The sequence below is a fragment of the Canis aureus genome, chromosome 26, assembly GCF_053574225.1.
Source record: "Canis aureus isolate CA01 chromosome 26, VMU_Caureus_v.1.0, whole genome shotgun sequence".
In the NCBI taxonomy this organism is placed as follows: Eukaryota; Metazoa; Chordata; class Mammalia; order Carnivora; family Canidae; genus Canis; species Canis aureus.
The window spans coordinates 46,937,657-46,998,604 of NC_135636.1; the positions used below are offsets into that span (position 1 = coordinate 46,937,657).

General features: G+C 47.2%; 1 protein-coding gene across 1 annotated transcript; it reads left to right on the top strand.

The window, feature by feature from the left end:
- Positions 1-57,617: 57,617 nt before the first annotated feature.
- Positions 57,618-60,435, top strand: MC3R (melanocortin 3 receptor). The gene is made up of 2 exons (XM_077874092.1): positions 57,618-57,740; positions 58,047-60,435. Exon 2 carries the CDS (start codon positions 58,114-58,116, stop codon positions 59,083-59,085), a length of 972 nt encoding a protein of 323 aa, XP_077730218.1. The 5' UTR covers positions 57,618-57,740; positions 58,047-58,113; the 3' UTR covers positions 59,086-60,435.
- The last annotated feature ends 513 nt before the right edge of the window (positions 60,436-60,948 follow it).

Consider the following 60,948-nt stretch of genomic DNA (forward strand, 5'->3'; position numbering starts at 1 on the left):
CCATCCTAACAATTTTCTTTATCAATCATTTCTCTTCCAAGCCATGGTTCACTTAAAGTTTCCTGACCATGCTCTTAACTTCTTTGTGTGTTTGCTTTCATCGTTTCTAGGTTTGTGCAAGTTCTCAATTCAGTGTCCTCCCCTCGAGTTTCATTAGGCTCCATGCTCCCTCTTGCAAAGTCACAAAGGCATGTAACAGTGATAGAGGGTGTCCTTGGAAAGGCTGGGAGAGGACGCAGATGACACAACACGGGAGAAGTCCTGGCCAAGGGCTGCTCGCTTCTACACAGGAGAAGTGCAAATAAAACCCATTTGACAGTGGGGTCTCTCCCTGACCAGGTGGAGAACACCCCATGCTGGTGAGGCTGGAGGGGGATTCAAACTTGCACAACCTTCTTCTGCATGCATTTGGCCATTTCTATCAAAATTACAGATGCACTTACCCTTTGACTCAACAATTCTACTTCTTGGAATTTACTTACATGCATATTTATTTACTTACACACTCACATGTGTGGGAAGAACTGAATGCCTACGGTTCCTTATGGCCGTATTATTTCCAATACCAGTGAGCTATAAACAATCTATGTGTCCATCTTTAGGGCCCTGGTTAAAGGAATCAGGAAACAGCCACACAGTGAAGTATCATAAAGCTGGAAAAAAGGAATAAATGAGCTCCTTATCTTCAACTATAAAAGGAACTGTAAGATATTTATTGGGAAAGTAGAAGCAGGCACAGGATAGTGTGTATAGTTGAGTGACATTTTTTTATTAAAAAGGGAGGGGATAAAAAAATAAAAAGGAGGGGGGAATAAAATGTGTTTATGTAGATGAATAAAAACATCATATGAAGGAAAAACAAGAAATTCATAAACTGCAGGTACAGGTTTTGTTTTTGAAGGGTATGGGAATTAGGATGGGAGGAATATTTTCCACTACTGATCTTTTCATCATTTTTTTGTCTGGACCCACATGACTGGATAACCTTGTCAAAAATTAAAATTAAAAATTTAATGGGCCACCTCACACTCATCAGGAGGGCCACTCTAAGGAAAAAAGAAAGAAAACAACCAGTGTTAGCAAGGACATGGAGAAATTGGAACCCTTGAGCACCGTCGGTGGTAAAATGGTACAGCAGCTGCTGTGGAAAATTGTGGGCACTGCCTCAAAAAATTAAAAATAGAATCAGCAAGGTGCCTGGATGGCACAGTCAGTTAAGTGTCTGACTCTTGGTTTCAGCTCAGGTCATGATCTCAGGGTCATGGGATCAAGCCCCTTGTCAGGCTCTACGCTCAGCACAGAGTCTGCTTGAGACTCTCTCTCTCTCCATCCCCCTGCTTCTCTCTCTCAAAAAATAAATAAATAAATAAATATTTTTAAAAATATAATTACCATATGATACAGCAATTCTGCTTTTGGATGGGTACCCAAAAAAAGTTGAAAACAGGGGTCTCCAAGAGATATCTGTACACTCGTGTTCATAGCAGCTTAGTCACAATAGCTGACATGTAAGCAGCAACCCCTGAATCCACTGACAGGGGACGCCTGGGTGGCTCAGTGGTTGAGCCTTTGGCTCAGGTCATGATCCTGGGATCCTGGGATCAAGTCCTGCATCGGGCTCCCTGCAGGGAGACTGCTTCTCCCTCTGCCGGTGTCTCTGCCTCTCTCTGTGTCTTTCATGAATAAATAAAATCTTTTTTAAAAATCTCCTTTAACAGCAACTGTCCTGGTGGGGGTGGGGGGTGGGGGGGACGATAGAGCACTAGAGAGGGCAGCGAAGTTGCAGCAAGTGTGGGCTGTGTCTCTTCACACTCCTGACTCCTCCCAAGCCCCACTCACTTCAGTAGTTGACTCACAGCAAACAGTTCATGAGGACCCATGATGAGAAGCAACACACAACCCACAATTCCTTCTAAGGAAGTTAGCAAGACTTTTTTTTTAAGTTTTGACATCCAACAGAAACCAAATTCAAGATCCTGCTCTGCTATGTACAAGCTGTGTGTCTTTGGGACGGCCACCTCAGCCCTCTGTTCCTCACTTTCAATCTGTAAAATGAGGATGTCCCTTGTCCCTCTGGCACGAGATCGCCGTCAGGACTGGTGACATACCACAGGGGAGGGGAGCTTAGCACCGAGAAAGTGCTCAGCAAAAATTAGCAATCAATATCGTTTATTCATTCAGTAATATGGATTGACCTCTTATCAGCAAAGCCCAGGGAAAGACGAAGCAGAGAATATAAAGTTTATCAGATACGGACCCTGATTTCAAATAACTTACTGTTTATTAATAAGAGGGTTGGACAAGCATTCATATAACTGTTAATAAAATAAGAATAGGTCACACTTCCTGTGCCAGGCCCTGGAGATTCGATGAGCAGTAGGACAATGGTCTCTGTCTTCATGGAGGGCATGCGTTATTGGAGGAGACTGGCAGTAAATAATTCACTATCTGATTTAAAGTTCTGGTGAGGAGGATGAAGGAGGCATCCACGGCATTAAGAGAGCAGAAGCGGGGACTTCAAGTTGGGGTGTCTCGATGTGAAAGGGATGTATTAAGAAAGCAGCTCCCAGAGAGACTGGGGAGATGGTAAAAGGCAGAAGCCAGAGAAGAGAGGGGTGAAAGCCAAGGAAAGGAGCAACTTCCTACAAAGTCACTGGGCCCTACAGGGGACCGGGAGTGTAAGTGATGACTCAGGGTTGTCCCAGCCTGACGCCAACAAGCCAGACCTTCATAACCCCATGCCTGTCAGCCCTTGGCGAAGAGCCACCCGGAGATGCAAACCCGGACACTTCTGGTTCTCTTTGTGGGCAAGGGGCTCCAGTAGCCCAAAGGAAGTCTTGCAGTGGAGATGTGCAGATGCAGGCAGTGGGAGCAGAAGCCCACGAAGCCCATGAGGGGCCCTTGGAGCAGTGGAAGTATCCTAGGGGATGTGGGTGGAGCTGCACAGTGTCCACTGCACTGGAGACCTGGGCCTCCTGTTAGGATGAGGCATCAAGAAAGGCTTCGCTGAGAAAGTGACCTTATCACTGAGTAGGAGCAGCTAGGCCAGGAGCAGTGGGTAGTTCAGTTTGGGATTAAAGGGTTATTTAAATGCAGTATTTATGTAGAAGGAAGTGAATCTGGGGCTCTCCTAGGATGCCATTCCCATCTGGGCTCCATCTGCAGCCGTGACACTCTCTGCCGAAGCCATTAGTGGCCGGTGCCAGGTGGCCGGTTTGATGGCCGCTACTGGTGACATGCTCCCTAACTAGAGATCCAGGGCTCTCAGCAGGAAGCTCTTGACAACCTCAGAGCTAAATGACTCAACCTTTTAGGGGCCAATTTGTTGCTCATCCTGAATCCTCCCAACTACAGAGCACCTGGTACACTCTGGGCACCAGTAGCAAAGGCCTCCTTAATCCCGCAGCCCCTGCCGCTGACCACATCTGCCTGGTGCAAAAGTTCTGAAGCATCTCACCTTTCACTGTCAAGAATGTCCCTAACTCCTACTAGAAAAGTGAGGTCCAGGAAATATGCTTTAAGAGACACCAGATGTGGGTCTACCCAGACCAGGGCTTCTCACCTGGGGGTGGAGTGGGTCGTCCCCCAGGAGACACTGGCAATGTCCTCAAACATTTTTACTTGTCATAAGTTGAGGTGGCAGTTGGGGGTGGCATCAGCGGGTAGAGGTCAGGGATGCTGCTAAACACCCTACACCGTGTAAAATGACCACCACACAAAGAATTGCCTGGCCCAAAATGTCAACAGTGCCAAGGTTGAGAAACCATGAAATAAAACAATGGTTAAACGTGTGGCAAAGGTTGGATCTCCAATCTACAACCTCTCTTTTGCCAAGTTCAGTGATCTGATTTAAGACACAATTTTTTTTTGGTGTCAAGTAGCAGAAGTTATGTTCAACTATCTTAAGCATAAAGGATTTATTGTTCAAATAATTGATTAGGGGATCCCTGGGTGGCACAGCGGTTTGGCGCCTGCCTTTGGCCCAGGGCGCAATCTTGGAGACCCAGGATCAAATCCCATGTCGGGCTCCCGGTGCATGGAGCCTGCTTCTCCCTCTGCCTGTGTCTCTGCCTCTCTCTCCCCCTCTCTCTCTCTCTCTGTGTGTGTGTGACTATCATAAATAAATAAAAAAATTAAAAAAAAAAATAATTGATTAGTCCAGGCCTGGCTGATCCAGGGATCCAAATGAGGTCATCAGGAATCACTGGCTTTCTCCCTGCATTCTCTCTCTCCATCTCCCACCGCTTCCTCTGTTCTTTTTCCTCCCTTTCTGCTTTATCCTCAAGCAGACTCTCTCCATTTGAAGCTCTAAGGGGCACAGGCTTGCTTACATCTTGCAAAAGTGACCCCCAGGCGCAGGAGAGCTTCTTTTTTCCAATACTATAGTTACATCATGATCTAAGATTGGCTTGACTTTCTTTTTTTAAACATTTTTAGAGAGAGAGAGAAGGAGGGAGCATGAGCAGGGGGGACAGGCACAGAGAGAGGGGGAGAGAGAGAATCTTAGGCAGGCTCCATGCTCAGTGCAGAGCTCCATCTCACAACCCTGAGATCATGACCTGAGCCAAAATCAAGAGTCAGACACTTCACCCACTGGGCCACCCACATGCCCCAGAATTGGCTTGACTCTCTAACTGGGGTGACTTGACCATTACTGAACTAATCATGGTAACCAGGGGATGCAGAACTCTCATAGGTTGGGCCTGAATCCCATGTACACGTCCAGAGGCAGAAAAAGTAAACCCACCCAGAACCATACACTAAGACTGGACCCCCAGGAAAACAGGGTGCTTCATGTGTGATTATGCAGTCCTCACATCAATCCTGGAATGAAGTTTTTTTGGTTTTTTTTTTGTGTGTGTGTGGGGGTTTATTTTTGTGTGTGTGTATTTTTTTTTTTTTTTTGGAGTTTGATTTGCGAACATACAGCATAACACCCAGTGTTCATCCCATCAGGTGCCCCCCTCATTGCCCATCACCCAGTCACCCCAACCCCCTGTCCACCTCCCTTTCCACCACCCTTTGTTCGTTTCCCAGAGTTAGGAGTCTCTCATGTTCTGTCTCCCTCACTGATATTTCCCACTCAATTTCTCTCCTTTCCCCTTTTCTATTTTTTATATTCCCCAAATGAATGACACCCCATAATGTTTGTCCTTTTCCTATTGACTTACTTCACTCGGCATAATACCCTCCAGTTCCATCCATGTTGAAGCAAATGGTATTTGTCATTTCTAATGGCTGAGGAATATTCCATTGTATACATAGACCACATCTTCTTTATCCATCACCTGTCAATGGACACCGAGGCTCCTTCCACAGTTTGGCTATTGTGGACATTGCTGCTATAAACATTGGGGTGCAGGTGTCCAGCCGTGAAGATGGTCTTTTATAACATTGTTCACTCATGGAATCCCACTGAGAAGGCAACATGGCAGAGTATGGGAAATGCAGTGGTGGGAGCCAGACAGAGTGAGTTCAGCTCCCAGCTCAACAACTGATGCTGGGTAATTCTTATCTCTTGTGTTTTGGTTTCCTTGTCTGCAAAGGGAAATGGTTCATCGTGGGAAGTAATGAGTTCATACATAGGAAGGGTTGTAAATCATGCCTGGGACAGACAAGCTAAGTACTTGACAAATGTCATCTACGGCTTCTGGGAACTAATCCAAGCTACTCATTTTACAGAATTGAGGTCTTGGGGGGAAAAAATCTGACTCCTTCCAGATCCCACAAGAGGGTCTGTGGCAAAGGCAGGACCAAAGGGCCCACCTGTTCTGACCCAGGACTCTTCACAACACCACCAACCCTTCTGAAGATTTCACCCCCTGAAAATTTCATCAGCCCCCACAGGTGGAAATGTACCCAGAACCCTGAACTCATTAATTTTATAAACTCCATCCACTACAGCCTGCCAGCCTTTACCCAATGGAAAGCCTTCCCAGCCATGATGCGGAAGGGGAGACTGTCCCTCCCCCACGAGGTGCTCATCCCACTCTCCAGGCTGCAGAATGGGGTGGCGGGGTCCCAGTTTTGAGGCTCACTTGCACTGCTCCAGTTCTCAGGGTGGCCTCCCTCTCGCTCTCTCAGGCTCCCTGGAAATCCATCAGCATCCTGATATTTATTAGTTGCTCCTTCCATTTATGAGTCAGCTAAGGAAAAGGAGACGCCGCATGCTCCTTCCAGACAGCACGAGAGGCAACGAGAAGAAAAGGTTATGGCTGTGTTTACTTTACTTAGTGCTCTATTCCTGCTGCCTCCCGATCAACGGGCCCCAGCAGTCCAACAGCATATTATTAACCAGAGAGCTTTTTCCGATAAACACCAAACAGCCGCTATAATGACCCGGGGCCTAGATAGAGAGGCAGACATAAATGCTAATTTTAAAATTAAATTGCCATCTCCCTGCACGTCCGAGAGGACAGGGCAAGGATAATGTGAGTGAGTGATGGGGAAGGTGGCCCTGGGGAGAGGTACCAGTCCCACCACCGTCGGTGACCCTGGTGAGCACCGGTGCGCACTGAACCGGTGCACCTGACCCCACGTGTCACTCCATCCACGCTCTGGACGACCCACTGCACACAGATGTGTCTTCTGGATTTTGTGTCACTGATGAAGAAACTGAGTTTGAGAGAGATCAAGTTAATGGGGACAGAGTCGTGTCAGGCATAACTGGAGAGGCCTGGTCTGAATCCAGGCAGTCGGGCCCCGAATCCCATAAATTTAGGCATTCTGCTAAATTACCTCTAGAACCTGTGCATTAGGGACATGATGTTTCTCAGATTTGAAGGTACCTTTCAAGTTCATTGGTTTCTCAGCTAACGGATCTTTACCAGCTGCCAGTCATTTGTCCCTGTGCAGTGGGCACAAGACCACCTAGAACCTTCTGTTGCTTCCTTGCAAGAACAGGCTTCTGCATGTCCTGGCAGAGGGAAAGCAGGCCTCTTCTGAAGGAAAGATGGCTAAGGGACTTCCTTGGGGAGGAGTCCAGCATTTCCTTCCTGGTTACTGAGCCCAAATCCAGCTGGGAGCTCCAGCGGCGGCTTTGCACTTCAGCTATCCAGGCACCTCAGTATAAACCCGGGCTCATCTCTCCTGTACGAGGTGCCACCTGTGGAAGGTGGCATGGTCTCTCTCCACATTTTTCCTCTTAATGCAAAATGGAGAAAAGAATCCTATGTACCGCTTGGGGTTCTTGTAAGGATTAAACAGAGATCTTTATCAATTCAGCTGAAGTTCCAAGTTTGCCTGCAGGAATTAGGCTGCAGACTGCTCCCCTGCTGCTCTTAACTGTCAGACACACTTTTCTTCCATCACCCTCGTGCTCCTGGCCTCAAGAATCCCTGGGGCCACCCACTGAAATCTTCTCATTGCATCCTGTGCCCTCTGGTGGAACAGGAAACCATCTGCACCCACCGCCCAAAAAGGTGGGGGGGAGGGGGGGGAAGCAGCCTGAAGCTCTGAGCACGGCGAGCATCCGAGCATCCGGTGGTATTATTTCCTTCACGAAATCCAAACTGATTTCCTTATTAGGAGTTTGAATATGCGAGTGGGTAACAGAGGCATAGTGATAGATCCTTCTGCGTAACAAACACTCCTCACCCTGATGGGCTGGGATCACCTGTGCTCAAGTCACTCTTTCTGTCCCCATTCTCTGTTAAATACGGTAGTTAGGGCAAAGCCCGCCCAGGACCCTAACCGTCATCAGGTTTAGCACCTCACCAATGCTGACATCCAGTTAAGCGTAGGGAGTCCGTGACCTCTCAGCATCTCATCACGAAGTACAAAGGGTACCTGTTCCCACTTTACATGCAGGGGCACTGCAGCTCAGAAAAGGCCACCAATGTTACCCAAAGCCGACACTTTTTTATATAATTGCTGTATCAGGCAGTCTCTGAGTGGGAAAGGGTGGAGCCCAACCCAATCTGGGTTCAGAGAAAAAAAATCCCATAAATATGGTGGTACATAGGATTGGAAAATTCAAGGGTAGAGGCTAATTCAGGCAGGGAGGGATCCAGGCTCTCAAATGGCCCCTGTGACACCTCTTCCTTGACTGTGTCTAGGTGTCAGCTTCATCCTCAGGTACGCTCCTCCTTCCCAATGACAAGACGGCCACCAAGAGGCGTAGGCATACACACCAGCAAAGGTACAGAGAAACCAAGCATCTGGCACTCTATAGAGCTCCAACAGAGATCTCAGCAGGTACATCCCCGTCCATCTGGGGAGTCATGTGATAACTCCCACATAATGACTTTGGTGAGGAGGAAGTGCAGTCATGTGATCGGACACATCTGAGTCATGTGAGCATCCCCCTGAGCCTGAGGTTGGGAAAGCTGCACCCAGAGGGCCTAACCACACAGTGGGAAGCGCAGTCCTCCCAGTGAATATCAAGGAAAAAACCATTAGCACCAGAAGGAGCAGCATGAGATGCCAGACAAGGAAGAGCCACAGGTGCCCATTCTTTGGTTCTCTTCTCTCTGCTCTCCTGATCAAAAGGCACACCGTGTCTGATGCTCCTTCCTCTGGCCCATTTTTCCCCGACCTTGTTCGGTGACCGAACATACAGCATACAATAGAGAGCAGGAAGTTGTATAACTCAGGATAGTCTGAGACCAGGGAGGAGGAAGCGAGAGAAAGAGAAAGAAATGACTCAATTCTTTCCCCAAAGTTTTGCGGCAGCCTAGAGGTCTCTGGTTTATGGATACACATTAAAGAATCTTTTCATGAGAGCTGTTTTATGTGAGAAAGCCGTTTAAGCAAGGAGGCACTTGGCTGCTCCTTCTAAATGAAAATTTTCAATTAGTCTGAAGAAGTTAATTACACCATCCTTTAATAACTGCCCTGTGATTCTGCAAATCCTCTATTAATTGATTCAGCCGTCTGCCCCCAAACCAAGAATCAGCAAACAGGTAGAAAGAGACCAAGAAAGCAAGTAATGGAGGGGAGGGGGGAAGCAAAGATAAAGACGTGCTATGGTGTCTGCTGGGTAGGTGAGGTGCAGAAGACAAGGCTGGGAGAGTTATGGAAAACTGCAATGGGTGAGAGATTCGGGAAATTCATTCTATAGATCAAAGGAGCTCACACAAGCCGTGTGCAACACACATAAGGCCGGCAGGATGCATCCTGCTGCTGCACATCTCCAAGAGGCAGCCGTGCCATGGAGCTTGATCCAAACCATGAAAAAAGAGCTACAGGAGCCACATTCTTTGGCCTGTGGTGGTTTAGGAAACCTCTACAAACAGCAGCTTTCTGTGGGATAGAGAAGATCATTAAAGCAGAAGTCAGAAACCAGGAAATCCAATGCTAGCTTTGCAAAAACTGACTTCTACCCTGCTGAGGTACACAGCATAGGGCCCTGTAATACAGGCATCAGACCAGCCTGGGTTCAGATCCTGGCTCTGCTACTGGCTGGCTGCATGGCCCTGGGTAAAGCCTCCTGGGCTCTCAGTTTCCCTATCTGCTAAGTGGAGGAGATACACATACCTAAATCTCAGGCCTCTTATGATAGTCAAATGAGTTAGTGCACATAAACTGCTCAGGTCCTGGAACATGGTAAGAATTCAGTGCATCCTTACTGTTGTGTTAGCCAGCCATTACCCTAACAATGTTACATGAGAAATCACTCCCCACACTCGGGGGCATCTGACAATCAGCATTTATTTCTTGCACACATATCTGCAGGTTAGCTGGAATTCAGCTGGGCGTGGTTTCAGTATGCACATTGGGCTCAGGCCTGCTCCCCGAGTGTCTCATCCTCCTTGGGGGTGGGGGGTAGCTACGGAGGCATGTTCTGCTCAAGGAGAAGAAACACACCAGCTTAAGAGGGCAACTCAGAAGCACATTTCAAGATTCTGCTCACATCTGCTAACTTTTCATCCACAAAAGCAAGTCACATAGCCAAAACCAAAGTCAAGGGCAGGGAAATGTACTCCACCCATGCAGGTGGGAGGGATGGAATTATATTTGCCAAATAATGGTCTGACTTAACACAACCATCTTAGTTATATGCAACAAGTACACAAATTATTGCAAAGCAAGCTATGAAAAGTATCACGTGAGTATTTATTATAGATTGAATTGTGTTCCCCAAAATTCATATTTTGAAGTCTCAATTCCCAATGTGACTATATTTGGAGACAGGCCTTTAAAGAGATAACGGAAGTCATAAGGATAGGGCCCTAATCCAATAGAACTGGTGGACCTCTAAGAAGAGGAAGAGACCTTAGGGACGTGAGCACACAGTAACAAGGCAGCAATGGTCTACAAGCCAGGGAGACAGGCCTCAGGAGAAACCAAGCCTGCTGAAACCTTGATCTTGGGACTTTCAGCTGCTAGAACTGTGAAAAATAAATTTCAATTATATTACCCAAAGAAAACAACACACTAATCCAAAAAGATGTATGCGGCATTATCTACAATAGCAGAGATATGGAAGCAACCTAGGTGCCCATTGATGTATGTATGGATGGATGGATGGATAAAGAGGATGTGGGGGGTGTGCATGTGCACATGCACACGTGCATGCGTATGTTCATACAATGAACTATTTTTCAGCAATAAGAGAGAATGAGATCTTACCACTTGTGACAACACAGATGGACCTAGAGAGTATTCTGCTAAGTGAAGTAAGTCAGAGAAAGACAAATATCATATGATTTTACTTATATATGAACAAAGGAAAAACAAAAACAGACCCATAAATCTAGAGAACAAACTGGCAGCTGCCAGAGTGAGGGGAATGTGGGAGAGAGGGTGAAGGAGAGCAGAGGTAAGGGCTCCCAGGTATAGAATGAAAAAGTCACGGGGACAAAAGGTACAGCAGAGGGAGCACAGCCAATGGCATTGTAATAGCGTCATATGGTGTTGGATGGGAGCTACCCTTGTGATGAGCACAGTGTAATATATGGAGTCGTCAAATCACTATGTTGTGCACTCAAAGCTAATGCAACATTGTGTGTCAACTATATGTCACTTAAATAAATAAGCAGATTTCGGGAAGCCTGGGTGGCTCAGTGGTTGAGCACCTCCCTTCAGCCCAGGGCATGATCTTGGAGTCCCGGGATCGAGTCTCACATGGGGCTCCCTCGGTAGAGCCTGCTTCTCCCTCTGCCTGTGTCTCTGCATCTCTGTGTGTGTCTCTCATGAATAAATAAAGTCTTTTAAATAAATAAATAAATAATTTCAATCATTTCATGCACACAGCCTCTGGTATTTTGTTGCAAGAGCTGCATCAGACTAGTAGGGCGGGAGAGAATAAGTCCTAAAGGAGAGAGAGATTGCTTAGAGAGAGGAGGGAGCATTTCAACAGAAAATGGTGAAAAGTCAGGCAGGTGGCGGTCCAGTGGGCGCCAGCGGAGGTGTGTCTGGAGGACGGTGTCCTGCACGCAGCAGATGGCCTTAGCATGTTAGGTACAAGAAGACAAGAGCTAATGCTACTGAACGCTTGGCCGCAGATCTGCATTAGGCTCTACACTCCAAGGAGGAAGAAACAGGTTTGGTAAAATAAAGAGTAACATCCAAGGAGATCATGCAACAGAACTGAAATATGTCACCAATTTCTACTCACTGGTCACCATCAGCTGAGGTCTAGAAGACAAACCCCCCTGCCTAAGGATGAGAAAACAAAGCCCTCCTAAGAAATATCAGACAGTGAAAGAGGAAAGCAGACCTCTGCGCCACCAGGCATGGAGAACTCTGAAGAGAAAGGGAAAAAAAAAAAGGAGCTGGGCGGGCTGTCTTTCCTCTGTCCCTGCCACACAACAGTGGCAGCCAGGAGTGATCAGGAACATGGCTCTGTGGTCGGCACTGTGCACCCTCCTCTGGGCAGCCCCCATGCAACCCTTAGGGAGGGAAGGAAGCTGTTGTGACTGAGCAGGTGGTAAGAGACTCCCCAAACCAGGGGATTCATGGGTCCAGCTCTGTATGGCCATTCGCGGTCCAAGGGTGTGTGCACCAAACTGGACCTATATCTGGGGATTTCACAGCCTTAAGGGTTGCCTCCTCGGAGAAGCCATCCTGAACCAGCTCAGCCCTTAGAACCAAGCCTCCTCTGGTGTTCTCAACTCTGAAGTGGCACCCCTACACCTATGTCGATTTTTATGTATGTCCTGTATCCCTGGTGACACCACAAGCTCCTGGGGAAGGGGATCTGCTTGGCATCAGTCAGGGCCCCTTCCTGAAACCGCTTCTCCCCACCCTAATCATCGACACATCTTGCTGGCAATGCTCGCTCCCCCCTCCCCAGTTCTCTCCCTTCTGAGCCAGCAATCCCAGTTCAGGTGGGTGCTGGACAAACCAGCTCCTTCTAGGCTCAGAGACGCCTCTGGAATAAGGAATCGTGATGTGCTGTGGCTGAGTTGGGGTTGTGGCTTCCGAGGGCGCTCCCTGATTATGTTAAAAGCTCTCCATAATGCGATGAGTGGGATCCCAAAATCTAACTGCATCACCTGTGGGCCGGAGTTGTTGCAAAGTGAATGTGGGCGACCCCAGAGGGCATCCCCTCCAGCCCGCCCGCTGCCTGGGGCGCCACCTGGTGGCACAAGCCTGCCCTGAAGTCACTCCCGGGATCATTCTGGGCCTTGGAGCCCACTTGTCCTGCCAGGAATTAGGAATCTCGCTGTTAGCTGGCATGTGCTTCACGAGCCTGGTCCAGGAAAACAGAGCCAGGAAAATTCTGGTATCACCGGGCCTCTCCTTCTGCCGCCCTGCTTCCTGGCATGGAGTAGCTCGAGACGGGGTCACACTGCCTTTTCCAGACTTGCCCACCCCATCCAAACTTCCCTCCTCCTCTAAAAAGATTAACTCCTTGAGCTCCACCCCACTTGGCAAGTAGAAGAGAGTCAATCAGCACCTGGGTTGCATCAGCATTCATATTCCAGGATACATCTTCTCAAGGTCCTGTTGTACTACACGATTCGAAATTTTGTAATAGTCACGGGTCTTTTTTGTAATCAGGATAAAACAGCAAATGTCATTTTGGAAACTAAAAAGGAAAGAAAGTACACTGTGTTTCTCTTCTATTTTCACACTAATGTGTACGTGGTGTGTGGGGCCGGGGGGGATCTTTAAAATACACGTCTTCCATCAGAGTAAAATTCACTCAGTTTTTCCTGAATGGGAGTCCATGAGCTAATAAATGCTCTAAGCCCAAATATTTCCTGTTTCCAACACTGTTTTCTTCTAGGATTACTGTGTTTCCTTGATTTCTCAGGTGAAGAGAATTTAACCTCCAACAGCCCCAAGTTAAATAACAAACCTTAATAAGCAGACCTCACGGTTTACCCCCACTGGAATGGCCAAGATGAGAAAGATGGAAAATACCAAGCACTGGTGAGGATCTGAAGCCCCGGGAACTCCCAGACACGGATGGTGTGGCGGTGGATACAAACTACCTTGGAAAGCCTGTCTCTGGCACTATCTAGCACAGCTGAGCAAATGGGACCTTAGATCCCAGAAATGCCACATACGTTCCCAAAAGACATGCACTGCAGCGTTCACTGCTGTTCGTGATACTATTGTATTGCAATATACAATGTTGTATTGTCATGTACAGTGTTACTCATGATTCGGTACTGTTCATAAAAGCCAAAAGCTAAAAACTTCCCAAATGCTCTTCAGTGATAGAATAAATCATCACATATTCACACGATGGAATATTACACTGCAGTGGAAAGACAAAACAACTGTACTCAACGATATGGATCAATCTCACAAACATAAGATTGAGAGAAAGAAGCCAGATTCAAAACAGTGCATGGTGTCTGAGTCGACTAATAAAATGCACAAAGAAAGGCTAAACTAATTTTGGAGAAGTCAGGATCGTGGACCAGGGGAGGGGTGACCAGACAGAGGCATGCAGGGAGTCAGGGGTGCAGGGGAGCTGGTCCTGTTCCGTTTCCTGATATTGGTGCTCCTTATCTGGGTGTGTTCAGCATGTGAAAATCTAAGCTGTACACATGTGATCTGGGCATTTTTATATGTATTATGTAGTCAAAAAAGTTTTTAAAAATAGCTACCAATTCCTATGAAAGATTAGGTCTTGGTCAATATAATTCACTTAGTGACCTTTTCTCCAATTAATATCAAAAGAGCGAAAAGCAAAGAGCCCCTGCAGGTTGAAAATGACCAGCTTACAGATGAAAGGAAAAAACTCAGATGGCACGCCATGCCCACAATCTTACTAAAAACCAAATGTATATTTTATCATCAGGCTCCTTATCAAGAGGAAACAGTTCATCCTCCAAAAGGCAAGTCCTAATCTCTGTGCAGATCTATTTCAAGGTCTTTAAGCATGGCTGGTTTTCATCCCTCCGTCTGCCCTCAGTTTAAATGAAAGACACGTTTTCTGCGGACTTAAAAGGGCCAAGAGGTGCATAATGACATTTGACCTGATTTTGATCTAAGTTTAATCCAAAAATAATAATATTTATGCACAGGAGACTGAGCTGCCGATGGAATGCTCTTGAGCATCTAATGCCCAAGCAAGTAGAAGGAAAGCCAGGTGGCCATTGATAGGTTTTAACCACAGACTTCCTTCCCAAGTCACCTACGTTGGATTCTCTAGTTCCTAAACAGACAAACAGTGACACCCAGTGGGAGCAACGGAGAATAAGCTATCTTTGGTAATTGCTACTAATAAAAATTCTGTATGTGGGTTTGCTTTAAATGACCTAGGGGAAGCTTTTAAAAAAAACATTCAATGAGTGATGAGTTCACATCCAAAGGATACACGAGCCAACCAGAAGGGGGTGCCCAATGGTCAAAGTTGAGATGATCAGAACAGCAGAAATAGTAATGGCTGTAATTGATTGAAGCAGAGAAAATACACAAAAATCCATAAATCCATGTTGACACACAGGAAGGTGCCAACAGAACAAAACTTAAACTTATCTACCATCACGGGAAGAGAACTATTATACCATCTTCCCTATTCTAAACATTGATCATTAATGATAAAGGATCAAGCATTGATCCTACATTTCTAGCAGGGACTATAATTTAGGGTCACCGTATAATTCCAGTAAATGAAAGAAAATTCTTCTTTACAGAAAAATGTCAGCTAATCAATGTAAAAGATACAGTAGAATTTGCAAATCTACATCCTATAAACCCAAATGAAACAGCTGATTGAGACAAGGCCCAGCACGGAGGGCAAATGATGGGAAACTGGATAGTTGCATGGTGCCAGCATACCCTTCCACAGATTCATTTCCATTTGCAAGGGGAAATATGTAACTTTACAATGCAGAGACATGACCACCCCAATCTTAAGCCAATCATTGACAGCAGCATCTCCAACGGTGGGGCAGCCAGATGTTATGCTTTCCGTTGTGGTTGCAATGTGGAACATACGAGGAACATAGGTTGGCAACGTCTACCATACATTCTTGCCAAAAAAATTTATCCTGAATCCATTCAAGCCCTTAGGTAGAACTTCCAGCTTACAGAAAATTTACGTGATAGAGGAACAAGGTAGGCACCATCCAAGAAGCAATCCCCAAACCCAAAAGATAAGACATTCTATATGACGTCAGTCTTAGGTCTTCAAGACAGTATCACTGAAGAAAAAAAAAAAGTGTGTGTGTGGGGGGAGATATTACTACCCTAGATTAAAAGGGACCCTAAGGACAAAATGTAACAGTCAAATGTAATGTGCAATGAGGAGTCCTTGATTGGGTTTTGATTTGAAAAACATTTGGGAGACTGTTAGGAAAAATTCAATATGAAAAGATTATTAGTACATATTCAGGAGTTACTGTTAAGAAGGTCATTAGGAATGCCGGCCATGTACCTAGATATCTTCAGTTTTTAGGAATGCATACTGAGACATCCAGGGGCAAAATGCTATGATGTTAATCCGCTTCAAATTTGGCAAAGACGAGATTAAACCAACATGTCAAAATATTAACAACCATTAAACACAGGAGATGTGAATAGAGATATTCGTTATACTATTCTCTCTCCTTCTCTGGGCTTGAAATTTATTAAAATACAAAAACCAATAAAGGAAAAAACAGGATGTGCAAGAATATTCAATGTAACACTACTTTATCAGGGCAAACATCTCCCATCAGTCTAAATGTCTTTCGGCACCAGAATGGATAAATAACTGACCTTAATAAATAGACTTTCACACTATACTCCCAGCAGAATAACTAAGATGAAAAAGAATATTTGGTAGTATGAGGTCCTAGCAAGCAGTAAAATGACAAATATTCCTCTATTCTTATGTGTACTTATTTCTGAAGTTTGTTCACATTTTATTTTACTCCCCATCATATTCTTAGATTTTGGCATCTTCTAGATGCACATATTTAATCTGCCTATAGCAGATAAACTATCCAGGATAGTGGTTCAAAACTTGTATTGCATGAACTGGTAACATTTCAAAATTTCACACACACACACCCAAAAAAATAACACAAGCACAGTTGGAAATGGCATAAATTTCTTATTTTACTCCATAAAAAAAAGAACATTATTTACTAGCATCATCTTTTCACACAAGAAAGGACATTTTATCACCAAAAGGCACAGATGGATGGCCATAATCCCAGATGAAGAGCAGTCCCTTACATGGAGTAAATTTAGATTTATGAAGATTCTCTCGATCATCTGAATGACCCGTAAAAACTCGGCATTTGAGGAAACAGACTCAACTCTGGTGGTTGGGGCTTTTATGAAGTCACCTTGCTTCGGACATGGGGTAGCGGAATGTGGGACAGAATTCAGACTTTTGGTTTCTCTTAACCATGTGGGTAGGAAATAAACACCATTGCCCCCAAAAAAATGTTAACAGAAAATGATTATATTTGACAACCAAAAGTCCGCGTGAACTAGAATGCACTGGACACACCGCATCCAAAATCCTATAACCCAGGCTCTCTTCAGAGCCCCCAGGCTTCTCAGTGGGGGGAGTCCTGGGGGGTGAACAGGACCCCAGGCTCCAAACCCGATCACAGTGGATCGGAACTGAGCTCGACCAGCCACTGACCTGCAGCATCACGATGTACTATAAGTAAAGCAAGAGCATCTGGTCAGAGCCGTGGGGACCAAATGGAGTGGAGCAGGGCATCGACTCAGCACAGTACCTCACTCTTGGGGTGGGAAGTAAAGAATAACTGTTGTCACTACACGTTTATTCCTGAAACCAAACTTCCAAAGCTTATGGTTCTGCAACTGGGCAGGTGGAGACCTTACCAAGATGGAGTGGGCCGGGTGGAGCAGAGGCTGGCTTCACCAAGCAGTCAGGAGTTCCTCCCCAGCCAGGAATGCTGGACAGGTGAGGCCAGGTCAGGTCAGGTCGTAGAGCAGCTTGTGGAGAAGTGTGGGCTGGAGGTGGGGGTGGGGAGAACAGCGCCCAGTCTGCCAAGGCCAGGCTAGAAAGGCCTGGACAGGCAGACTTGGGCCTTACCTAAGCTCGCCCTTCCTGTGTGGGCAGACCTGCTCCTGGTGAGACCCACCTGGCCACTGGTACCTGGGGTCTGGCTAAGACTGTCCCTCAAGTAGCCCCGCCCACCAGTGAGTGACAAGACTAGAACCAATCAGACTCTGTTTCTCCTGCTCTTGAGTCATATGAGCCAAGGACAGAAGACAGAGCCAATGGATCCTGACACACCGGTGTCCTGAAGATTGGTACCCACTACCTGGATGCGCAGGGGGGCCTGGGGCCCCATCCTGTCCAGAGAAAAGGTCCTGTGGACTTTTTCCGTTTATTCTAGGAATACCCCAAAACCTCTAATGTGCCCCTCATGCGCATAAATTACCCCAGATTGATTCCCATTTCTGGCAACCAAGAATCCCAAATGGTGTTAAGTCTCTTTTCCCCCCGCTGACTGTTTGCTGCAGGCCCGGCCACCATCAGCAGCACGTTTTCTGCTTCTACTCCCAGGCAGATGTCACATTCAATGATTTTTTAATGAACACCTACTAGGTGCGAAGCCCTGTACCAGGCTGCGGGAGCAGCAGTGGACATGGCCATGATCAGCAAGAGTAGCTGCAGGCTCTGATGGGAGAAGCACTGGGCCCTGGGGCCTGCTTCACAACTGGCACCTGCGAGGGAGGGTGTCCCGTCCCCTGGGCTCCCCCATGGCGGAGTTACAAGTTAGGATACGGACTGTGTGTGGAAAGGCTGTTGGAATGCTTTTTTCCATCAAGGTGTCCCATTTCCTTTTCTCAGGTTTTTCCATCAGAAGCCCCTTAAATTACCTTTTTATAGGTCTTTTCACTGCAGAGGTTACAAACTCAAACACCTCCCGGAGCCAGCTATTTTATTCATTTGGCACAGATAAATTCTGTACATTAAACACATAGGAGTACTCTCCCCTTCAATAAAAAATATGCTACCATTTGTTTTGATTGAAAACCTGAGCCCCCTTCTTCTGTTTTCGAGTATTTTACAGAGACACGGATATGAGCGCGATCACTTTCCTCTTAATTCTCGGAGAAAAATATAAGGTAAGTGTAGTGCTAATCAGCAGCTGACATTGGCCCTCAGTGTCAAGGACAACTGTGTGGTGGGATTATGGCTAGATGGAGAGCTCCATCCCGATCTAAAGGGAATCTTTAACACCAGCTACAGCCATTTATTGTGATGCGGGAAATCGGGCTCCCCAAAGTCTCTCGCCGAGAGAAACTCAGATTTTTATGTTAGTGTACCTGATGCTTCAAGGCTGGCTCATACTTCAAAGCTTCATTTCCTTAATGCCATGCAGACTCGTACCTTGCAGTCTAGGCAGACAAGCAAACACGGACCATCACATCCTGCCCTTGGAATGGAGTTTTACAGCCCCCGCGGTTATATTTCTCAACCGAGTGGCACCTGGCCTACCCTGCACCTTACTGCAAATTAGATACCAGTGCCCCTTCTGCAGTTATTTTACTGCCTCTTGCCAGAAAAATTGTCCTAACAAATAAACGAATCTGAGATGTTCATGATGTGCATGGCACCTCCTAGAGTTGAGCAGTACACAACCTGCACACGTGTACACAGCAACCCTGGTTTCATCCTCTTTGAGCTTTTCAGAATAAGCCCTTAAAGCACCGTTCACCGTTTAAAGTGCTTTTCTTATTCTCCAATTACGTTTCTACTTACATTTGCCATTGTATTTCTACCCAAGAGATGAACTGAAGAACTGATTGCATTATCCAGTGAGGGTGAGTCAAGTTACCCAGATGAAAGGAGATTCGAAGGAGTTTTTTTCTCGAATCTTACTCCCTCTCTTCACCTTGCAGTGCTGTAACTCCTTGAGGCACATCTGCCTGCGACAAGATAATCTATGCCAGGTCTTCTGAATCCTCTCAGTCTGGAAATAGATGGATGTTATTGTTTACAGCCAGAACTTCCATTGTACAAAATCACCTTCTCCCAACTATCAATTATTGTCATTATCTGTCGCTAGGCAAGTTCTTTACAATGTTTTCCGAAACTATCTCAGATCAGTAATTAACTCCCCAGCCACGGCTCTTGGCTTTCACACGGTAATGAGCAGCGTGACCATGAAGCCATTAGAATGTGAAAAATTAGAGTTATCTCCTGGCATCCTTCATGGATACTGCAGATTCATTTCCTCTCTTCGACTGATAAAGGATCAAGAACAACTTTTCCCTTCTTTTTTTTTTTTTTTTTTTTTTTAGGAAGCCTTTAGAGGACGACCTACTTAGTCTAGAAGACTACAGGCCACCCCTTGAAGCAGGAAGAGCATCACGGGATTCAGGTGGTGTTTCCCCTCTGGCAAAATCCCTTCTTAATTAAGAAGCAGGCCTGCATAGTTTAAGCACATTTGAGCCAGGGTCTGGCAGCATGGGCGGACTGTCTCCACTAATTGCCCAAATTCACCAGCACTTCATTAGCAAAGAAAAAGCTGTCCCCTCCCTGGGTTCCTCGCAAGCAACTCCCAGAGATGCAAAGAAGTGACTGTGCCACAAGTGGCACCAAATTTTACCGCATCTTGTTGCCAGGCACGGGAGAAGGCGAGGGTCCCCAAGCAAAGGAGATTTCTTAGACTGGAAGAAAAATCAGAAGGCAAAGGCGTTGTCATCTTTGGCTGGACATTAAACTACTCTCCAAGCAAATGTATCTTTCCTTCATACAGAAGAGACTCCATTGTGAATATTTCTACAGTGAAGTGCAATCCCGAAGGTCAAAGGAAACCCCAGCCCCAGATTTGGAGCTGATCTTGGTAAAACAAACTGATGCCTCCCCAACGAGCTCTCTGGAAGCTGGAGGTGAGCCTTCCCACTGGACCCAAACAGCACAAAAGAGGTCAGAATATGGTGATTGGCAGAGGATGGACCACCGGTGAGTCGGGCCACCAAACAGCCCTTTTAGATGCCAAATTCCAGTGCTGTGGGTCAATATGGTGCTGGCTATGGAGGAATCGCTGGCCAAGGCATCGGAGGACGGGGCTGCAGGGCTGCAGGCACTGGCACTCGTGGGTTGCGTCACAGCCTCCAGTCACTAGCTCCACAGGAGCGTGCAGTGGAGCAGGGGCCACACCTGGCACGGGAAGGATGCAAGCCGTGGCGACAGTGCCAACGAGGACAGCCTCCAGGGTTCAGATCCGGCCTCGGACATGCCTGTGACCACAGATGGGTAACTTGTTTGCCTCGGTCACAGATTCTGCCTCGGTCACCGATTCTGCAGCCTCCTGGGATCATTATAAAGACTCCAAGAGATCATGCACAGAGCAGGCCGTCAGCAGATGTCGTCCATCATCTTTATGGAGGAGCTAAAGGGAGGCTGGCTGGCAATGGGCCTGTTGGAGGCAGAGGCTGGTGCTCTCACTCACCTCCAGCCTGAAAAAGAGGCTTGAAGGAATTATCCAGACAGCTCACCCCAAGTCCTCGGGGGTGTATGAGGTACTGAGCTGTGGGCATGTGACAACAAGAAGAGAAGGCAGCAGAAGAAGCCACATCCCTACCGGCTGGCATGACGAGGATGTATCTTTCCCGAGAGACAGCAGGGGTCCCCACGGAGAACCTGGAACCGTCTGGAAGGATCTCTGTCAACAGCGTGGATGCAAGGCAAGGAAGCAGAGCAATAAGAGGCTGCAGGACGTACCTCCCTCTGCCCCAGAGCCAGAACTGAGGAAAGGGGCTTGCCAGCAGCAACTGTGAGCACATGTGAGGGGACTGTGCAGGGACCCAGGGCACCCAAGGAACCCTCCAATGAACCTCTGAAGAAGCAAACAGTTCTGGATATAGGCAAATCCCAGAGCAGGTGAATTTTATTAGTATTTGTTTCCTACTGCTGCTGTAACAAATTACCACAAGCTCGGAAGCTTAAAACAACAAAATTCATTACCTTCTATAGTTCTGCAGGTCAAAAGTCCAAAACAGGTCCCCATGGGCTTGGATCAAGATGTGGCAAGGCCGCGCTCCTCTCCTGAGGCTCCCGCAGGGGATCTCTTTGCTTGCCTTGTCCAGTTTCCAGACACTCCACCTCCAGAGTCAACAATATAGCCTTGCTCTGCCCTGCCAGGGTCCTGTTGTGATGTCTCTTTCTCTGACCTTCCCTTTTGCCTCCTCCTCCGCTTTCAAGGACCTTTGTGATTGTACTGGGCCCAACTGGATAATCCAAGATTTTCTCCCTGTTTTTTTTTTTAATGTTTTATTTATTTAAGAGAGAGAGAACACGAAGGGGGAGGGGCAAAGGGAGAAGCAGACTCCATATTGAGCAGGGAGCCTGACACAGGACTCGATCCCAGGACCCGGGATCATGACCTTAAGACAGACGCTTAACCACCTGAGCCACCCGGGCACCCCTCCTCTCCCTGTTTTAATTCTATCTGCTATCTTGGTTCCCCTTTGCCATGTAACCTAAATTAGTCACAGAACCCAAGGATTAGGACAAAGACACCTTTTGAGGCCATTAGTCTGCCTATGGCACCCCTCAGATACTTTTGCTCTCCACAGACCATACCCAGTCTCCCCACTTATGCAAGATTCTTCCTGGAACTAAAATGTGGCTCCTTCTTATGAAGCCTGAAATAACACCTGCTCAGGTGTGGCTGCCCAGTATCATGTGGATGCCCCCCTGCTCCTCCAGTAGGGAGATGGTCCAGTGGAAGTCAGTCATACAAATGTCGCTAATAAGCTGCCCCACCTGCCCACAGCAGATATCCACATTCCCCTTCGTAACCCACCAACACCAACCCTATGTCTAGGGGTCCCTGAGGGCTCCAACATCAGGTTCCCATGATCTTTCACGGCCTTCAACATAAAGAAATCCACTGTCCTTTGTGAAGTGCCTCTTCACTGCCACCATGGCTGACGTCCTCCTCAAAAGGAACAATACCTGCTACCGTGAGATTGTCCACACTACCAATTCCTAGTGGCTCAGGGTGGCCCCACAAGTAGGAGATGAAAGAACATCAGAGCTTCCTCTGGTCCTCCAAAGCCCAAAGCAGCATTGCTGAGCCTCACATCTCAAGAAATCACGAGAAAATAGCTCACTCGGCTTCTGGCTGTGCCCTCTGCTCCTGGGGTGTCAATCAGTCCAAGGACAAGGCTGGGCAGGAGACCATCTCAAAGTCATACCCCCTAGGATCCTCTTCCCTCCTCTCCCCTCTCTTTAGGGGGGACTCTAGGTGACTCTCCTCTTGCACTGGAGCCAAAGAGAAAAGCAAGCTTCAAAAGAAATCTGTCATGCGTGTCATCTATTTCACGCTCAGACCTGAGTAACAGAGCCCCTGCTCTCAGCTCTGCAGGCCCTACATGTCACAGAAGCAAACAGTCATCATCACACGGGTGCAGGAGAGAATCATGTCACTCAGGCTCACCATGAAACCATTGGCCCCCATGACTGACACTGTTTAGGGCCCCAGGAAATGCTCCTCAGTAGCTCTTGCCCTGGTCCTTAATCCAGGAGGCACTGGAATCCAGGTATCCAGTGAAGGTTTGGGGGTTGTGCAGCCTCAGAGACAGAGTGTAGGGAGTTTGAACAAAAGAACATATAGATAAAAGGGAAATTAGCTACGCTGACCAGCGCTTCTCCTCAACACATTTCTGTACAATGGATACCAAATGCAGGTGTCAAGCACGCATTTCCTTACGTCTCCTGTCAACCATTTTGCGATTCCAGATAAACTTATCAACTGGGAGGTGACCACAACAGTGCACATGGTGGCTGGAGAGCATTTGGCAATGCGAGCTGTCTCCCAGCAATCTCACACACGTGTGTGTGTTTCCACGCTCACATGTGTGTCCAGACAAGAGGCAGTGAAGCAACCAGGTGGACACCTGAGAACCATGAACAGATTTACTTACACTTAAAACACTTAATTACAACTTACTTATGAAAAATGTTTGGGGCTCCTGGGTGGTTCAGTCCATTAAGTGTCTGCTTTCTGTTCAGATCATGATCTCAGGGTCCTGGGATCGAGGCCCACCTTGGGCTCCCTGCTCGGTGGGGAGCCTGTGCCCTCTCCCTCTGCCATTTCCCCTTCTGCCCCCCCCACCCCCGCCCCTGCTGTGGTCTCTGGCTCTATCTCTCTGTCAAATAACTAATCTTTTTTTTTTTTTAAGAAAAAAAAAGATGTTTAAAATCTTAAATTCTCAAATTCTAAATGTCATTTTTCCTTAAATAATTTTGTTTCAAATTATCAAATACATCAATTATAATTTTTGTCTTTTACTGTAAGCAGATATTTGTAATGTTTTGGGATGAAACTATGAGATTCTTTTTTTTTTTAAGATTTTATTTATTCTTGAGAGACAGAGACAGAGAGAGAGAGGCAGAGACACAGGCAGAGGGATGAGCAGGCTCCATGCAGGGAGCCCCACGTGGGACTCGATCCCTGGTCTCCAGGATCAGGCCCTGGGCTGAAGGTGGCGCTAAACCACTGAGCCACCCGGGCTGCCCTATCTATGAGATTCTTAAATTTTGCTTATTTTAATTTGTAGTTCTATGTAATATACTCAACTTGCTATACTTTGCTTTAAAAGTACTTTGTAGGGGCCCCTCGGTGGCTCGGTCGGTTAAGCAGCCGACTCTTGGTTTTGGCTCAGGTCATGATCTCGGGGTCATGAGATCGAGCCCCATGTTGGGCTCTGGGCTCAGCACAGAGTCGGCTTGGGATTCTCTCTCCTTCTCCCTCCCCCTTCCCCTTGCTCATTCTCATTCTCTCTCTAATTAATTAGTTAAACAATAAAAGTACTTCATAAAACTTCTTTCCATGATTCTCAAAGTGTGAGCGTAGCGAATGTGTTGCATTTGTTACCAAAGAGTGTGGAGACTGGCGTGGAATTGACAGTAAGATCCACCCTATCTGTCTTACCTCATCACCCACTGGAGACCGTTTAAACATACCAGTCTCTGCCACTGGGGGCCTAGAAGCACTCTTGGAAGAGCACCACACGCCTTCACTGCCAACACAAGAGAAGTTATGTGAAAATCTTAACTTCAACACCACAGTAGTTTGGCTGAAAAGGAGGCCAAAAGAAATACTGTGGAATAAATATAATTGATGCATTACATCTATCTTTATTTTACTACTCAACCCCCAGACATTGCCAGCCCAGGGAGGGCACATGCAGACAAGGATAATAATAAAATTTCATCATCTTTGGTAATGTGCCAACTCGATCATACAAAACCTGAATTTGGGCTCTTATTATCGAATATTACTTTTGGATGTGTTTATGGTTCTTCCCATGAAGGTGTGTATGTCAAGGTAGCAGCAGGACAGAGCCCATTTGAATTAGCAGTTATTAGCTTAATTTCTGAACTTTGAATATTGAGACACCTAGCAGGTGGGCCTCCATCCGTCCTCTTGACCTGGGTCCCACCAATGTTAATGGGTCTGCACGTAAACACACAGAGGAACAGTGGCCCGAGCCTGCCCTCTGAGGGGCTCCAGTTTACGTGTAAGCCAGAGAAGCCTCTGAAGATTGCATAATTTCTTTTTTTTTTTTTAGCTCTGATCTCCAACCAGGCTCGCTGCCCCCTCTCTGCTCATACCTGGACAGGGACCCTGGGTTTCTGAACATCTGAGATGGAAGCACAGGGAACCTCAGAGCAGCCAGACAGTGTAGAGCAGGAAGGTTGGGGCGGGAAAGCCACCAGTCCGGGGGTTGCAATCGAGAGCAGAGAAGTCACAACAAAGACCGTGTGCCCCCCACATCCAAAATATTTACCATCTGACCCTTCACAGAGAAAGTTCGCCACCCCTGACCTAGACCGATCATGGAAGACTTTATAAACCCGGTCGAGAGATTAAATTTACCGTAATAACAACCACGAGCTATTGAGATGGATTTTTTTTATAATTTTTTTTAAGATTTTATTTATTTATCCATGAGAGACACAGAGAGAGAGAGAGGCAGAGGGAGAAGCAGGCTCCTTGCTGGGAGCCCGATGTGGGACTCGATCCCAGGACTCCGGGATCATGCCCTGAGCCAAAGGCAGAGGCTCAACCTCTGAGCCACCCAGGCGTCCCTTGAGATGGATTTAAACAGAGGACTGGCACAGTTCTAGAACAGTCACCCTGCAATGTAGAGGGTGGAATAAGGAATGAAGAGGGGGGAGTCCAGCAGCGGAGCTATGCCAGTCACGAAGTAGAAACTGCAGGCCCCCAGGACTTTAAGACACAAAGGTTGGGGATCCCCGGGGTGGCTCAGCAGTTTAGCGCTGCCTTCAGCCCAGGCTGTGATCCTGGAGACCTGGGATCGAGTCCCACATCGGGCTCCCTGCATGGAGCGTGCTTCTCCCTCTGCCTGTGTCTCTGCCTCTCTCTCTTTCTCTCTCTCTCTCTCTCTCTCTCTCTTTCTCTCTCTCTCTCCCTCTCATGAATAAATAAATAAAATCTTTTAAAAAAAAAAAAAGGACCCGAAGGTTGAAAGAGCTGTTTTAACCCCAAACGGAGTTTTTGATCCTGCACTGTCTTCAAGCACTACTAGATGGCGCCATGTGACAGTGAAAAAAATCCTTCCTCTCCCCCAATCTGTAAATTGTGATTTCACACAGGCCGCTCAGCTCAGCTAGCCTTGGGAAACCCAAGAGCTGTATTTCAGTGCTTTAACCCTTTGGGCGGTTTCAAGAAGCACCTGCTTCGTATTAAGTTAAATTTATGTCTATATTCTGTGTTTCTGACCAGAGCTATGAGCAAAGGTGTAGGGTGAGAAAATGAAAGATGAACCATATTCACCCCTCCAATGAGATATGCTGGTACAGCCCACGGAACAATGGACAAACACCCAAGTGGCCTCACTGACTAAAGAAGAGATACAAAGATCAATAAGACACTCAAAACAATTGCTCAGCTTCACTAGGAATCAAAGAAATGTTCATTCAAACAAAAATAAGCTATCCTGTAGGCCTAGCAACATTTTTGCTTTTCTTAAATGACAATCCCAGCACTGGCAAGAGCATTACTGCTGATGGCAATGTAAATTGGTATATATCCAAAGGCAAATTTTCAGTAAATATCCTAGATATTTAAATTACGCACACCCACTGACCAGTAAATCCGTGTGTACCGATATCTAAAGAAATAATCAAGGCGGTTCACAAAGGTTATCATCAAGAATGTCCACCATGGGGACCCCTGGGTGGCTCAGTGGTTGAGCATCTGCCTTTGGCTCAGGGGGTGATCCCGGGGTTCTGGGATCAAGTCCCACATCAGGCAGCCTCTCCCTCTGTGTCTCTGCCTCTCTCTCTGTGTCTCTCATGAATAAATAAAATCTTTAAAAATAAATTTAAAAAAGAATGTCCACCATGGTATTATTTATGAAACTGAAAGCAATCTAAGTGGCCAATGGCAAAGAACTCACCCATCGAGGCATGTCCATGCTTGCATCTTGCACAGACCAACAAATAATCCTTGAGCACCTACCCTGTGCCGGACACCGTGCTGAGAATTGAAGACACAGGGCTGAACATAATGGACCGTGTCCTTCCTGTCCCAGAGCAGAATTATTAAAGGTGTTGTTTTCAGAGAATATTTCATGAGCCGGGAAAGAGTTCATGATATCATAAGTCAGAGGAAAACAGGATTCACGTTGTGAATTTATTTAAATGTACATTATAAATATACCATGAAAAAATTTCAGCCCACAAATTCAGGGAGGTAAGAAAGTGCACCCTTCTTTATTTTTCATAAATCAAGTTCATTTTACCTCTAAGCCCCAATCCTGCCGAGCTGTTAAGAAACTTGGCCTTAGGGCAGCCCGGGTGGCTCAGCGGTTTAGCGCCTGCCTTTGGCCCAGGGTGTGATCCTGGGGTCCCACGATCGATTCCCGCGTTGGGCTCCCTGCATGGAGCCTGCTTCTCCCTCTGCCTGTGGCTCTGCCTCTGTGTGTGTGTGTGTGTGTGTGTGTGTGTGTGTGTCTCATGAATAAATAAATAAAATCTTTAAAGAGAAAGAAAGAGAAAGAAAGAAAAGAAAGAAAGGAAGGAAGGAAGGAAGGAAGGAAGGAAGGAAGGAAGGAAGAAATGTGGCCTTAGGCCAGGCTCAGATCTTCCCCCTCCAGCGCCCCAGGATTTTGTCAAGGCTCTGGGTCTCACCCAGGACCCAAGTGTCTTTGCTCATGTGTGCACGGAGATTATCCCCAAGTGCTCATCACCAAGGCCCTGTCATTCTATCAAATCTGCTGCTCTGGGCTTTCTGTGAGGATTGGGAAAGGTTAGGCATGTGGAAGGACCTCGTGCCAAGATCCCCAAGAACAGCCTTGGACCACCCCCTAGCGCCCACCACTCCAGCCTGGACCGGCAGCGTGCACGTGGCTCGGGAAACACTAGAGCAGAAGCTGCATCTCCACCAGATCCCTAGGCGGTTCTCATGCTCATTGCAGTTCTGGAAGCACCACCTGAGGAGGTCTGACCATACCTGCCCGTTCTGCCAGGAGGAGCCCAGGTTGGGGCCATTCCAGATCCCTGGGGCTGGACAGTCCCTCACTGGCCCAGGGAAGCTTTTCTTTGTTTCCATCAGTAAGCACTGATGTGCAGAGGGAGGGGCGTCGGCAGTGTCAGCCGGCTGTCCTGCCCCTTCCTCGAGCTCCTCCCTGTCAGGGAAGATCAGGGGCCTGTACCTGCTTTAGTATAGGAAAAGCAGGAGAAATCTCACGGAGGGAGCACAAAATTAGTCACAAATATATCTTGTTTTCAGAAAACCAAGACTAAAAAAAAAAGAAAACATCACCATTAACTGGGTAGTAGCCCTGTGCCTTAGGTTCAATCTCTGCTTTACACTTTTCTGTATTATTTTCCCACGATGAATATGACCCAATTTACAATTGGAAAAAAAAATTAAATGCTTGTTAATAGAGTATACTCCTGTGGGCGAAACATAGATGCAAAATGAACCTAGACACGAGATGAAAATCTGCACCACTCAGAGCAGAGCTGAGTGACGACTTTTTAGAGAGAGGGCACAGGTCGCTTGCGTTTACCGAGAGGCTGGCCAGACTGCTCTAAAGGGTGGTTTCTTGTCTTCTCGGGGGACTGGAATTTATTCACTTAATCCTATTTCCTGTTAGGGGGTCTGGGCTTTTAAAGAAAAAAAAAAGAGAGAGTGAGAGGTTACATAGTAATTGAAAAGAGGGAGAAATCTGCCAGTTTACTCATGTCTCTCCTTTTAAAAATAATACACAAATTACAGGCGATTCCAAACAAAATTAGGTGGTTGTTTCAATGGGCTGTTAGCATGAATTACTGAGCTAACTGGCTACTGAGAACAAAAACCTCCACTACCAATTGCAAGCCCATGCTGCTGAGTTCTTGGGCTTTAACAGAACACGTTTAGGGCTCGTGTCTCACTGAGGTCGATCTAAGGTACAAACAGGATGTTAGATGGATCTCCTGCTGCCTGTTCCACTGGCAGAGTGTCCAGGAGGCTCCGTCTCCATTTTCTGAGACCCACCATTCATCCACCTGTCAGAACTGCCCTGGAAGGAGTTGAAGGAGGAGATCCAGTTAAAAGGATAAGCAGGAAAGCAAACTCGTACCCGTGGTTTATTTCAAGGAGAAGTTGGCAGGGACAAGAGCAAGTCATGGTTCCCGTCAGCCAACTCATCCTTCTCATGCAAGAAACCAGTGAGTGAATCGAGTGCAGCTGTCCAAAGACCCTCACTAAGCCACCTTCTTCTCAAGAACAGTGGCATTTATGAAGTACGCACTTCTATCTCATTAATTCTTTCAAAGAACCGGCTCTTAGTTTTGTTGATCTGTTCTACTGTTCTTTTGGTTTCTACTGCATTGCTCCCTGCTCTCATCTTTATTATTTCTCTCCTCCTACTGGGTTTAGGCTTTATTTGCTGTTCTCTCTCCAGCTCCGTTGGGTGTAAGGTTAGGTTGTGCATTTTCCTGTCTCTTGAGAAAGGCTTGTATTGCTCTAGACTTCCCTCTTAGGACCACCTTGGCTGCAAACCAAAGGTTTTGAAGAGTTGTGTTTTCATTTTCACTTGGTTCCATGAATTTTTTTAAATTCTTTAAATTTAAAAATTTTTTTTTAATTCTTTGAATTTAAATTTTTTTTTAATTCTTCTTTGGTTTCCTGGTTGATCCATTTATTCTTTAGTAGGATGCTCTTTAGTGGATCTCAAAAGAAATCTGGGGTAGCAACCCTGATACCAGACAAATTCGATTTTAAACCAAAGACTGTAATAAAAGATGAAGAGGTGCACCATATCATAATTAAAGGGTCTATCCAACAGTCGTAAATATTTATGCCCCTAACTTGGGGAGCAGCCAATTATATAAACCAATTGATAACAAAATTAAAGAAATACAATAATATTAATATCGATAATACAATAATGGTAGGGGACTTTAACACCCCACTCACAGCAATAGACAGATTATCTAAGCAAAAGATCAATAAGGAAATAAGGGCTTTGAATGACCCACTGGACCAGATGGACTTCACAGATACATTCAGAACATTCTATCCTAAAGCAACAAGATACACGTTCCCCTCAAGGGCACATGGAACATTCTCCAGAAGGGATCACATACGAGGTCACCAATCAGGTCTCAACCAGCACCAGAAGACTGGGATCATTCCCTGCATAGTTTAAGACCACAATGCTTTGAAACTTAACTCAATCACCAGAGGAAATTTGGAAGGAACTCAGATGCTTGGAGGTCGCACTATGCACTTCAAACAGAGGTTTATACTCGCAGGCACTGAAGGGTCTCAGATTCCTGCTCACAGCAGTGAACGGGTGGAGACAGAAATCCCAGAGACCATGTTCACCTCCAAGCATTATTGGGTGTTAAAGAATCATTTGTTTATAAAGTAAAACCCTGACATTCACACAAATATAAAGTGACCGTGTGTCAAAAACTCATGAATGAATGGAGGAACCAGAAGGATGTCAGCACTGGTTCAAGGGAAAACAGAACACTCGTGTGTAGAGGCAGCCAGGAATATTGAAGTGGGTTTACAGTGAGGTATAGAAAGAGTCGATTTCCTGGCAGCAGCAATTAATTGCATTCCACTGGACAAAACTCATTGGCATTTATCTCAACTCTACAATGTGTGGAGTTACAAAACACAATGAAAGGCGCAGATGATCAGGAAAACACAACAGACAAAACTTCCAATCCTTTTTTTTTTTAAATGGATTCTAGAATCTTTCCATCCTTCCCACATTTTCCTTTCCTGCTTTACTGAATCAGCTGACCTCCACAGGATACAGGCAAGAAACCAAATGTATTCTCTTGTATGTCTTATGTTCCTTCTGTTGATGAAGCTCTCTCTCGGCCCCTAGGTGAAGCTCCAAGCAGACACCAAAGCTCTTCCTCTCCCTCTCAGGTAATAAAAAAAAAAAACAAAAAAAAAACACCCAGTCCTGTCCAAATTCTAAATAGCACTTTAAGCCGCTGGAAATGTTTCTTCTCTCAGTGGGGCCTGCCTGCTGTTTGGAAGCCTGTGGTGAGGGGAAATGAAATTACTTGACTCAGCTCCTCATTATTTGCTCAGCTAGTTTGCCCCACACTTGCCTCCCACCAGAGATCTCTCACAGGATGATTACCGTGTATTCTGGCCTGGGCACCACTGCAGGAGACAGACTCCAGGTGCTGAGACTGTCACTCACAGGCTGGGTTCTTCAGAGACTGCCCTATCTCGTTCCACCTGCTGATGGAGGGCTCCCCCCTGCATTGCCCTCCACAGGGTTTAAGGGGTTTAAGGGACTCTATGGTCCTTCCCCATGTAGGGCCACCTCCCCATCCAACCCCCAAGTGATCCTCTTGGCCAAAGTGCATCTCAAGTTCACCCAGGATAGCTCGCCTCCATGGGATACACCAGAGGTTCTCCACCAGAACCATTCTGCCCCCGTGGGATTTTGGCAATGCCTGGAGACATTTTTGGTTGTCACAGAGGGGTGGAGGGAAGCTGGCATTAAGAAGGAGCAAGCCAAGATGCCACTAAACATCCTACAATGTATAGGACAAGCCCCCTTCTCACACAGACACAAAGTCCACAGAGCTGAGATTGAGAAACTGTGAGGCAAGCCAGTGATGGGCAGGAAACACAACTCTTCCCACCTCTCAGCACAGGTTCTGGCCTGTCCTCCACCCACCACCCATAGCCTCGGGCTCCTTGCGACCTTCAGACTCCTGAAGATTTGTGTCAGTCTCCCAAAATGCTTCCCTTGACCCAAGGTAAGACAGAAGCACAGCAACTCTCTCCAAACACATCCTCCCCAGGGAGCCTCGTGCTCCTGGCTCAGGGAGCGGAGGGAGGTGGGTGCGTGGTGGCTGTTGGAAGAGAACCATTGTGCCATTTCTGAGGCGATCTGAGCATCTGGCCCAGTCCATGGAGCCTCTGGTGGAACTCAACACAACAGAAAATTGCATTTAACACTGTTGCTAATGTGTTATGTTATGTTGTTATGTGGTGGGGCTGAACTGTGCCCACCACCACCAAATTCACATGTTGAAGCCCTAACCCCCAGAATGTGGCTGTATTTGGAGGCTAGGCCTTGAAAGGAGTGATCAACGAATTGAGGCCATTAGGGTGGAATCTAACACAGTGTGACCAGTGTCCTTGCAGGAGGAGATTTGGACACACAGACAGCGGGACGGGCACACACCCAGAGGGATGACAATGCGTGGACATGGCGAGAAGGTGGCCATCTGCAAGGCAAGGGCAGAGGCCTCAAAGAAACCAAACCTGCCCACACCTTGATCTCAGACTTCCAGCCTCCAGAACTGTGAGGAAATAACCTTTTGTTGTTTAAGACCCTCCCAGCCTGTGGCACTTTGCTACCCAAGTGCCAACGCAAGCACACATTGGCTCAACTTCCAATCTTTTTTGGGAAAGGAGTACAGTGTAATACCTAAGTAAAACATAAATAAGTAGCCCTCTGGGCTGGTATGGTAACTCCACAACCATCAGAGCAACCCACAGATTCTACTTTCCTATCCTGCCAACCTCAACACATAGCTTCCAGCTTGTGGTCCAAGAGGGTTTTGGGAGCTCCCACCATCCCTTCCTCATTCCTGTTCCTTAGAAGGAGGAAAAAGAGAAGAGGAGAGGCATTCTTCTCAAGGGGTCAAGGTGGAAGTTGGATGGCACCTCTACTTTCATGTTGTTGGGTAGAACCTAGTCCTGTGACTCTGGTAGTTGCCAAAGAGGCCAGAGAACATCTTTAGCTAGAGGCTGTGGGTCCAACTACCAAGCTTCCTGCCCTGTAAGCAGAGAAATGGTACTGGACAGCCCCAAAGGAGGGACACTGTGTCAGGTAGAGCATGATAGAGGTAAGAGATGGAGGAGCCAATTCTGACTTCAAACATTCCAGGTGCCTGGCTGGCTCAGTCGGAAGAGCACCTGGCTCTTGATCTCCGGGTTGTGAGTTTGAGCCCCATGTTGAGTATAGAGATTACTAAAATAAATAAACCTTTAAGAAAATATTTTAAATACCCTAAACCACCCACGGGCCATCGATGGATAAATGGATAGAGAGTATGTGGTATACATGTACAAGGGAGTATTACTCAGCCTTAAAATGGAAGGAAATCTTACTTTTTGCAACAATAGGAACAGACCTTTGGTGCATTATACTAAGTCAAGTAAGTGAGATGGAGAAAGACAAATACTGGGTGACCTCATTTATATGTGGAATCTTAAACAACAACAAAGAAACAGAACAGATTGATGGTTGTTGGAGACAGAGTGGGAGATGGGGGAAATGGGCCGAGGTGGTCCAAGGGCACAAACATCCAGTTATAAGGTAAATAAGTTCTCGGGATGTGATGGACAAGCTTGGCGACAAAAGCTGACAATACTGTGTTGTATATTTGAAAGTTGAGAGGAGATCTTTAAGGCTCTCCTCACAAGGAAAAAAAAATGGGTAACAATGTGAAGTGATGAGTGTTCCCTAAACATATTGTAGTGATTGTTTCACCAGATCCGCATATATCAAACCATTACTTTGCACACTTTAAGCTTCTACAATGTTACATGTCAATTATGTATCAGTGGAGGCTCTGTGTTGGCAAGTTCTCCCCCACTTACCTGTGTGTTCTTAAAGCTTTGAATGTCTATGGTCCTTCGCTGACATGCCCGCCAGAGCCTAACGGTGCTCCAGGTTCACAGCAGATGAAACATGCTACATCACTCATGGATTTCACCCAGTTTTTGACCACCTGCTCTGTGTAGAGCTTAAAGCCACCTCGTCCTCTGTCACTTCAAAGGCACTTTCCTTGGACAACATTCCCAAGCCTCTGAAACCCACTTCATACAGTCAGAAGAGTGTTCATGGAAGAAAACACATTTTCAAGTACAGACATCAAGATGAGAGCTGCAGCTGCATTCTCCTGGTCTCGGTGTCGGTGAGGATGACATTTTATGGAGGGTGATGTGTGGTGGCTTAAAAAAAAAAAAAAAAAAGGAAATGTTCTCGCTCTCAGGGAAAAGTCCAGATGCAGCCAGTGCATGGTTGGGAAGGTGGCTCCATGCCGGCAAGTAAGTGCTCAGTGACCCAAATTCTTCCCAGATTATTACCCCCTGGACTGTAGCCCTAGTCCTCAGGGTCCAAGACGTTGGCTGGAGCTCCAGCCACCACAGTTATCTTCAAGCAGCAGGAAGGAAGAAAGAACAAAGGGCAGAGGTGAAGGCATCTATAGGCTCTTCTTTCGGGAATGCTGCTGGAAGCCACTCCGCAAAACTCCCATTCCCATCCTATTGGTCAGAATTTAGCCACATCAACACATGTAGCTGGGAGGAAGGCTGAGAAGCCGTATTTGCTCTGGGCGGCCAGGAGTAGTTCTTGCTATTGATGTGGAACAGGGGAGAGAACACACTGGGGAAGGCAGGCTAGCAGTCTCTGCCTTAGCGGGTCGGTTTGATCTCAGACTACTGTTGAGGGTGGTGCATTTGATGAATTAAAACATGCTCATGACTTTATTCCCTGTTTTCTGAGTATCATTTAAAATGTAAAGGTGACTTCTCACACTCTGTTCCCTCTCTAGTCCCGGGTGTAAGGAGTAGTTAGTGATGGTGTCATTCACAGGCTACTTCAACCACCACATCCTCTTGAAGTCCCTGCAGCCAGAAGCATTCTCTAGGCTTGGAGGAGCCTTGTCCGCTGCTCCTCAACAATTTAGCAGTCAGTGGAGATGGAGAATAAAGGAGCGGGGGTAGGATGAATAAGAGGCAGTAGCGAAGCCAGCAAAAGCAAAAAGAAAAATCCCAGGGAGTCGACGGTTCACTGGAGAGTGTGAATCATTAAACTCATGAGCTTTTACTCAAAGGGGAAAGTTTCAATCTCCTTGAGTTTTAATTATAGTGAATCCCAAGCCAAAGGAGTATTTGATCCAAGGAGAAGCTGAGCCAGTAAATTACCACTGGGACATCTGGAAAATCAGCAAATCGAAAAGAAAACCACAACATCATTGGGGGAACTATAGGGACCAACTCCTTGCTTTATAGTTTGGGAAATTGCTTATTATCACAGGAATTTCTGGGTCAGATGACCTCACCCAACACCAGATGATCTGTCTGTCTGATCAACTCTAAGGCACCAGACCTAATTCTGTGCCTCTACCAGGGTTTCTCAGCCTTGGCACCCCTGACATTTGCAGGTGAACAATCTTCTGTTGCGGGGGCCGTGCTTGTGCGCTGGGGGTGGTGAGCAGCATCCCTAGACCCTTCCTGTTCGATCAATAGCACTCCCAGTTGTGACAACTAAAAAGGTCTTCAAACATTGACAAAGGTCCCCTGTGGACAAAACGGTCTCAGGTGTGAACCATCGGTCTTGAGCCTCTTTTAGAATTTTGAAACAGAGACTCAAAGCTGAAAACTATGGATTTGGGTTTTCTTCAGAGACCACTGTGTTTTTTTTCACGTTTAATATTTTCACTCCTTCCTTCCTTCCTTCCTTCATTCATTGACACTGGGACTCAGGAGTGGCCAAGGCAGGGAAGGTCGCTGGTCTCGAAGAGCTTCCACGCCTGGCACTCGGTATGCACTGGGCCTCCATAAGCCTCACATAAGGACTGTCACATCTCACTCCTACAGCTACCCCCAAAGCCCATACTGTTGTTATCTTCACTCGACAGAGAAAATAACTGAGGCTCAGCAAGGTCAAGTCACTTGCCCAAGGACACACAGCAGGGAAATGTCCAGTTGCTGGAATTCGAACCCATATGATCTGAGCCTGGCATCCGCAATTTTAGCCATTAATTAGTAGTATCAACAACATGCTAAGCATCATGTTCAGGGCTTCACATTATTATCTCAAACCTGAGAGGCAGGGATGATTGGTCTCATTTTATGGATAAGGAATCTGAGGCTCTAAGGTAAAGCCTGGCTCCATGCCCAAATCAACTCTTTCCACTTCCCTGCCTGGCCTCTGAGTAAAGCAAGCTGCTGTAAGAGTCAGGGTTTCTATTCGCATTTCACTCTATAAAAAGGAGGCTGGGCAGAGCAAAGCATGTCTGTCTGTTCATGCTAGCTGGGAGTCTGTGGCTTAGGTCATTTCAAGATTCTGGTTTTTAACGATTTGGCTGCATTGTCAGAGCTCCTGGGCGACCGAGAGTGTAACTAGCCTAGAGTAGAGGATAAGTGGAAGAAAATACGCCATTTACCATAGCAGCATCGGCACAAAAGATGTAGGACATAAAGATAAATTTAAGAAACGTGTAGGAAAAAATGTAACTTTATTAAAACATATAAAGGAAAAAAAAACAGTAAACAACATTCTTTTTAGATAGGAAGTCTCAATATTAGGAAGATGTCCACCCTCCTTAAATTCATCTTTAGATTCATCAAAGACGAAAGGTTCTTCTTACCAAAGGCTACCCTGCAAATGATGGGCATTCACAGAAAACAGTGAAGTCTGACAGATTACCACAATCGACATTTCTTGAGAGATTGCTGTGTTCCAGACACTTCAGCTGGGTCCCAGCATTACCCTCATTTTTCAGATGATGAAACTGGGGTTTAAGTATCTCAGTCAAGATGCCCCAGGTGATAAAAGGTGGAGTCAGAAGTGGAAGCCAGAAGACATTCTTCACAGTCCCCCACCCTTAAGTGGTACACAGAACTGACATCCTCTTCTGCCCCCCAGAGTGCGGTGTGGTCTTTAAAAAGAGAACCTTGGTCATCTTGAGGAAGTGACAGTAGAGGCGAGCAAAGACATATCTTTGAATATCACCCCTTGAAAGAGGCTATAATGGGTAGAAAGGACCCCTTGGTTTTAGGATACGATGTGTTTACCTACCATTTTGTATATCTCTCTGTTAAAACACTTGTGATGTTATATTGCCAGCATCTAAGAGTCTCTCATCAGACATCTAAGTGTCCCTCATCAGAAACCTCTTGAAAGCCATTTCTAGCAAAGAAAACACTCGTGTTACCATGGTTCAGATCATATACACAGAGCTAATTTCTCCTTCTGCTTCAGGGAAAAAGGTTCCAGTGCAAAATAGTCAATCCAACCATCCTTAGAGCACTTAATGTCCTTCTGTCCCCTTCCACTTCAGATGATGCCCATATCTATTTTTGTCAACCAATGTTCCTTTAAATTATGAATTCAGTGAAACGAGAACATCTTCATGGTCAGCCTCCTGGGACTCTGAAAGATACTAGTGGTTGTGATTTTTCTATCTTACTCAATGAGAGAGAAGATCCATGGCTGAGTCCACCATTTATCAAATCCTTCCTTGGAGTAAAGCAAACCAAAGGAACAGAGGAACACTGAGGAGCCATGTCACATGGTCAGAACTAATTCCTCCAGCCTGGTCTCGACTGTTACGTCCTTACAGCATGTGCCATGCTTTATTCTATTTATTATGTGTCCATCTCTCCATCTCTCCCATCCCCAGACACCACGTCTTGGCTCCTCAGGAGCAGAGCCCTCGGGGATTAACATTTTACAACAACAGGAGGAGGCCCAGGGCAGGCCGATGGCAAAGACACAGGTGCTGTGCTGGAGGCACATACATTTAACACGGGCAAGCTCAACTCCACATGATCTGTGTTGTTCTGCAGAAAGAGGGAGATCATCTAAACAGTGAGGGAGACCCTAGCCTGTGCCACGTTCAGCAAGTAAAAGCCCAGGTGCTTGGGAGGCGAAAGACAGGAATTCCCTGTTCTTTCGGTTGGTTTCTGTTCCTGGGGCCTCTCCTGGCATGAGCATCTCACTGGGCCCTGAGAGCGTAGCTTTGACTCCACTTAATTTTCTCTTCAGATCTGGCTTTAGAACTTGACTGCTCAGAGAGCAGCTCGGCCTGAGCAGACCTGATAGACACGGATGGAGGTGTGTGACCTCATGCGCTTGCACCATCCAGGTGCCCCGGACAAGGGCTGTAGTGGATGCTCGTGTGTGGCCCAGTCCCCCTCCAGGAGCGAGACTCTTCCCCCAGCTGCGGGGAAGGCATGACAGCCATCAGCTGAGTCCTTCTCTGAGGCTTGCTTGCCTTCTGCTGAGACAGACATCTCCCCTAGGTCTACCAAGGGGGCAGAGGAATCCCACCCCAGCTGACTGCGGACGCTGGAGTGTGGCCTGGGCCCCTCGTCCCCAAGCAAGTACGGCTCGGCAGGGCCTGCCATCCAGGGTTGCTGTCGGTCCAGCTGGAAACCACTGTGCCGGGGGTTCAGGTGACCCCCTCTGCTCCAGCCCCCTTCCCTGGCCCACTGCCCCACACGGGTGCTTTGCCTGCCTGCCCGTCCCCATCCTGGGGGAACTGCATGGGGAAAGCCCAGTTCTAGAGGACAGGAGAGAGTGGCCACACCCTGGAGACATGTCCCCTCCCTGGGCCTCCATGAGGGAGAAGCTGATGAGGGGAAATTACAGCACACCCTCAAGTGGAAGTCATTCGAGGATGGACGGCATTCTCAGCAAGGACTTCCCTTAAAATGAAAGAGAAGCACTTTCCAACAAGCACTTCCCAGGCTCAGAGTGTCTTCCCAGGAGCTGAACCATCTTGTGTGCCTCCAGAGCCTTTCCTTCCTCCAGTGACCGACGGGATTCCGGCCTGGCCCCAGGAGGGAGGCGCAGCCCCCCGAGGGCAGTCCCGCAGACGTTCTGGGACACGTGCCTGACACCTGGCACTGCACAAAGCCGCCACGCTGTGTGGATCTTTCATCCAACCTCAGCCTCTGGCTGGCAGCAGGTGCCTGCCTAGAGTACCAGCCTCCTGCAGGATGAGAAGGACCAGCCTCCTGCAGGATGAGAAGGCGTTGGCAGGTGCCAGAGGCTGCTCTCCAACCCGGCACCCTTGTGGCAGCAGAGGCGACACACGCCATTCTTCGTATGTGTCACCAAGAACGGCAGCTCCCCCTCCTCCCTGCGTCTGCCAACAGTGGTTTGACTTCTGTTCCCCTAAACAGGGAGAGCAAGGCTGTCCGAGGACCACCCTAATTCAGCTCCGGACTCACAAGCACATAGCAGGTCCAGCTGCTTCTGTGGAAGCAGGGGAGGCACCTGGAAATCAGGACGCAGGGCAGAAAGTTGTCCCCGCCAAGAAGTGTGCTCTTGGGTCAGATCCACGGCTCCTAGAGAAATGTGCCTGGATTGCAAGTCTGGTTCTTCCCATGGGGATTCTGTAGCCCCTCCCAGACTCTTCTGGAAAATACAGTGAATCCAACACTGCCCCACAGGCTCACTGTGAGAAGAACTTGAAAGTGAGCCCTTCCTTAAATCTGGGCCCCCAGAGGCGTATGGGCCCCACCCCAGCCCATGCTGCCAAGGCCAAAGATGGGAACACGTATAGAACACGTGCTCTGGGGCCGACCGCATGCAGGTCCCAGGCCCCACCACCACTGCCGCCTCAGGGAAGGACTGAGCCTCTATGGCTCACCTTCCTCATTCCAGCTTCCAGAGGCCCCCACGTTCCTCAGTTCCAGGGGCCCCTTTGTCCTCAGGGGCCCTCGGTAGCTGCACATCTGGTCTCTCTCACATCTCCACACCTGCATCCTTTTCACTGCAGCAGGGCAAGGGGGTCCACTCGTAAGGATTACGTGAGGCTTACGAAGATAATCTCCCCATCTCAAGGTCCACTGTATTAAACAACTCTGCAAAGTCTCTTTCGCCATGTAAAGTCACATATTCAGGGATTGGGACACAGACATCTTTGAGGAGGGGGCATTATTTCACTCACCACACAGCTGGAAAGGGGGTTTTAGTCTATCAGCATTGATCTGGCTCAAAAAGATGACAGATCCAGCTACTAATTTAGCTAAGCATAATGTGCATGGTTCTATTCCCTAAACCCACATGCATTAAGCTCCTGCGGTGTTGTAACCGCATACATCAGAGAACCAATCAGAGTCCCTGCCTTCGTGGAGTTTACAACCTAGTCAAGCAGCTCCCAAAGTGTGGCCCTTGGACAGCATTATCAAGATCTTCTAGGAACTTGATAGAAAGGCAAATTCCTGGACCTCGTTCCAGGCCTGCTGAGTCAGAAATTGAGGGGAGTGGTAGTAGACGTAAGTATTAGACATCTGGAGGGATGGATTTGTGTCCTAATAAGACTTCCGGGTGATTTGAACACATGCTAAAATTTGAGAATCACTTTTGGGGGGGCAAAGATAGTGGCTAGTAAGCCTCTATCTCTGGGACTGGCAAACATTTTCTATAAAGGGCCAGGTAGTAAATAGTTTAGACTTTGTAGGCCACTCGTGTCATAACCACCCAACTCTGCCATTGTAGTACAAGGGCAGCCATGAATGTACATAAATAAATAGGTCTAGCTGTTTATTTATAAAACCTTATTCATAAAAACAAGTGGTGGGCCATAGTTTGCTAGTCTCTGCTCTATCTAAAGGAAATGAGTTTTCTAGGCTCTGGGGGAAGATTTGATTTAAGGATAAAAATTTTATTAGGCTTTCACAGAATCAGGTGCCCCCTCTCAGCCATCCTCCTTCCCCTCTTCTGATTCCTAACTCATCAAGAAACTTCTGGATAATAGTTTACACTCCCAGGAATTCCAGAAAGAGGGGACTCTCTATATACAACACTCAAGTATTCTGGTCTCTGAAAAAGGGATCTCATCATTATAGATGAATACATTAACCTTGAGTTAGCATGAGTCAGTTCACCAAAGAACTGAGCATCTATGGATGTTCTAAGAACACTCTCTAAATGGTATGAAACATTGGACAGTGGCCTCCAAAGATGTCCACTCCTAATCCCTGGCCCCTGAATATGTTACCTTACACAGCCAAAGGGACTTTGCAGATGTGATTAAGGTCATGAGTCTTTTTTTTCTAAGATTTTATTTATTTATTCATGAGAGGCACAGAGAGAGAGAGAGGCAGAGACACAGGCAGAGGGAGAAGCAGACTCCTCACAGGGAGCCCAATGTGGGACTCAATCCCAGGACCCTGGGATCACGCCCTTGAGCTGAAGGCAGACACTCAACCGCTGAGCCACCCAGGTGTCCCAAGGTCATGAGTCTTTAATGGAGCAACTATCCTGTGCATCTTGATGACCCTTGATGTCATCAAGGGTCTTTATGTGAGAGAGACAGGTGAGTCAGAGTTAGAAAAGGAGGTGTAGTAGAAAGGTCAGAGTCGGAGAGAGATTTTGATTCTAACTGCTGGCTTTGAGACTGAAGGAAGGGTCCCTGAGCCAAGGGAAGCAGTTGGCCTCTAGAAGCTGAAATATACAGGGAGACAGATTCTCTCCTACAGACTCCAGGAATAATGCAGCCCTGTCAACCCACTGGGGGTCTCTGACCTCCAGAAATGGGAGAGAATACATTTCTATTGTTTTAAGCCACCAAATTTCTGGTAATCTGTTACACCACCTAGGAAACTAATATAGACCAAGACAGAGGGATGCCAAAAGCATAATGTGCATGGTTCTATTCCCTAGTTCTAATCAATCCCAGAAGTCTTTTTTCAAGTTGAAGCCTTGGGATTTCTTAGTGCCCAGATCTCCAGATGTCTAATACCTATTGACCCAAATTGGAATGCAAGAAGGGGTCAGATCCTTGTATATAAATAACAAAATATATTATGTCCAGTTTAAACAGAAAAGGAATTTATTAAGGACATTGGGTGGCTCACAGACTCTCTAGGAAAGTCAGAACATTAGGCCCAAATCACCCTTTTGGACAGCCCCTCTGTGGAGCCTTTGGCCACCATCACTGGTCACACATTGGAAGCACTGATACAAACACAACAGCTGAGACATCTGCTGTCTGGCTGCAGTTCCTCAACTGTCATCACAGTGAATTCCACATTGGGCTTGTCCCTCTTGGCACTACTTCCCAAAGTCTAAAATGGCTAGATCTCTCTCCTTCCCATTCAAAATCAAGTCTGTGGATGAGCAATGTTGTTATTGCCCAGACCTACAGAACCAGAATCTACACTTTGACAAGATCCCTGGGTGGCGATCAGGTATGCAGCTAAGTTTGGAAAGCCCTGCTCTGCACCACCCCACCCCGATGTGAGACAACTCAATGGCGCAGACCCTACAGCCATAACTTCACCAACGTAATGGCCCCACGAAACACAACACTGAACACAGAGAACCCAAGTGTTAACCAAGCAAAGAGAACAAGAGTTGCTGAGGAAAATAAGGGGTACTCCGTTTGGTGATTAGTGAAGGAAAAACAACTGCAAAGTGCTAAGATTTATTTTTAAGATTTTATTTATTTATTCATGAGAGATACAGAGAGAGAGAGAGGCAGAGACATAGGCAGAGGGAGAAGCAGGCTCCATGCAGGGAGCTTGATGTGAGACTCGATCCCTAGACTCCAGGATCACACCCCAAGCCAAAGGTAGATGCTCAACTGCTAAGCCACCCAGACGTCCCAATATTTTTTTTTCAGCCATAAAATATAACAGAGACTATGTTTGGACACCACAGAGGCTTTTTTATTCATTACCTCTGATCTTTCAACCAGACTTGATAGCATCAAGAACTCAGAACAACGTGGATCATTTTGTCTTCTACACACAGGAGAGAAACTCCTGCCCTTTGTCATTAATTTGACTTGGTTGCCACAATTTGTGAATCAGCAAGAAGAAAATGGGACTTGGAGAAGTAAATTGGTTTTTCTCTTAAGTTTCCAAAAGTGGATCTTGCAGAGTACAAAGAAAAAAAAAATTTTTTTTAAAAAGGCATGAAAAAGTACCTTGACCTGTTCCTTGCATTCAAGTGTTCAGAAAACAATGCACTCTCTCTCTCTTCACAGAATCTCCTTGACATCAAGAGATGAAGAGGAAGAAGTTCATGGTTTGTGGTTTTGAATGTTCGTGGAACTTCCATGCTGGATTTTAAACAGGAAAATTTACAGTTCTTGGGGTTTTTTGTTTTTGAATCTGAAAAACGACAAAGTGAGAAAATGGAGGGTCTTTGATCTAAACCCAGCCTAGCGGGGCATATGTTTTTTTGTTGTCACATAGAGATAGAAAGTAGACTAGTAGTTGCCAGGGGCTGAGGGAAGGAGAGAATGGGGAGTGGCTGCTAATGGGTATGAGGCTTCAATCTGGGGTGATGAAAATGTTCTAGAATTGCAACTATACTAAAAACCACTGATTTGTATACTTTAAAATTATGAATTTTATGGTATGTGTAGCTCAATTTTAAAAAGGGAAAGAGAGGGTCACCTGGGTGGCTCAGTTGATTAAGCATCTGCCTTCAGCTCAGGTCGTGATCCCAAAGTCCCGGGATCGAGCCCCGCATCAGGCTCCCCACTCAGCAGGGAGTCTGCTTCTCCCCTACCCCTTATGCTGCTCTCATGCTCATTCACTCTCTCTCTCTCTCAAATAAAGAAAATCTTTAAAAGTAATTAAATAAATAAATAATAAAAAGGTAAAGAGATAGAGATTTGCAGGCATACAAAATATTAGGAACCTAATATATAAGTAAAAATAAATCTTGAAATTAGTTGGGAAATAGAGGTGCCAGGGTGGCTTGGTTAGTTAAGCATCCAACTCTTGATTTGGGATCAGATCATGAACTCAGGGTCCTGGGATCAAGCCCCATATGGGCTCAGCACTCTGCAGAGTCTGCTTGAGATTCTCTTCCCTGCTCCCTCTGCCCCTTTCCCCATGCTTATATGTGTTCCCTCTCTAAAATAAATAAGTACATCTTTAAAAAAAATTAGTTGGGAAATAAAAGCTTATTCAGTGCATAATATTAAAGTATTTGGACACGGAGTTGATAAAACAGAGCTAATTTTCTTCTGCATGCCATTTAGACAAATTAATAGATTTATATACTTGTATATAAATGAAAATCTGCAGATTAAGTGAAAAGGAGGGAAGGAGCAAATGAACAAAGGAAGGAAAGAAGCAAAGTGCCTGGCACATCGGAGTATTCCTAAGGGATGCTGTTACCGGCAGAGTAGGTGTTGTGGCACTTGGCTGTGTTGGATCCGGTAGAGAAAGGACAGGAAACAGAATATGGGAAAGAACAGGAAGACGACCATTGGACAACGATGTAGGAACTGCCCTCCCATCCTATTATTACAGCTAATTAATACTCATGTATCACAACCCATATCCCTTCCATGAGTAAAAGTAGGGTTTTAAGACACATAAGAAATAAGAAATTCACATAAAAATGTTAAGACCTCGAAGGCCAAACTTGAGTAACCAATTGAGTAAACTCAAAATTGAGTAACTCAATTACATAAGACGCTCATTAGCAAGTGACCAAGGCTAGCATCTCAGGGATGCCAGGTAGGTGGCATGTGCCCCTGATACGATGTGATGAGAAGACATATCACTTCTGTGGTATTCTTTCCAGAAACCCATAACACCAGCCTAACCATTAAAAAAAATCTGACAAATCCAAATTAAAAGACCTGCCACAGAATATCTGACTAGTGCTTCTCAAAACCATCAAAGTCACGAAAAGCAAGGACAGAAATTGTCACAGACTGGAGGAGGCTAAACAGACATGACGACTTAAGGCAATGTGGTCTCTCACATGGGATCCTGGACCAGAAAGGGAACATTAATGGGAAATGGGTGAAATAAAAATGTGGAGTCTGGTGAATAGCAATGCACCAAAGCTGGTTTCCCAGTTTCAACAAAAGGATTGAGATGATGTAAGATGTCAATGATGGGAGGAGCAGGACAAAGGACAAAAGGGAATTCTCTGCACGGTCTCTGCATCGTTGCTGTAAATCTAAAACTACTCCAAAATAAAACACATAAATATGATTTTTCAAACTCAATCACACAGCAAAGTGGCTGGCCACGATGAGAGTGTTACGAATGTGTATCAGAAACTCCTAGATTCTACTTAGATCATCACAAAATGTGGCTAGCCCTCCAGTAACACTCATAGATGAGCTTGTTCCTTGTCATCTTGTTCCTTCCCCAGAGGTGCCCCTGCTGTCAGCTCATATTTGGGCAGTGAGTAACTCTGCCTCTGCTTGTTCTAACCACTCCCCGTAATGACACGAGCTTCGAGCCAAGCACAGATCTACCCTGACCCTTCGTCGAAGGAGGTGCTACAGTCGGTACCCTCATGGAGGCAGCTGCCATGTCCCCCTCTGTGAGGGATGTCAGGAACAGAAATGCCACCTCCAGCTCTCCCACACTAGTGGCAATGCTGTAAAACCCGATTCCTGGGTACACACAGTGAGAATACTCCCTGCTGCCCAGTCCCATCTCCATGTGGGCACATACTCATCTCTTCTTTTGGGGTGAACAAGGAGCTGCACTGGCCAGGCCCCCCTCCAAGCCCCATTTGTCAGCTGGAAGCCTCTAGCTTTATACTTCCTTCAGGATTTGTCTCAGCTCAGAACACCATCTTGCCCAAGAGCCCCCTTGTCCCACACAGCCCACAGCTCATGGCTGACAGTGATAGGTATCAAGGCCCAACCTCTTCAGCCCAACAGAGATTACTTGGGTGGACCACATTTCTCCAGAGCTCCCCACGGTGGGCTGAGGCCAGCCTGCATCACTCTTTGGCTCCTTCCTCCACCCTGTCCCGCCCTCTCCCCTTCCCTTCCCTCCCCACCTCCTCACCATCCCTCTACTCACCTCCCCCACCTCCATTCCTCTCCCCTCCCCTTCCACAGGTGTCAATGCCTAATAAACATCCCGCACAGTGAGCACCATCTCAGCATCTGCCTCTGGAGAATTCAATCTGTGACCTCTTTCTTGATGTGGGGATGGAGGAACAGTATGTTCAAAATAACCAGTTATATAATCCTTAATCCTGAGTGCCCAGGCCCCCTTGCAGCTAGAATAGAGCATGTGATCTCAAAGGTCTCAAAGCACAGCAACTCATTAGGAAAGCAGAACACCCTATACCTGATCATTCTGAAATACAAACTATTTTGTTTGGCTTTTGCTTAGGAAAATGACCACCTAAAGTTTTCCATTTCCGGCTACCATTTCAGGAAAGCAATCAGGTCTCAAAATACCCATATGCATAACGGGTTGTATTTTTTTTTTTTCCTAGCCAAGTGAACATCACTGCTTTCCACTCACACACCTAAGACCTTCCAAAATGGAAAAGGGGAAAGCAGCCTCAAACCACTGGAAAGCAGTCCAAAAATGCACTGCCATTAGGAGCACACAAATAGACATTTCTGCTTGAGAATAAGTCAATGGAATTGTTTAATCTCTGTAAGAGCCTCATGAACAAGGCACTACGATTATACCCATTTTACAGACAGGGAAACAGCTTTGAGAGCTGCAGTAACCAGCCCTAGTCACACTGCTAACTTGTGGCAAGAGCTGGTTTCCAAAACCTTAGAAAAAGCAACAACTCACCCAATCTGCCCTCAACCTCCCAGAAAATGATTTCACTTTCCTGAAGCCCAAACAGTGATTTCATCAGCGAGCCATTCTATCAGATCAGGAATCTATCAGATTCCCCTGAAACCCCTGTCTAGTGAATACAATGAGAGAAGTGTGAAAAGGGTTAATGACCGGTTCCCATTACTGTAGTGAACCGGGACTGCGTCTGGTGTCCGGCATCTGCAGGGAATGTCACCACACTTTCCTCAGGGGAACCAGCCTTCCCTCTGGGTGCACAGGACTCGGATCTAGTTAACTTTCCCACAGCTCCAGAACCGAGTACAGGACTCCGACCTGGCCAGTGCGACACCACATTCCCCTGTCCCTAGCAAATAGCCGAGGGATGTGCCCCTGGTCCAAAGAGATTCAGAAAAATGCAGTCTGCATGTCTTGCATCAATTGATAACAATACCCTCCTGCCTTTCAGCTGGACTTGAATTCCTAGCGCACAGGTCTAGAGCCACCTTTACCCCAACACGGAACCTAAGATTGAGGCCAACGTGAAGGAGGGCAAGGCCACGCTATGGAGCAACTCTGTGCTATAGATTAAATTATGCTCTCCCAAAATTCATATATTGAAGCCCTAACCCCAGGGTGGTGGTATTTGGAAGTGGGGCCCTCAGGAGATAATCAGGATTAGATGAGGTCATGACGTGGGGCCCTCCTGATGGGACTGCTGTCCTTGTAAGAAGAGATACCAGAGAGACGCCTGGGTGGCTCAGTGGTTGAGCCTCTGCCTTTGACTCAGGGCGTGATCCCGGGGTGCCGGGATCGAGTCCCACATCGGGTTCCCCACAGGGAGCCTGCTTCTCCCTCTACCTGTGTCTCTGCCTCTCTCTGTGTGTCTCTCATGAGTAAATAAACAAAATCTTAGAGAGAGAGAGATACCAAAGAGCTTTCTTGCTCTCTCTCTCTCTCTCTCCATCATGTGAGGACCACACCTGCAAGCCAGGAAGAGAGCTCTCACCAGAAAAGAAACTGCCAGACCTTGATCTTGAACTTCCCAGCCAGAAGGACCGTGACAAAATAATTTCCATCGTTTAAGCCACCTAAGCTACGGTGTCTTGTTATGGCAGCTGCACTAATGCATCCTGGGTCCTTGTTAAATTCACTGAGCCTTAAATCCAGCCATGTCTGAATCCATAAACCCCCTGAAATTTTCATTATATGAGACATAAAGTAAATGTTTTTGTTTTTTTGTACTTAAGCCATTTTGGATTCACTGCCAGAAGTTCTTCCCCACCTCATGAGCCTATCAGCTCCTTGGGAGGACGGCTCTGCACAATCTGTGATAGAAGGAGCATAGAGCCTTTATGGCTTTTGACAAGATTAGAAGCACATTTGTCATCTTCAAAAAGGAGCCCCAAAGTGAGCAAGTCGTTACTTCATGAATATTTCCTGGCTTATCATATAAATCCTCCTCCACAAGTGCAGCCAACTACAGTTTTACTGTCTGACCATCTTATGCCAGCCATACGCAGGCTACACCACCATACGCAGGCTACACTGCCACACGTGGCCCACCCTGCCACTTGCGGCCCACACCGCCATGTGGAGGCTCTACCACCATACACGGGCCACACCACCATCTGGAGGCTACACCACCACCCACGGCCCAGACCACCACACGCAGGCTACCCCAACACACGCGGCCCACACTGCCATTGGCCAAACAAGCTCTATGCAATCCCACGTTGCCTTAGAGTTTAAGTATCACCTCTAACAAGTCGTGATTGCCTAAGTGATCCTTCCCAGTGCTCCCCTGGTGCTTTCCTTATCTCTCTGCATCGCTCGCTCTATCCCGGTTCCATGAAGGCAAGAACACTGTCTCGCTCCTCTTTCTCTTCCCAACACCTAGCATGGTACCGGGCGCGCAGATGCCACTCCATAACCGTCTAATGGGTGAGTACATGGAAGAACAGCTTCATCTTGAACCTTCTTTCCAGTGGGGAAAATAACACTGTGTTACTGCCCAACAGTCAGCTGCGTATTAGCTAGCGAATGCTCCAAAGTGCTGTGACCGAAAACCCAAACTATTGGTGACTTACACAAAATAAAAGTTCAATTCTCTTCCATGGCACGGCCCTGAAGGAAGTGGCTCCGGGCAGACGAGGAAAACTAGCCATATAATAGGCGGTTTCCACGCCTGGGTCTCAACCACTGAAGCGGGGCTCCCGTGTAGGCTCCCATCCACGGTCACGGCCACGCAGCCACAAGGGAGGCTGGGAAGGGCAGGCCCTGATGGGAGAGCCACGCGCCTGATTCAAACCATTCTTGGGGTCTCTGTGATTAAAGAAACAGACAATCGATTCTTGTCAGACAATGTTTGGTCATAGCAGGTAAGGATTTGGGCAAAGTATGAGCTTCTTACAGCATTTTTAAGTAATTTCAGGAATAGTCTCGTACCCTTCATCCATCACCAAGTGCCTTCACTGTAGAATAACCCTGAACCGGGTTTGTATGCCCTCACTGCTACAACCACCCCAAGCCCTGCTCTGTACCAATCAGGGGTCCGTCTGGCCCTCATGATAGACACCAGGAAATGGAGTTCTCCCCAAAATCCCAGTCCCACAGCTAGGTTCCGAATAGCTATTTTCAATACCTACAGAAGCTTTATGACACTGGGGTTGAGCTCTTCGGCTCTGTGGCCAGACAGGAGTTTCCCATTTCCAAGATGTGTGCCTTTCCCAAATCACAGAATGCCTTGTGCCTCAGTGTCCCCATCCACAAAGCAACAATTTCAATTCTCACCTATAAAAAACGTGACATAGGGCCTCACACAAAATAAGCCCTCCGTAAATGTTGATTGTGGCTTTGACTTCCAGTCCATCCACACTCAGACAGTAAGTGCTGGCCTGGACCTCTCTGGAAGTATTCTTGCTTCCAGCTGCTTCCACATCACCAAATAGGACCAGGGGACCCTTGGCCGACCCCGAGACATTGCATACCTGTGAAGGCCACTGCTCATTAACTTCCTCAACAGTCCTCTTGGGGCCTCAAACTTCAACCTGTTGGCAAACATCAGGTCCATCTGCAACCTGCTGCATCCCTGCCTGGCCCACTACACCCTGACACTGGCCTGATCTTGGATCTGACAGGTGTTTGTAAAATGCAAAGGACTGAGAACTTAGCAAAAGTATAAGAGATTGTTTTTATGTCCTTTTGTGTACAGTGTGTGCCTAGCTGGGAAGTGAGGCCTATTAATTCAGTCTCCTCCGGAGAATGTCAATCACAAAACTAGTATGCATTAACGAGAGAGAGAGAGACCTCCTTAGAGCAAATAATAATGAAAGCTTTAAGAATTAAAATGCAATTAGAAGCTGCGAGCATTACAGATACTTTGCACTCATGGATCAAGAGGCTAGTTGCTATTTAATCATCTACAGAAGGAAACACAGTGAAAAGAGCTTCAACCACTCTCCTAATGCAATGTTCATGACAGATCTGAATTACAATGATTTCCCCCCCTTTCTCTTTCCTGCCTCTTTAGTGCCACTCCCCTCCCCTCCCACCCTCCACCTTAATTATGAATTCCAACAAACCAAGATCTGGTAGAAAAGACATTATCTTGATTCCACGGGCATAAGAAGGGCTCTCTTTTCCTCTGGGCACATTGATCACACACTCAAGACAATGATTAAAGACCCCACTTCCACATTCAGCAGGTCTTTGTTACTATCAGGATATTAATTTACTACTCAATTGCAAATGTCAGATGGGCACCTCAGACCCTCTTAATCAAGATACAAAAATTGGGGTGGTGGGATTCACGTGACTGAAGAGTTAAGGAATATAAGCTGCAGACATGCTGGATCAAGCACTCAGAGGATGCACAAATCTCCCTCTTCAAATTCCTCGGGTTGGCTTCATCGTCAGACAGGCCCCCCTCCTCCCATATCTTATGCCATGGAAACCACCTGCATAGGGCCTTCATCACCCCAACTGTGGCTCCTCAGTCGGCACCTGACTCATCACTATGGCTAGAGGGGTGGAAGGTGTTAGGCCAGAGCTGTCTGAAGGAACCTTCTGTGATGACGGAGGTTTTCTACATCTGTGCTGTTTGGTATAGGTGCCACTAGCCACACATGGCTACCGAGCACTCACAATGTGGCAAGGACAGCTGAAGATGAGAAATTTAAACTTTGCCTTATATTAATTCATTTAAATTTAAATGGCCACGTGTGGCTAATGACCACCATATTGTTCAGAGCCTCTTGATGATGTAAGTCAGGGGGCACAGGTCCAAGTTCTTGCCACAGAGAATGAGAAAAGAAAGGAAGACAGAGGCACAATTTCGGGTGGAGGAGAAGTGGCTGCTGAGGATACAAAGACAACTGAGGCTTTCTGGTTTGCACAGCTGGCTGGAAAGTGAGGCCATTTACAGGAAAAGAAACACTGAAGGGTGGCCAGATCCAAAGGAGCAAACACAAACCCAGTGCTGGACATGCAAGTGTGAGTCGCCCATGGGGAGAGATCAGAGAAATGGTCTGGAGCTCCAAGAAGGCTGAGCTAGAGGTATAAATTGGAGGGGCACAGATCAAAACATTGGAGTGGGTACAGGATGAGATTCCACAGGGAGAAAAACTAAGTAGGGTCAGGAAAGGGGAGCCTCCATGCTGGTGTAGGGGAGGAGGAGGAGCTTGAGAAGTGGGATGAGAAACAGTGGCCACAGGATCAGCAGGGAAATCAGGAGTGCAACAGGAGCCAGAAGAGAAGGATCTTAGAAGGAAGGAGTGGTCGATAGTGCCAAAGTCAACCAGATATGGGTTAAAGATGAAGATGTGCCTTGGTCTTAATGACAAGTTGGTCATTGGTGCCCTCTGCAAAATCGTTTCCATGGAGTAACTGGGACAGAAGCCAGGAGGCATGGCTTGGAAGATGATGAGTGGAGAAAGCAGGTGTTGACCATTCTCTCAAGACCTTCAGATGGGAGGGGAAGGAGGGCTGAGAAGAAGCTACAGGAATATATGAAACCAGAGAAGAGCTGAGGTCTTTAATGAGAAGGACACGAGTATCTGCAGAAGAGAGTCTCATCCCACCTTTTCCCCAGATAGCAGAATTTGAAGGACACAACTAAGCCATTCAATGATTTAGGAAGGGGGGCGGGATCCATTAAGAGGCTTGAACTTCTAAAACGGTGTGCTGGGTCAGTGTTTACTTAGGGTGGCATGAACTAATCAGGAAGTCCCCCAAGACTGTGGCACTCCCCCTTTCCCCGATCTTCCAGCAACTTCAGGATGGTGATGGTGTCTTCCTCAAGGAGATAAAGGGATGCAATTTTAAAATACATTTAAAGTCTCTGTCTCCCATAACAGAAAAAGAAAGGAAAATGGAAGCTTTCTTTCGGATGGGTGGTGAGAAGGATCAACAGAATGAAAACTATGAGACAGAATGAAAACTATGAGACAGGCTTCAAAGAAAGGAAATAAAGTCGAAGCTGGTGATTATGAGAATAAAATCTCCGTCCAGGGTAAGGAAGCAATGAAAAGATGCCTGCATATCTATCACGAGTGTCAGGGTGTGCTTCCAGAAAGATGTCCTCCCTGGTCTCCCCTGTGAAGGGACACACCTCTAGCAACTCTTCATGTGACTATCGACCATTTAAGGCTGAGGGAGCACAATCATGATCATACTTTTAACAGGAGCCCTTATACACCACAAACTTCATCCGTGCTAAGCATACAAATGGTTCTTAGTAAGTCTATTCAATTGTGCAACCATCGCCCTCACCCGGTTTTCAAACATATTCACCACCTGGACTGTGCCCACTGATGGTTAATCCCCACCGCCAGCCCCGGTTCTAGGCAACTACTAATTCAGTGTCTGTCTATACAGATCTGCCTTTTCCATACACATCTAGTAAGTGCAGACACCCCAAATATAGTCTTTTATGTCTGACTTCTTTCACTTAGCATTCTGGCTTTGAGATTCACTCATGCTGTGCACGCATCCGTGTTTTTACTGCCGATTCGTGTTCCACGGTGGGGATATGCCACATTTTGTCTATCCGGTCACCAGGCCAACGGACATTAGGCCGTTTCCACTGTTTGGCTACCAGGAATCACACTGCTGTGAACACCCACGTCCAAGAAATTTGTGCAGATGTTTATTTTCATTTCTCTTCTGTAGACATCTAAGAGAGGAATTACTAGAGTCAGATAATTAAGATTACGTTTTGCTTTCTTTAAAAACCCTATTGGATGTTTTCCAAAGCACCTCTACTGCAATGTTTGCCACTGTCGGTTATGCCAGGGGCTGACATATAAAAATGAACAAGTCAGCTCCCACTCACGAGCAGCATATGGCCTAACAGGAGAGAAATTATCAATAAAATTACAGACCAATGGAGTTACTTTCGGAGAGCATCTAAAAGTGAGGTCTATCGGGTTATTACACAATTAGGACTGTCTAGAGTGGAAAAAGAGAAAGACACGGAGCTTCTTCCTTTGAAACATTTTTGGAGCACCTAATATGTTTCTGACAGAAATTGGAGATAATTGAATAGGAATACGGTCATGCTTGAGGGACTTTGTTCATCTGGGCGGAACAGAACACCTCACATTACTAGAACTTACATAAATAAAATGTTGCTTGTTGGGACGCCTGGGTGGCTCCGTGGTTGAGCGTCTGCCTTCGGCTCAGATCATGATCCCAGAGTCCTGGGATCGAGTCTGCATTGGGCTCCCCACAGGGAGCCCGTTTCTCCCTCTGCCTATGTCCCTGCCTCTCTCTGTGTCTCTCATGAATAAATAAATAAAATCTTTTAAAAAAAAAGAAAGAAAGAAAGAAAACATTGCTTGTCTGGCACATAACTAGAAACCTGAAGGCAAGCAGTTCAAGGCTTTGCCTGCCTCTCAGTAAAGTTGACAGGGTTTCAGCTCCCCCGCCCCAGGTTGGGTGCCCCCAAAGGATCTGGCCCTTGACCTCTGACTTACAAAACAGGACCTGGAGCTCCAGCCTTCATGCTACCATTCCACGTAAGGGCAAAAGAGCGTGTGCTGGTTGAGTCCATTAGCTAGCTTAGCAGAGTGACCTCCCTAGACCTCCCCTGCCTCCACTGGCCAGATGCAGGTCATGCTGCCTGCAAAGGAGGCCAGGAAATGAGTGTGTCATCTGGGCATGCTGCTGGCCTCAGTATATTAGGAGCCCAGGAGCGAGGAAGAAGGGGACAACAGGCCCCTTCAGGCTGGGTGAGAATCCCACAGTCCTGCCTTCTGTCCTTGAAGTAAATAATCAAGCAAAAAAAAAAAAAAAAAAAAGGCATAGCATACCAGGGACCTGTGGCACACAGGCAGTGCTCTGGATACCTTAGTTTAGGTCCTCTTCCCTCTTCCTCCTCCCAGCAGAACCCATGCCAGAGACCTGGGAGCAGGTAACTTATGTGGGAGATGATCCCAGGGAACAGGCATGAGGGGGAAGGAAGGAGGAGGCCACCAGGGCTCAAGGCCACAGGGGCCACAGGGGCCTCTGGGGAGCACGCAGGGCAGCCCCCGCTTGCCCACCTGAAGGACAGGAGGCTGGCTCCAGCCCTTAGCAGCTGAGTGTTGCCCCAGACGGTGTTCACTCCCCTTCACTTCCAAGCTGAACCTGACCAGGCTACAAGGGCCACTGCCACTGCCCCACATCAGGGGAGACGCCGAGATACCACGTGGAAGGAGCCCTGGATGTGGGACCTGGCAAAGAGATTGGAAACTGAGCTCCCTGGCACCTGCCCAGCAAGGGGCGGCTGAGATCAGAGGCAGGCTGGGGATGGGAACACAGCCAAGAAGGCCTTCTCCTCGGAAATAATTAGGGTTAATGATAAAATCTAATCGTCGTCTCCAATATGACCTCTGGCCAGCGCTGTGCCCATTGAGTCGCGTGGGACGTGACCACCAATTACATAACATTCTGCATGTCATCAGAGCGAGGAGGAAAGGGTGAGTTTTGTCAGTCGGGGGGCCAGGGATGTAGTGGCTGAAGAGGGAATAAAGTACATAAGATCTGAGGAAAGCTGTAAAACAAAACAAAAAACCAGTTCACATCCGAGCTGGGTCTTGAGGGCTACGATGCATCTGAGGCCAAACTCAAGGAAGCGTGCTTTGGGCAGAGAGAACTCCCAGGTGGATTATCTCTTAGCATAAGAAGCTCCTCGTTATGGTTTACTAGAACATTCAAACAGGCACCCCTACACTGCCAACAATGTAAGGAAACACCGGAGAAGGTCGTGGCTCACAATTGTTATTAATAGAGCCCATTCATTTATAGAAGATTCAATTAAAAAATAATGCTGCGTCTGAGCGGCTCCCCCAGGAGGGTGGGGGTGGCGTTTAGGGAACGCCAAATCAATACTCATCAGCAGAGAGGGTGCGTCTGAGAAGCAGGTCGGCAGCAGCGGGCCCCATCCACTCGCTCACGCTCAGCCCGTGCCACGCACAGAGCATGAGGGGCCCGGCTGGTGATGGGTAGACCGTCTTGACTGCCTAGCTTTGCAGGTAACACCACTGCCCCTGAAACCAGACAAGACAGGATGAATACACCTCTGGATGCATCCTGAGGGTGAGGAGGAGAGCCCCCCCCCCCGAAGGATGAAGAAGATTGCGTTTTTCTCCAACCTGGAAGATGAGTGGTTTCGCATCAGAAATTAAGTTACTCTGTTGAGAATAAATAGAAGTGGTATCTCTTATGCCCCTAGGCAGACTGAGATCCCTACCCAGACACCTTTTTTATTTTAATAGAAACTGCCCAAAGATGAGACTATTCACAAACACTAGGATTGCCTTGCAAGTGTTCTCCCAATATTCTCTCCTGAATTTGGTATTTTTTTAATTCTTTTTTTTAAGATTTATTTATTTATTTATTTATTTATTTATTTATTTATTTATTTATTTATGATAGACAGAGAGAGAGAGAGAGAGAGGCAGAGACACAGGCAGAGGGAGAAGCAGGCTCCCTGCAGGGAGCCCGACATGGGCCTCGACCCCAGGTCTCCAAGATCGCGCCCTGGACCAAAGGCAGGCGCCAAACCGCTGAGCCACCCAGGGATCCCCAAGTATTTTTTTAATAAAAAATTTATTTTTTATTGGTGTTCAATTTGCCAACATACAGAATAACATCCAGTGCTCATCCCGTCAAGTGCCCCCCTCAGTGCCCGCCACCCAGTCACCCCCACCCCCCGCCCTCCTCCCCTTCCACCACCCCTAGTTCGTTCCCAAGTATTTTTTTTTTAATTCTTGTTAATCTAACTGGAAGAATGGTATTGGAGTCCTGTTTGGATTTGGATTTGCCTCACTCCCTAGAAGGCTGGACATTTCTTCGTATGTTTACTATCCATTTGTATTCGCTCTTCAGCAGAAATCTATTCATACCTTTTGCCCAATATTCCAAGAGGAAATTCATCCTTTTCTTATTAATTCCAAAGTACTCTTTTTCTATAAGAGACAGTAATCATTCATTGCCTACGGCAAATGTTTTCTTCCTGTCTGTCTCCTGACTTTGCTTATGGTGCTTTTTTTCCAAACTCTGAATTTTGGATTGCTCATCTTGTTAAGAAAATCTCTCCCATCCACAGTTTTAAATATTTAAAATGTTCTTCTATTTCCTTATGCATGTTTCTTCTCTCTCATACACACAAACACTCATAGTTAGGTGGATCATTAATCCAACTGGAATGTGCGTGCATGTGAGCGTGTGCACGCGTAGGGGCAAAGGGACTCTGTGCTTCAAGAGTTCACACAGTCCTCGTGTACAGCACCAAATGTGACATGAAGCAGGTACTTGGGTCTATTGCTAAATTCTCCCTTCTACATTTTCCAGCTCAAAAGGCATCTCTGTCCTCCCTGCTACTTGAGAAGGAAGGGGAGGTGCTCCCTGCCCACTGCCTCGCCCACAGTTGCATGGTCAGCCACCCTCAAATCTCAGCCAACGCTTCCGCCTGAACACCTCCACCCCCTCCTCTCCTGGCCCCACACCACCTCCTCCTCGCTCCAGCCTACCATCATCTACCCCAGACTCCGAAGCCCTGGCCTCCCTGGTTCCTTGCCCCTCCCCTTCCAATTCTTTCTCTACCCTGCAACCGGGAGTCTTTCTAAAGCACACCCTCCCCCCAGCCCACTACCTAAAGCCCTTTCTTCCACGGCCCCCACTGCCCACAGGAGACAGTCCAACCTCCCACATAGGGTAGCACCATCTTTCTGGATCCAGGCACTTCTCAGCTTTTGTTTAAAAAAAAAAAAAAAAAAAAAAAAAAAAAAAAAAAAAAAAAAAAAAAACCTTTGCGGTCTTAATTCTCAAATTTTGTCTCCCAGTTGCACACTCTGACCAAACTACTTTCATTTCCTCAAAAACACCGAGCTTCCTTGTAAAATACCTAAATCATAGGGATGAAAAAATATGGCATAAGGAATATGGGCAATGATACTGTAATAATGCTGTCTGGTGGCTGAGGCTATAACTATAGAAATCGCACCAAGCACTGTGTTGGGTCACTATATCATACACCTGACACTAATATTACACTGTGTGCCAACTGGACTTTGGTTTAAAAAACAACAGAGCAGCCCGGGTGGCTCAGCGGTTTAGCGCTGCCTTCAGCCCAGGGTGTGATCCTGGAGACCCAGGATTGAGTCCCACATCCGGCTCCCTGCGTGGAGCCTGCCTCTCCCTCTGCCTGTGTCTCTGCCTCTCTCTCTCTCTCTCTGTCTCTCATGAATACATAAATAAAATCTTTTTTAAAAAATGACAAAAAAAGAAAAAGAGAAAAACACCAACCCTCCTTTTCAATCGATCTCAATCCTGGCCATGCCCCAGGTCACCAGTCGAAAACCGGACTCACATTTGTCCAGGTCCTACCCCTGGGGATCTTGATTCAGGAGGTCAGGTGGGTCCCCGTACCCACATTCCATGATGATCCCCATGGCCAGGGTGGAGAGCCACTGCTCTTTGTCTCCTGGTTTGGGGTATGTGACTCCCTCTGCCCGGGACTCTTTTCTACCTCCTCTGACCCCAGTCCCACGCCACCGCTAGACATCACCTTCTTCCTCCAAGTCAAGGCTCAGATGCTCTTTCGTCCAGGAACTTCCTTGGCCATCCAGGTTGGGACTCCACCCCCACGTCCCCCCAGCCCTCTGGCCTTCGTCATCACACATTCATCACGATGAACTAAGGCATCCTGACTTCTGGTCTCCCACCTTGGACGCCGAGTCTGGGGGAAACCAGGACGGCGTGTGGGTCTGGCCCACCCTTACATTCCCTGCTCCCAGCAGAGACCTGACACAGAGTAGGTGCTCCATAAGTGATGGCTATTAAAAAAAAAAAAACAAAAATGAATGAACAAGCTGGATGAATGGACAAATGCCTGTGGCAGTTTCCATGACAAATAGGAACCGCTCGGCCAAGGCGGCGCTCAGACCAGCTTTGTGGCCTGCAGAGGGCACCAGCCTGCTTCTCACGCTCCCCACCCGAGCAGGTGCCGCTGTCGGGGAGGCGCCTGCTCCAAGCTGATGCTCAGTGGTCGTTCCGCGGCGCTGGAGATGAAGCAGGAGTTGTCTGCCCGCAGCCCGTGTGCGGAGCCTGGTGTTCACCCCTCACCTCTAGCAACAGGTACCTCGTGCCCGGTCCTGCTCTGCAAACGGCTGGCACTCCAGCAACCAGTGGCAGCTTTTCCATTCCCAGGTGGGGGGGTGTGAGCAGGGGCAAGAGTGGGGGAGAAGGCAGACGACACAGAAGAGTGTCCGTGAAACTGGGTGTCCCGGAGAAGCAGAGGAAAGTTCTCTCGTCTGTGTCCAAGCTGACTTTCCCTCCCTCTCTTCATCCTGTTGCTCAGAGGGGAGAACAGTACCTGTCGGGACCGGACGGGCATCCACGACCAGCATCTGCAGGGTGATTTTTTTTTTTTTCCTTTCCCAGAAACAGCAGCAGCAGCAGGTTCTGGAAGCTGCCAGAGCCCCAGCTCTGATCCACCGGCCTGTTAGCAATGAACGCTTCGTGCTGCCTACTGTCTGCTCAGCCGACGCTGCCCAACAGCTCGGAGCACCTCGCAGCCGCGTCCTTCGGCAACCAGAGCGGCAGCGGCTTCTGCGAGCAGGTCTTCATCAAGCCCGAAGTCTTCCTGGCGCTGGGCATCGTCAGCCTGCTGGAAAACATCCTGGTCATCCTGGCCGTGGCCAGGAACGGCAACCTGCACTCCCCCATGTACTTCTTCCTCTGCAGCCTGGCGGTGGCCGACATGCTGGTGAGCGTGTCCAACGCCCTGGAGACCGTCATGATCGCCATCGTCAACAGCAACTACCTGACCTTCGAGGACCGGTTCGTCCAGCACATGGACAACGTCTTCGACTCCATGATCTGCATCTCCCTGGTGGCCTCCATCTGCAACCTGCTGGCCATCGCCGTGGACAGGTACGTCACCATCTTCTACGCGCTGCGCTACCACAGCATCATGACCGTGCGCAAGGCCCTGGCCTGGATCGTGGCCATCTGGGTGTGCTGCGGCGTGTGCGGCGTGGTGTTCATCGTCTACTCCGAGAGCAAGATGGTCATCGTGTGCCTCATCACCATGTTCTTCGCCATGCTGCTCCTCATGGGCACCCTCTACGTGCACATGTTCCTCTTCGCCCGGCTGCACGTCCAGCGCATCGCGGCGCTGCCACCTGCCGACGGGGTGGCCCCGCAGCAGCACTCGTGCATGAAGGGGGCTGTCACCATCACCATCCTGCTGGGGGTATTCATCTTCTGCTGGGCCCCCTTCTTCCTGCATCTCGTCCTCATCATAACCTGCCCCACCAACCCCTACTGCGTCTGCTACACGGCCCACTTCAACACCTACCTGGTCCTCATCATGTGCAACTCCATCATCGACCCCCTCATCTACGCCTTCCGGAGCCTAGAGCTACGTAACACCTTCAAGGAGATCCTCTGCAGCTGCAACGGCATGAACCTGGGGTAGGGCGCCGGGACCACGGGAGCGGGCGTCGGCTCTGTCACTGGGGACCCTCCAACCAGCCAAGGTGTTTAGAAAACAGAAGAGGCGGTAGAGACATCCTTGCAAGACTTAAAATATGTCAACAGCCATGACAGTCCGTGTCTTTTGTCTTTGTGCTTGCAAAGCCTTTTGACGGAGAAAATGGTACATAACAGGCTTTCTCGAAGGATTCTGAAGGGGGTAAGTCACTGATTTCCCAAAGAGGCCCTGGCAGGACTCAGTGAGGGCTGCTCTGGGTGCTGCCTGCATTCACTTCCATGCCCCCGGGGTTTGTAATGCCCCTGCTCACCTGCCTCTGCTCCCCCTCCCTGTGTCTCCCTGCCACACATCAGACCAGAAGAAGGACCCTCACTGACTGTAAGAGGGGTTCGAAGGCCTCCTCAGGAAACCTGTCACGGCTCTGGCTGTCAGTTGCTCAGCTGGTCTTGTCCTTGTTTCATAAGAAACTGAGTTTCTACTCTCTTGCCTAAAAAATACTGAGCCTTGTTATGGAAGAAGCAATGCCGTGTATGCCCCTCTTCTTAACCCCCACCCCATACTGGCCTCCCCTCGAAAACTAGCACGGGGATGCAACCCACTTCTATCCTGGCTGCTGCTGGCGTTGTCGGGTTCTTATGCATTAAATCTAAGGCTGCTTTCAAAATTCTAATGAAAGACAGATGCAGTGCTTTGGAAAATCAGCACATACCTGTGCACCAAGTATTTTGAAATCTTGCTATTTTAAGGGATAAATTTCCCTATTTAAAAAAGAAAAGGCCTCTTTCCTATTATTCCTTTTCTGTCATTCAAGCGAGAGAGGGAAGCACGGATGAGAGGGCACGTGTCTCAAGAACTTGCCATCCTGTAGTTTCAGAAACTGTGAAAATGCATGTGGCTTTCTCGGCAGCTCTGTGTTTGCTCACAGTAGCTGTGTCTCTATCACCTTATCTATACCTGAGTTATCTATGAAAGAGAAATTTCTTGGTTCACTGCTCTTTTTTCTTCCGGCATGATATAAAAGTTGGGGTGATGACCTGGCTCTCAATGCCCGCACCTTATCAAGTAAAGCAACTCATTCCTGTGAGCGTAGGGCGAGCTTTGCTGACTAGCACGGTCTCTGCGCGCTGTACATCACTGCGTGCTACACACGCAGACCCTTGCCTGCTCTAAAGAACTTCTTGCTGTGCTTTCTGGCTGTCCTCACACTGCCCCCCGCAACCCCGGATGAATTCTTATAATATGCTGTGTCTTTGGTGTACAATTGTGTATTTTTCTTGTGCTGGAATATATTGTGGTTACCTTGTACCTGAAGACATCCTGGCAATATAAGCAATATCACTTGTCTCTTGTTTTGGTTGTGATATTTGGAAATAATAAAAGGCTTTTGTGGCTGCTAAATGTGTGACCCATTAAAATACGCCACCTGGAAGCATCCTGGTGACTTTTGCACATGGCCATCAGACCTTACGCTGCAATTCAGAGTATTTTGTAAATGGCATAAACACTGCCATTGACCACACTGCTTATCTTTTCTAGGGCAATGCCTTTTAGCCAAACTACAAAATTCTCCCATTTAGTTTCCAAAAATACCAGGCCGTAGTTCCTGGGCCACTCTCCCTCTCCATTATTCTAATTGAGGCACCAAATAATAGGTCTTGCCCATTGCCACTCAGCCAGCAAAAGTGGAAAATGGGGAATCAGATTCTTTGAAAATTGTATTAACAGCTATAAAAATTATGATGTCCTTTTTCTATGTAAACAAGATAAAAATACCTCACTTTTCACTCTGATATCAGCTTTCACATCACTTATCCTCTCAACAAACTTCTAAAACAGGTGAGTCATTTT

Excerpts from the sequence above, each read along its gene's own strand:
- MC3R (XM_077874092.1), top strand. The coding sequence starts at position 58,114 with ATGAACGCTTCGTGCTGCCTACTGTCTGCTCAGCCGACGCTGCCCAAC.